This window comes from Nicotiana sylvestris, chromosome 10 (assembly GCF_000393655.2).
Source record: "Nicotiana sylvestris chromosome 10, ASM39365v2, whole genome shotgun sequence".
Classification (NCBI taxonomy): domain Eukaryota; kingdom Viridiplantae; phylum Streptophyta; class Magnoliopsida; order Solanales; family Solanaceae; genus Nicotiana; species Nicotiana sylvestris.
Window position 1 is genome coordinate 109,027,363 of NC_091066.1, and position 60,948 is coordinate 109,088,310.

General features: G+C 37.4%; 2 protein-coding genes and 1 long non-coding RNA gene across 5 annotated transcripts; 1 reads left to right on the forward strand and 2 right to left on the reverse strand.

Annotated features, from left to right (window-relative positions):
• Nucleotides 1-14,341: 14,341 nt before the first annotated feature.
• LOC138879790 (secreted RxLR effector protein 161-like) lies at nucleotides 14,342-20,167 on the reverse strand. The gene is made up of 2 exons (XM_070159424.1): nucleotides 19,497-20,167; nucleotides 14,342-14,426 (listed from the first exon to the last, which is right to left on the reverse strand). Exons 1-2 carry the CDS (start codon nucleotides 20,165-20,167, stop codon nucleotides 14,342-14,344), a joined length of 756 nt encoding a protein of 251 aa, XP_070015525.1.
• Nucleotides 20,168-43,476: 23,309 nt separating this feature from the next.
• Nucleotides 43,477-47,105, forward strand: LOC104215644 (metal-nicotianamine transporter YSL3-like). Of its 3 annotated transcripts, XM_009765489.2 has the most exons (8): nucleotides 43,477-44,579; nucleotides 44,660-44,832; nucleotides 44,933-45,030; nucleotides 45,111-45,245; nucleotides 45,330-45,519; nucleotides 45,643-45,757; nucleotides 45,844-46,131; nucleotides 46,228-47,105. In XM_009765489.2, the coding sequence occupies exons 1-8, from the start codon at nucleotides 44,219-44,221 to the stop codon at nucleotides 46,776-46,778; spliced, it is 1,911 nt and encodes a 636-aa protein (XP_009763791.1). In that variant the 5' UTR covers nucleotides 43,477-44,218; the 3' UTR covers nucleotides 46,779-47,105. The 3 variants fall into 3 exon arrangements, with proteins under 3 accessions (XP_009763791.1, XP_009763790.1, XP_009763789.1); XM_009765488.2 differs by having other exon boundaries at nucleotides 45,348-45,519; nucleotides 45,844-47,105; XM_009765487.2 differs by having other exon boundaries at nucleotides 43,478-44,579; nucleotides 45,844-47,105.
• Nucleotides 47,106-48,333: 1,228 nt separating this feature from the next.
• Nucleotides 48,334-57,154, reverse strand: LOC104215646 (uncharacterized). Its single transcript, XR_708262.2, has 3 exons — nucleotides 56,623-57,154; nucleotides 49,316-49,368; nucleotides 48,334-48,669 (listed from the first exon to the last, which is right to left on the reverse strand). It is a non-coding gene; the product is annotated as an uncharacterized lncRNA (long non-coding RNA).
• Nucleotides 57,155-60,948: the final 3,794 nt, after the last annotated feature.

The following is a 60,948-nucleotide window of genomic DNA, read 5'->3' on the forward strand; positions in this document are numbered from 1 at the left end:
TTTTTACTTAAGAAGGCTTAATTAATATTTTTGATAATATTGCTATATGGATAGACTTTTAGTTAATTAAGCTAATTTTAAACATAGCTAGTCATAAATGCCCAAGTTTCTAGCCCATTCCTTAAGCTTAATATCCAATACCCATTAAGTTAATCCTAGGAACCTTTCTAGACTCTTCTTTGGAACAGAAAATAAATAAAAAGGCCCTAAGGACTTAACATAAAAAGACCTAGGGACTAATTGTCAAAATACACAAAAAAACACATTAAACCTAGACCTATATTAGGTAACGCCTAATACACTAAAAAGGGGAGATGAGAGAATCAACGCAGCTTTTTGAAAAAGAGACCCTCCCGTTCGTCTTCTTCTTCACAAATCAACAACCAGAGAGACCCCCCAGTCACGTCTTTATCTTCTTCAACCCTTACACACCCTAATCCCCCTTGTTTCTTTGTCTCCACCTCAAAACCAGTCAAAGCAGCCATTAAAATTAACCCCAAACAGTCACAAAAAATCGGTAAATGGTTGTTTCCTTCAGCTGAATTTAAAAAGGAATTCGAAAAGGTCGAGTCTAAAGTATATTGTGTCATCGGGGTTCGAGTTTCTGCCCGTCGATGTTTCGGACTTGTTGAAGTCTCATTACTGTTGAAGTTGTCGAATCTGCTAGGTTATCTGGTTCAGAGCTGTGGATTTGTGCTCTAGTTGCTATTGTTGTTGATCTTCCTTACAAATAGAAGTCGGAGCTGTTTGCGGTTGTTTCTCCTGCAATTAGTAGCTGAACACCCATTTGAAGTTATTTTCGGCCTTTATTTGACTATTTTAAAGTCTTACTACTGCTGTCCAGAAATTTTCATATATAAAAAGCTGTTTTGGAGCCGTGGAATTGCCGCTCGTTGTCCGTTGATTTGCGTTGTCATTACACAGTTTCTCGTTGCTGTTCTATTGCTATGGAGCTTCATTTGTTTTTAATTTCATACTTTATTTGATTAATTTCTGCCGGAAAAAGGAAATGACTGGAGTTGTGTACTGCATTTGGAGCTGTGTAGTCAAATGCATTTGCTGAAGAACCCGAAATCACTGCGTGAGATCCGCTGGTTCTCATCGGAATTTTGGGAGTCAAATGTAAAGTAGTGGCTGACTATTTCTACTTCTATCAAGGAGATATTCGCTGGAACAGGTACATTTCCCCCCTCTCTGTTACTTATTTACTTATTCATTTGCTGTATTTATAGTGAATTGGGGTCCATTTCTCTTTCCTTTCCTAATTTGGTATTACTGTATTCCTTAGTTTAATTAATTCCCCTGATGTACTTATTGGTGCTTGGTTCATTTATAACGTGATAGCATTTGATGAATGTCCAGTTATAAGCCATTTGTTTGTTTCTGCCTTAAAGTGTGTTTGTTGGATTGTGGAAAAATGGGGTAAATTAAAGAAGTCAGCATTTTATTGTCACTCAATTTTCTTTTATTTGTGTTGTAATTATCCTACTGTTTCGATTGTTCGGAGTATGCCTAGGCTGTTAATATTGATGAGCATTTGTAGTTTGCTTTAGGCATGCAATATGATCATCGCAATTACGGATACGGTTCTCGTGACGTAGTTGTGGTACCTAATTAGTTTTAAACATGAATAGCTGTAGTTCATTTAGTTGAAATGCTTTTCCTTTAATAATTTGAGGTGTGCCATTTTCATTAAATGACCCATGGCCCACATTTAGTTAATTTTAACTCTTTAGAAATCGAGGTGCGCCATTAGTTGAATTTTTCATGGCCCTCGCAAATCTTGTCATTAACTTGAAAGTGCGTAGTTGCTTTGGGCGCGCTATTTAAATTAATTTCCTTAAACTCGTGTGTGCATTTCATGTGACCCAACTCCAGCTCTCAACAACGTTAAGTAGAATGTATCGTGGACCGCGGGTGCATTTCATGTGGCGTGGTTCAAGGCGTATTTTAAATAACGTTGAATCTTCCTAAAATTAATTAAAAGCGGCTAATAAGTTAAAAATGTACCATAGGCTAAAACATGTATTAAAATCAGATAATAGGCCAATTGTGATAGTTTAAGCGACCGTGCTAGAACACGGAATCCGGGGGTGCTTAACACCTTCCCTCGGGTTAACAAAATTCCTTATTCAGAATTTTTGGTTCCTATACTTCAAAAGGAAAGTCGAAATTTCCTCGATTTGGGATTTAAAATAAACCAGTGACTTGGGACACCAATAAATATTCCAAGTGGCGACTCTGAGAAATTAAATAAAATAATCCCATTTCGAATAATGTCACTTAAAGTGAAAAAACTCCTTTATATACCTCTCGGGGTGTAAAAGGAGGCGTGATATGAAGCGCCGTCATTTTGTCATAAATAAAGTGGGTGACGCCGTTCTTGTCTAAATAGCTGAATGTCCCAATGGGACACCGGAAGGCTGTTTTTGCAAAAATAGCCGCTGACTATGTTTTTGTCAAATATTTGGCCACCTAGCGAACACAACCCTAAAAACTTCCATTTCAAAGAGCTTAAGGGCCGTATTTGCAAAAGTAGCCATGATTTCTTGATTTTTGCAAAAAATAACCCTTTTTGTCAGTTTTTCAAATGAGATTCACTTTGAGTGTAAACCAATCACCCTAATCTAAATGTGCAGAATGAGCACAAGTTAAAATTTGCCAATGAAGGTCATGACCAAGATTCCGTTGGAACTACACATATGGTAAGAATATTTAGGTGGGCAAGGACGAGATACAGTCAACCATTACTTGGGGGCTCACCGGTTTACTAAAGACCAGGACCATGGGAGATATAATCAATGCACTAGTAAGATTCTGGGATCCAGCTCACAATGTTCTGCATTTTTCGGACTTTGAACTTACATCCACTTTGTAGGAGATAGCGGGATATGCCGGGAGTACCGAGGGTCAAAGACACAAGTACTTGGTCGCTTCAAGGGTCGTTACCCCTCACAAGTTTCTGGATTTGTTGAAAATAAGCATGGGGGTCCAGTATGCAGATTTGGCAGCGGGGTTTTCCACTCTAAGCTTCATATACCAGCGGTACGGACATGTAGGACGGTTTGAAAATCTGGAAAGCAGAATCTGCAGTAAAGGGAATCGATCAAAATGGGAAGAGCATAGATGTTTCGCCTTTATGGTAGCAATTCTGGGTCTTCTAGTGTTTCCCAAGAAGGACGAGAATATTGATTTGCGGGTAGCCGGAGTTGTCAACACTTTGATTACTAACGCTAAAAGCACCCTCGCACCTATGATAGTGTCTGAAATATTTCGAGCCCTCACAGCCTACAAAGATGGAGTAGATTATTTTGAAGGGTGCAATCTGTTGCTACAAATATAGATGATTGAGCATTTATGTCATCGCCCTCAGTACATGAACTATGGGTCGACAAGGAAAAATTGCATAGAGGAGTTTTATACAAGGGTCAACAGGTTCAAGATGCCGGAAGGGGTCGCAGATTGGATATCCTACCTCCGTTCCATATATGCTGATAAAATAGAGTGGACGTTGGGTTGGCTTCCTGTTGATGAAATTATATACATGCCTGCCACCAGTCCCCACTTCCTCCTGATGGGTCTCAGAAGTATCCATCCTTATGCCCCGTACCGGGTTTTGAGACAGCTGGGAAGATGCCAAATAATTCCAAAGGATGAAGACCTTAGCACTCATGCAGTCAAGATCCATTTTGATGGCCAATTTCATGAAGTGGCGGTTCGCCAGATCTGGAGTGAATGCCAGTACATGACAACAAACACCCGAGTGCGTGATCTATCCAAGGGTGAAGTCTCGTCTGGTTAACTTGCTTGGTATAAAAGAAGTGTTGAGTTTGGAAGACCAGCCAAAAAACCCCATCTTCAAGAATTTGTCGAAGCTTCACAAGAATAATAGGACTGGTTGGCCAAAGAAAATGAGTATAGGGCCACCATAAGCAAGCTGGAAAAGCAAGTCAGAGATCTTCAATTTGAGAATGGTTTGCAAGCCGCTGCGGATGAGGGTGAAAAGAAAAGGCTAGCCAAAGAAAATGACGCCCTCCGAGCCCAAATCTAAGAGATAAAGATAGCCACTGAGAACCCCGCCAGGTGTGAGAAAGATAAGAAACTTATAGACAACCTTAGGCAGAAGGTAGGTGACTACGGATTTGACTTGGGAAAGACTGAAGCTGAACTAGCACAGGCTCGAGCAAAGTTAGCTAAGAATGCAGATGGGCGGGCGAATTTTGTTCGACAGCTGAAGAAAAAGTACGACAAAGGAATCATGGGTCTGAAGAAAAGGGTCAATGTCCTTGAGAACGAAATGACCAAGTAGGCAAGAGATTTCAAAGCAGAAAGAGAACATTGCTATGCCCTGATGCCGCAGCTAGAGAAAGACCTGCAGCAGCTTCAAGAGCAAAAGCAGACAACCGAACAAGTTTTGGGGGCCAGATCTCAGCATATCAGATGGTTGCTACAAGAGAAGGGTATTATCAGGGAGAGGGTTAGGAGGATTGCGGACTACATTGTGATAAAGTGCAACGAATGCGAGGACATGACCAGGTCCATGTTCTTCGCTTCAGTTATGATTTTTGTCTGGCAGATCATGGATGACCTATTTCGCCTCTAAGAAGATATGGCGCATAGGCCCGCGGCGAGACCGATTGATGTCCCGCGGGACCCTGGAGCAGCAGTTGAGGCACTCATGTATTTCTGATTTTATTGTTCGAGTCTGTATTTTCAGTTTCTTTTGGAGTTCGTTAGTCCACTTTCGAGTCTGTATTTCATTTTTTCTTTTGGAGTCTGTTAGTCCACCTTTCGAGTCTGCTAGTTTTTATGTTTAATTCTGTAGGAGAAGTCGTCATAATCAGGATGTTTTTGTTTTATTTTATGAAAATTTGAAAACCCAAAAAATGTATCTTCTTTTATTTTGCATTTATCTCCTAAACTACGTAATGATCTGATTCATGCAGTGCCATGATACGTAGGCAATCCCCATAGGATTCGATCATAACCATAAAATGAAAAAGAAAAAAAAAGAAGGAAAAAGAAGAGAGAAAGAAAATCGAGTGGAAAGAAATAATGGCAAAACAAGAGAGAAAAAACTAGTGCAACATAAAAAGGAGGCAGCAAAAACACGTGGAAAAAGGGCAATAGTGATTTAAAAGGGTTTGGAGTGAAAAGAGAAAAGAGAGAGAAGAGAAAGCACAAAATGCAAAGAGTTAGTTAAAAGCCCGGATGAAGCATGCAGCCGTTCAAATACATGATAGAAACTTTAACTATCTAGGTGCATTGCATCCCAAATGTGCGGTTGCCTATCTGTTAAATCTTTAAAACTAACAAGTTCGTAGTTGTCATTGAGTATAGGAAGGTGGTTAGTTTGTTTGGCATTGTGGCAACCCATCCGTACAACACCAGGTCTAAAAATAAGTTGATCATGGCTGGACAAGAATTGGACGCAAGTATTATTGATCCACCGAGAGAGATGGAAGAGTCTGAGGTTGGTTTGAAAGAGGAGTTACATAAGTTGAAACACCAGATGGCAGAGATGTCCAGGCATGGATTAAAGGGCATCCCCAACTATCATACCCCGCCAACCCTGATTTCATCCCACCGCTAGTTCAGTCCCAAGAACCTCCCACTACAGATTTATCCCCACAGCATGCACCAAACTTCACCCCTTACCACCACTATCATGGCACCACTTCCCAAACCATACAAGCTCCACCAACCAAAATAACCCCATACCCCCCTCCACCAGTTACCCCTGTTTTTGTAGCACCTCTACCAGCTACACTCCATCGATCTTCCAGTGAGTCATTATTCCAGAGCTAAAATAATCAGTACTATCCCCCATAGCCTACTTTCAAGGCCCCAGACCATTACTCATACACTCCTAGTTTCGACCTCCCTGTTGAGACTGAGAAACCACCTAAAACCCAGAATAGGAGGAGATGTTTAAGAAGGTGAGAAGCTTGGAACAATCGCTCAGAAACATGCAAGGGTTGGGAGGTCAAGTAAGTGTAGCCTACAAAGATCTATGTTTTTTCCCTGATGTACAGCTACCTGGTGAGTTCAAAATGCCCAAATTTGATTTGTATGACGGGCACGGAGACCCCGTGGCCCACCTAAGGGGATTCTGCAGTAAAATGAGAGGAGCTGGTAGAAATGATGAGTTGTTAATGGCATACTTTAGCTAGAGTCTAAGTTGTGCGGCATTGGAGTGGTACACTCGCCAGGATCACAGCAGATGGTATACCTAGGATGATTTGTCCCAAGCATTCGCTCGTCATTTTCAATACAATATCAAGATTGTTCCAGATCGTTTGTCTTTGACTAAGATTGAGAAGAAGCCTAGTGAAAGTTTCAAGGAACACAATTTTCGCTGGAGAGAACAGGCAGCAAGGGTTAACCCTCCAATGGAGGAAAACAAAATGGTGGAATACTTTCTTCAGGCCTTGGAGCCTACTTACTTTGGTCATCTAATCTCAGCCATAGGTAAGTCTTTCAATGAAGTAGTAAAAATGGGAGGGATGGTAGAGGAAGGGCTCAAGTCAAGCAAGATCATGAGCTACTCTGCCATTAAAGCAACTATGCAGGCAATCCAGAATGGCACCGGAGGCGTGCTTGGGAAAAAGAAGAAAGAGGATGTCGCTATGGTCGTTTCAGGATCATGGCACGGACCAGGGGATTCTCCTACCCACTACACCCAACCTCGACCCCAGTTTCAAGCCTATACCCCAACTCCATATAGTCCACCCCAACACTACTTCCCACTACTAGAGCCTCAATACTCAGTCAGGCCACCCCAATATCATGTCCATCATGCACAGTCATATGCTCAACCCCCTCCTCACCCACAATGGTGTGCACCAGCTCTACGAAACCCTTACCCACCACCACAAACATACCAAAACCCTACTGGTCCAAATTTTCGAGCCAAGCCAGAATTCAGGAATGAAAGGTTGCAGCGGAAGAAAACTTTCACCCCACTTGGGGAATCTTATACCAGCCTATTTCAAAGGTTGAGACAACTGGATGTCCTGAGGCCAATTGAGTCAAAACTGCCAAACCCCTTCCAAAGAGCCTAGATTATTCTCTTAGATATGCGTGCTGTTATGATACTCTGGGGCACGACACAGAAAAGTGTTGGCACTTGAAGAACGCCATCCAAGAACTCATTGATACGAACTAGATTGTCGTCCAGAGCCCAGAAGCACCCAACATCAATCAGAACCCATTGTCGGCCCATGCTGAAACACACATGATTGAGATAGTGCACAAAGATGGGAAGCCCAAGAAGCCCTCACAATTTGTCATGATGATCAAGTTTAGTGAAAGTAAGTTGGTCAAAGACCCGGTTGTCACAAAAGCAACATCTTTGATAGCTGAAGGATCGGTGGACAAGTTGAGCATGCCAAATGATAAGCCAGTTATGGTAGTTGAAAAGAGGTCCCCAAGTGATGTTGCAACAAAGCATGAAAGCCAAAGGTGATCGTACCGGGGGTCGCAAGTAAACCAGTCATAATTGTGGAAGGTGCTCGCACGGACCCTATCATTATCAAACCTGTGACCCAGCTGCCGGTAGTTGACACTAAGACTGTCCTATAGAACTATGAGTGAGTGATAGTGACCTATAAGGGGAAGGAAGAGAAAGAGGAAGTTAACAAGGCCCAGGGATTAACTCGTTCGAGGAGATGCTTTGCCCTGGAAGAGTTAAGGAAAGCTAAAACACTCAGAGACAATCCAATTCTAGTGAAAAAACCGGTCACTGAAGAAGAAGCGGATGAGTTTTTGAGAAAAATGAAGGTACAAGATTACTCCATCATAGAACAACTGAGAAAGACTCCTGCTTAGATTTCCCTATTATCATTGTTGATTCATTCAGATGAGCATCGTCGGGCCCTGATGAAGATTCTGAACGAAGCTCATGTCCCCAACAAAATCACAGTGAACTATCTGGAGAAGATTGCCAATAAGATATTTGAGTCTAACCGGATCACATTCTCTGATGATGATTTGCCTCTGGAGGGTACGGAACACAATCGAGCCCTCTATCTCACAGTGAAATGCGAAGAGTCTATGGTCACAAGGGTGTTAGTGGACAATGGTTCCAGTGCAAACATCTGCCCTCTCTCTACTCTGAAAAAGTTAAAAGTTGATGATGAGAGGATTCGCAAGAACAACATATGCGTTCGAGGTTTTGACGGAGGGGGAAAAGACTCTATCGGCAACTTCATGCTCGAGTTGACAATAGGGCCAGTTGAATTCACTATGGAGTTCTAGGTACTGGATGTGGCTGTTTCTTACAATTTGCTATTGGGTAGGCCTTGGATACATGTTGCCAAGGCGGTTCCCGTCTTCTTTACACCAGAAGGTGAAGTTCAAATGGGATAGACAAGAAATTGCCGTGCATGGCTATGAGAATTTATGTGCTTTCAATGATACCTCCATCCCGTTTATTGAGGCTAAAGAGGATAAGGGGCCGTGGGTCTATCAAGTGTCTGAGACGATGTCAGTTGAAAAGGTTCTGGAAGGGGAATACATCTCGGGTCCAAAGTTAGCGTATGCAATCATCATGGTAGCAATCGAGATGTTGAAAAATGGTTTTATGCCGGGCAAGGGTCTGGGTACATCTCTGCAAGGTATCGTGCAGCCAGTATCCTTGCATGAAAATCTGGGCACATTTGGTCTGGGGTTCAAGCCTACAAGGGATGATGTGAAGAAGGCTCGAAAGCTGAAAAAGAAGGCATGGTCACTCCCTAAGCCACTCCCACGTCTCTCCAGGTCTTTCATCAAGGCAAGGGCCGTGAAGCGTCCAGTGACAACAATGCCAAAGCCTGTGGTTGATTTTGATGAGGAATTTGTTAAAAGGTTCCAGAGTCTATTTGATGAGGTGAACATGGTAGAAACTGGGGAAGGTTCCAGCAAAATGGATGTGTAGTTTGTTGGGCCAAAAGTGAAGATTAACAATTGGGATGCCACTCCTCTCCTTACCCGAAAGGAGTTTTGGTAGTTTGCTTTGTTTTCCTTTCAATTTATCTAGATTATTCTAGGATTGTAATTCAAATTTTTATTTTCTGTCTATTTTGATGTACAAACCTTTCTATCCTTTATTTTAATGAAATGCAATTTTCCTTTTCCATTACTCATAATAGTGTCATTTTCTCTTCTTTCTTTGTACAATTCTTTTTATGCTGGTTTCAATAACATGACATGCATGAGGAATCTTCAGTCAAGTCTTAAAAGCCAATCTAATTCTAAAATAATAATCCAAGAAATAGAGTGTGATGATGATAGAATATGATGAAGAGGAAGCACTTGAGGAAATTAGTAAAGAGCTAAGTCACTTTGAAGAGAAACCCAAGCCTAATTTGAATGAAACTAAAGCAATCAATTTAGGAGATCCAGATAATATCAGGAAAACCAATATAAGTGTACACTTGGAACCACAAATCAGGGAGGAAATATTCAAAGCACTGTTTGAATATAAAGACATTTTTGCATGGTCATATGACGACATGCCGGGTCTAAGTACTGACTTGGTGGTTCACAAATTGCCCACTGACTCGGCATTCCCTCCCATCAAGCAAAAGTTAAGAAAGTTAAAAACTGATATGAGTATGAAGATCAAAGAGGAAATCACAAAGCATTTGAATGCAAAGGTCATTCAAGTCACGCGATACCCCACTTGGTTAGCTAATGTTGTGCATGTGCCAAAGAAGGACGACAAGACCAGGGTGTGCGTTGATTATCGTGATATCAACAAAGCAAGTCCAAAGGATAATTTTCCATTGCCAAATATCCACATTTTGATTGACAACTGTGCCAAACATGAGATCGGTCCTTTTGTGGATTGCTATGCGGGATACCACCAGAGTTTGATGGATGGGGAGGATGCAGAAAAGACAATATTCATCACACCGTGGGGAACTTATTGTTATCGGGTAATGCCATTTGGTTTGAAAAACACTGGGGCAACTTATATGAGGGAAATGACTACTATGTTCAATGACATGATACACAAGGAGATTGAGGTTTATGTGGATGATGTGATCATAAAGTCAAAGCAATAGGCCGACCATGTCAAAGATTTGAGGAAGTTTTTCCAAAGGCTCCGTAGGTATAATCTTAAGCTCAACCTTGCCAAGTGTGCATTTGGTGTTCCATCTGGAAAACTGTTGGGATTCATAGTTAGTCGTCGAGGCATTGAGTTGGATTCGTCAAAGATCAAAGCTATCCAAGAATTGCCACCTCCAAGGAACAAGACTGAGGTGATGAGCTTGCTCGGGCAATTGAACTACATCAGAAGGTTTATTGCTCAACTGACGACAACTTGTGAGCCCATCTTTAAGTTGCTGAAGAAGGATGCTACAGTCAAATGGACTGATGAGTGCCAGGAGGCATTTGATAAGATCAAAGGGTACTTGTCAAACCCACCTGTGTTGGTCTCGCTGGTACCCAGGAGGCCTTTAATTCTTTATTTGACAGTCCTAGACAATTTGTTCGGTTGCATACTAGGTCAACATGACATCACCGGCAGAAAAGAGCAAGCCATCTATTATCTCAGCAAAAAGTTCACATCATATGAGATTAAGTATACTCCCCTTGAAAGGACATGTTGCGCCCTGACTTAGGTGGCACAAAAGTTGAAGCATTATCTGTCGTCCTACACTACTTACCTCATTTCTCGTCTGGACCATCTAAAGCATATTTTTTAGAAGACTATGACCACAGGAAGACTTGCAAAGTGGAAGATTTTGCTCATAGAGTTTGACATTATCTATGTGACTCGGACCGCGATGAAAGCCCAAGCATTGGCCGGTCATTTGGCCAAGAATTCAGTGGATGAAGAGTATGAACCGTTAAGAACATATTTTCCGGATGAAGAGGTAATGCATATTGACGAGGTGGATCAGGTTGAAAAACCAGGTTGGAAACTTTTCTTTGATGGAGTCGCTAACATGAAAGGTGTCGGAATAGGGGTCGTGCTTATTTCTGAAACAGGATATCACTACCCTGTTATGGCCCAGCTTCGTTTCTATTGTACCAACAATATGGCTGAGTACGAGGCATGCATTTTGGAATTGAGGTTGGCTGTAGATATGAGAGTTCATGAAGTCTTGGTCTTGGGAGACTCGGATCTTTTGTATACCAGATTCAAGGAGAATGGGAGACTCGGGATTTAAAGCTCATACTGTATCGACAATGTTTGCATGATCTTTGTCAATGGTTTCGATCAATAGAATTCAGGTACATTCCAAGGATCCATAATGAGGTTGCCGATGCTTTGGCTACCTTGGCGTCAATGTTGCACCATGCGAACAAAGCTTATGTCGACCCTCTACATATTCAAGTTCGTGATCAGCAAGCCTACTATAATGTGGTTGAGGAAGAACTTGATGGTGAACCGGGGTTCCATGATATCAGGGAGTACATCAGGATAGGGGTATATCCGATACAAGCCACATGTGATCAAAAGAGAACAATTCGACATTTGGCTAGTCTATTTTTCTTGAGCAAGGGAATTTGTACAAAAGAACTCCAAATCTTGGGCTGTTGAGGTGCATAGATGCTAAGCAAGCCACGACTATCATGACCAAAGTACATTCCGGAGTTTGCGGGCCACATATGAGTGGGTATGTTATGGCAAAGAAAATTTTTCGAGCAGGGTATTACTGGCTCACCATGGAATGAGATTGCATCAGCTTTGTGCGCAAGTGTCATCAATGCTAGGTACACGGAGACTTGATCCATTCTCCGCCATCTGAGTTGTATACAATGTCCGTTGTGGCCCTTTGTTGCTTGGGGCATGGATATCATTGGACCAATTGAGCCAGCGGCATCAAATGGGCATAGGTTCATTCTGGTGGCAATCGATTATTTCACTGAGTGGGTTGAAGCTAAGACTTTCAAATCTGTGACCAAGAAGGCAGTGGTCGATTTTGTTCATTCAAATATCATTTGTTAGTTTGGAATCCCAAAGGTAATCATTATAGATAATGGTGCTAATCTTAACAGTCATTTGATGAAAGAAGTATGCCAACAATTCAAGATTATGCATCGGAAGTCCACTCCGTATCGCCCCAAGGCAAATGGAGCTGTCGAGGTGGCCAACAAGAACATAAAAAAGATACTTCATAAAATGGTACAAGGTTCCAGTTAATGGCATGAGAAGTTGCCTTTTGCTTTGCTAGGTTATCGCACTACTATTCGCACTTTAGTAGTTGCGACTCCTTATTTGTTGGTATATGGTACTGAAGCAGTGTTACCCGCAGAAGTTGAAATTCCATCTCTTCGGATTGTTACTGAAGCCGAAATTGATGATGATGAGTGGGTCAAAACCCGTTTGGAGCAATTAAGTCTGATTGACGAGAAAAGACTGGCAACAGTGTGTCATGGCCAGTTGTATCAAAAGAGAATGGCAAGAGCATACAACAAAAAAGTGCGTCCCCAAAAATTTGAAGTGGGTCAGCAAGTATTGAAACGCATCCTTTCATATCAAGCTGAAGCAAAAGGCAAGTTCGCCCCAAATTGGCAGGGGTCGTTCATCGTAACGAGAGTGTTGTCCAATGGTGCTTTGTATTTAACAAATATAGAAGGCAAATGTGTAGATATGGATTTATAATTAACCCTTTGAGCGTTATTTATTTTCTTTCATACCCCTCTTTTGGAATCAGTAGCAAAGTTCATAAATACGGACACCAAAAGGTAAATAAACAAGAAAAGAGGAAAAAGAAGAGAAAAAGATAAAGAAAAAATGGAAAAGAACAAAAAAAAGAAAAGAAAAGAAAAAAAGAGAGAAAGAAAAAGAAAAGAAAAAAAGAGAGAAAGAAAAAGAAAAGAGAAAAGTAACAAAAACAAAGCAATTCATATGACATGAACTACGTTCGACCTGATTCCTTTTAAGGATACGTAGGCAGCCTCACGGTTCGGTCCCATCAAAATAAAAATTCAAAAGCCCCCAGGCAAAGAAACTGGGGTAGAAGTTGTGGTTATGTAAAAGATCTGATTCCAAAAGTTGTAATTGTGAACCCACTCAAGTTGTTTTGAGCCTTTATCCTTTCTTTCTGACCCCATCCAAAAGCCCACATTACGGTCTAAAGAAAGACCTTCCGACCAATATTTGAGAGTTCCAAGTCGAGCGATATAGAGGTATGATTCGCATCAGGGGCAACACTCCGTGGTGCACAAGGGAAAATGAATAAATGAGAGAGTCCTATTGGTGAAAACCTTTACGGGCACCCTAGGGCGACGGAAAGAATAGAGAAATCAAAATGAGAGAGTCTTATTGGTAAAAACCTTCACGGGCACCGTAAGGCGACAATGAGTTGAGAGATGAACAAATGAGAGAGGTTTGTTGGTGAAAACCCTTCAGGGCACCGCAAGCCAAATAAGGTCAATGACTTGGCGAAGAGATTGAGTTATGGAGATCCCGAGGCATAAAGTGTGACAACTGAAAGGTGATTTGCTAAACGGGCTGGGCTGAATAATCCGAAATGCATGTCATGATTAGTGGTGCCAGCTGCCTCACTCAGATACGTCTCCTTCCTTTTCTCCCTCAAACAGTCATCCTGTTTCAAGTCTTTTTCTTTATTTCTAACTCTCGAAGTCATTGAATTTCATTTCTTTTGGGTTTATTTCTCTAAGGCTTTTCCCATATCAGCCTTGTTTAAGCAAGAAAGAAAGGATTTCAAAGCTTATTACCAACTTTCAAATTGCACAAAGCAATGTGTGGCCAAAACATACCAGAAATAGCGCGATGCAAAAATGGAAAATAAAGTGTTAGTGAAAGTTCAAGGGATCGAGTGGTTTGTGAATTTTGTGGGAAATACAGGGGAAGGACAGAAATGTAAAACAGCCGGTGAGTGCAGGTCACACGGGTCATTCAGGGTCCCATGGGTGAGATTTAGCTAGAAAGTCAAACAATTCTTGGCCAGTTCAAAGCAGTTAGTTAGAACGAAGCACGACAGTGGAAAGGCCACCTTCAGCAAGAATGCCGTAGACTAACCACCACGTTTTTCAAACTGATAAAGTTTTCTTTGATTGAAACAGGGGCAGGAAATTTCATTTGTTCCGGAGGAACCCCCCGTGAGGAAAGCATGTACCGGACAGGTTCGACCGTAAATCTTCAGGAACCACCTGGATAATGAGATTTAATTTAAAGTTCTCAGGACCCTCCTGGACAATGGGGCTTGGTTAAATTTCAAGACATTCATGGGTAACAAGATCTAGCATAAGCTCTACCTCGGGGAAATATAAGTTGGCCTTAAAGTTCACTCTTAAGATAAGATTCAATTTGAACAGGACCCTCCTGGATAATGGGATTTAGTTTAAATTCTTAGAGATTTTGGGTAACATGATTCGATTAACATTCACAGATGTGCCTAGATACCAAACTGGGACAGAAAAAGTTTCTTTGTTTGTCTGTTTTGTTGTAATCAGGCGCCCACCTGGAGAACAAGGGAATACAATTCAGGTTGTCAGCAATCAAGCACCCACCTAGAGAACAAGGGAATATAGTTCAAGTTTTAGCAATCAGGCATCCACCTGGATAAGAGAATAAAATTCAAGTTTTGCAATCAGGCGCCTGCCTGGAGAACAAAGGAATACAGTTCAAGTTTTGGCAATCAGGCGTCCACCTGAAGAACAAGGGAATACAGTTCAAGTTTTAGCAATCAGGTGCCCACCTGGAGAACAAGGGAATACAGTTCAAGTTTTTGCAATCAAGCACCCGCTTGGAGAGCAAGAGAATACAATTCAAGTTTTGGCAATCAGGCGCCATCTTGGAGAATAAGGGAATACAATTCAAGTTTTGGTAATCAGGCGCCCACCTGGAGAACAAGGGAATACAATTCAAGTTTTGGTAATCAGGCTCCCACTTGGAGAACGAGGGAATACAATTCAAGTTTTAGCAATCAGGCGCCCACCTGGAGAACAAGGGAATACAGTTCAAATTTTGGTAATCAGACGCCCGCCTGGAGAACAAGGGAATACAGTTCAAGTTTTGGCAATCAGGCACCCACTTGGAGAACAAGGGAATACAGTTCAAGTTTTGGTAATCAGGCGCCCACCTGGAGAAAAAGGGAATACAGTTTAAGTTTTGGCAATCAGGAGCCCACCTAGAGAACAAGGGAATACAGTTCAAGTTTTGCATCAGGCGCCCACCTGGAGAACAAGGGAATACAGTTCGAGTTTTGGCAATCAAGCGCCCATCTGGAGAACAAGGGAAGTCATTCCTGAATTCAATTTAAGTTAGAAGTAGCAGATGTTCGTGACAAGAATGCGAGTCAACAGTCTGAAATGATCAACAGAAGTTAGTCACAATCCATCATATAAAAAAAATTAAAAAAAAAAAAGAAGAAGAGAAAAACAAGGGGTGAATCCAAATGCAGAAGTAGATGAAAGATGTGAGCTACTCAAGACATGGCTGAGGTCACAAGCACTACATGTCCGGTCTTGATCCGAAAAGCTGAAGAAGAATGAGCTAGCACATGCAGCTAACAAGCGCCAAGGTTCAAATCTAAAGTCTACATGAAGAACCATTCAAGACTCAAGATCAAGCTTCAGAAGACTTATAGATAAGAATCTTGTAACTCATAGTTGACAGGCCTAGTTAGTCTTTTTCATTTTTGAGGTAATAACAGGACCGCGGACCGAAACCTCGACGGAACGGTATCTCACTCGATTCTCCAACTCATTCTCCCAAAACATCCAGAACTACACTGACCTGATTTCCTTATAGCCAAGTATATGTAGGCAGCCTCAGAAGCAAGGTTCGGTCAAACTTTTCAAAATGCTTCCCATGGAGTATCCAAAACGGGCAAAAATCGCTCATATTTGCTCACTTTATCTTTGTCCGAAAACCCTTCGTGTTCCTGAGCAAAGAGGGGCAGCTGTGAGCACGTAATTTTTACCCGAATAATAATATTCCTACAAAAGTCACAAATGGACTTTTCTTTTGAGTGTTTATGAATTTATAGTAATTATTTGGTAATTGTTTGTATTTAGTTACATTTTAGGGCATATTTAAAATTTAAAATAAATCATTGGAAATACCTTAAAAATGTCAAATTTTATACATTGCATTTTTTTAGGTTGATACTTGCATTTTAGATTTAAGTTGTTAATTCATTGCATTATTAAATAAAAATTCAAAATATTGGTTATTATTACATTTTATCTTTAAGTAATTTTCTTTCATTAGCTTTAAGTTAATTAGTTATTCTTATATTAAAAATAAACAATTAATGTAATTCTACAAATTAGACTTTATTTGAGAATTTTTAATTAAATTTAGTAAGGCTAAAGATCAAGAAGAAGAGAAAGAAAGGGAGCCCAATTTTTGAGCCCACCCTACTTGGCCCAAATTTCGGACAGCCTTTAGCCCAAGACCCCTCTCATAATTCCACATTGGGCCAGCCCTTACCTGCCCTCGCCCCAGCCAAAACCCGCCCCAATCCCTTTTCAAATCTCAACACTTGATCCAATTAGATCCAACGGTCCCTATTCCTATCCACTACCATATAAAATCCTAACTATAACCTTTCCCAACCATAAACCTAGAGACTCAAACGGCGTCGGTACTATTCATTGTCTTCTTCACCCAAAATCATTCCCAAACTCGCCAAAATTCAGGCGAATGAACTGAAACTCACATCACGTGCTCCACCACTTCTCTCCTCTTGCCACATGGTGTAACGGCCTCTGACAATAAGAAGATTCCTTCCAGATTTTTGTGCGTTTTTAGCCTCTCTATCGATTTGTTGGATGAATAGGGGTCGTGGATGAATGAAAATCAATCCTTGCCCTCCATTTGTCCCCAAAATCGTTCACAAAAAGGGATTGAAAAGGAATTTCGAATTTAGTTTTAGGGAGAAGGTTCAAGAAATCTAAGGGTCTATATAAGGTAAGGTTTCTTTTCTTGGTGGGGGGGGTCTGAGATTTTTGAGAGATTTTTTGCAGAAAGGCTAGGGTTTAAAGAAACAATCTTCTTCATCTTCGTACCTGAGATGAATGAGACTTTTTATCCACAAGAATGAAATGGAGAAGTGTCAAATATACTTGAGCTTAGAGTAGTGTGTGATAGATTTTTAGTTTAAGGTTCTTGTTGCATTTCGATATATGTTGCTTGATCTAGGCAAGTTGCTGAACAATAATTTCACTGAAGTGTTAGTTCTGAGTTGTTTTGAGTATGCTCTAATCTAGTTGGCTGAAGTTGTACAATTGATTGAGGTTTGGATTACTGTACAGGCTATTGAGTTTTTACGTCCATTAACATTCTTCTTGTTTCACTTAAATGGTGAGCTATAGCGTCGAGCTCAATATTTCTGATTTTCGCTGAGGATTTTGTAGTATTGTCATCATTCAGATGATCTTGCTCACTAAATTTGTTTGTAATATAGAATGTTAAGCTAGTTTGGGTATTCATTTTAGGACTGTTAATCGTGCTCAACCAACATGTTAGAGATTGGAACGTTACTGCTCTTGCTGGTTTTTTTAGTATGGGAATGGGACTAATGGTTTCTTTAGTATACTGATGATGAAGGATTGCTTATAGGTGTTCGTAACACGCAGTGGAAGACAATAACAATCCTAGGCAGATCTTTTTATGTTTAAAATTTATTTACAAGTCAATAGATCAGATCTAAGACGTACCTGGTGAAGAGAGTCTTGTTTCAAAATTTCTTCGATAGTGCGAAGACTCTATGCGTATCCACACCGAGACTGATCCTTGCTATCAACTCTTTGATCAATGAAACCCGCGAACAAATTGAACAAAATATTGTGTTGAAATTTTTCAGAAAAATCTCAACTCAATGTTAGAAGAACAAGAAACACTTTTCTTGCAATTGTATTTTCTCTCTTGGCTTTGTATTGCACTCTCACTTTCACAAAGTGGATTTTCTTCTCAAGAATGAGTGATCCAGCAAATTTTCTCCATCACCCTTTATATAGCATCACCTACAAACCCTTTTCCTATTTGGTTGAGGTAATGATTTACTTAGAGTAAAAGTTTATTTCAAAAATAAACTTCATGGAATATTTTATATGGAAATTCGTAATTCCATCTAATTGGCATCATGACTGCCGATTTCAAATCCAATTCCAATTGGAATTGAAGTATCATTTAATGCATTATATTAAAAAGGAATATCAATCCCATTCTTAATGAGATTGAAGCGAGCTCACAACGTTCTTTGGCAATCCAATCCTAAATTGGTTTTTCCAAGTAAGTCTTCATCATTAATATATTATATACATCCCATATAAATAAATAAATAGTAACTATATATATCACATATATATTTTGACCAAGAGATAATTTAATTTTCTATTCCAAATAAAAAAATTCAACTTGTTCACAATATTAATTATATCTTCTGTGCTAGCAAAAAGTATAATTAATATTTCATTTGGACTAATTAACTAAATTTATTTGACTAATTAAATTCTTTAATTTAATTAACAAATAATAAAGTAATTAGTCCTTTAGCAAAGATCGGAACACTCGTTAGTGTGCAACCACATAGGTTCAATACTAAACCGGTAGTAAATTGACCACATCAATATACTAATCAAGCGTGGCGTCTAGCAACACTCCTTAACAACCGGATAGCATGAAGTATACAATTTACTCTCAAGAACCAGTAGAAGAATAATGTAGTAATTCCTTCTGTCCTTATAGCTCTGGATCACCCTAGGATATGGTTCAACTGTCAAATCCTAATAGGCGACCAACTATGTGTTCATGTCAAATATAATCGACCATTGAATGACCTAAGAAACTTTTTTCTTCTTTTCATTCAATTGCCCTGGCCAAGGTCTTAATTTGGTCGTTTAGAATTCTTGACAACATGGAGCTTAAACTCATTACCAAGAGTTGACAGATTCCATCTTGATCAATCACTAATTCTACAAGCATTTAATCATACCCAATATCCTTTCAACTATCGCCTAGGGCCATAGGTGTCTGGTATCAAAGCACAATAAATAGCTTGTCAATTACTATGATGATCTCAGGTCAAAGGAAACTTTTACATCACATCCTTCAAGAGAATATCCTATTGACAGTTTATGGTAATTCTAACCATTAGGAATTATCAAATGAGTCGGTTCAATGATCATATCTCTATATGCATCATCTATCTATGTAATTTAGTTAATGAGATCAACTAATCTTTATCCCATAAAGACGATTACATAAATATTGATCTAACCGGATTACTAATGTCCAAATTAATAATCCTACGATAAAGAACAAATTTGGATTAAATTATAAGAGACTTTGCTCTCATTATCATGATCTCTATCACGATGACAAATCTCAAAATTTAATCAAGGACCTTATCAAATTAATCAAACAATTGATAATAACTATGATAAAAGAATGCCATATATTTTTATATCAAATAACGTTCACAAAAATATGTTCAAATCATCAAATATGATATTGGATCTAGGGCATATATACTATATCCCTAACAATCTCCCACTTGCACTAGAGCCAATCGCTCTTGTACTTCATTCCCAATTTCCACTTGTGCTTGTCAAACTCCTTTGTGCCAAGAGCTTTAGTGAATGGGTCTGCAACATTTTCTTTTCTATCAACCTTTTGAATCTCGACGTCTCCACGTTCAGTGATCTCTCTTATCAAGTGATACCTTCGCAGAACGTGTTTGGACTTTTGGTGTGATCTTGGTTCTTTTGCTTGAGCAATGGCTCCAGTATTGTCACACAACAGTGGAACCACACCTTCTATTGAAGGAACCACACCAAGTTCAGTTAAGAACTTTTTCATCCATACAGCTTCCTTAGCAGCTTCACTAGCTGCTATATATTCTGCTTCAGTCACTGAATCAACTACTGTAGCTTGTGTGGAACTTTTCCAACTCATTGCACCACCATTTAAGGTGAATACATAACCAGAAATAGATTTGCTATCATCTCTATCTGAAGAGCAACTTGCATCAGTATAACCTTCAAGTTTCAACTCAGAATCTTCATAGATGAGGAATTGGTCTTTAATCCTTCTTAAGTACTTAAGAATGGTCTTCACCACCTTCCAATGTTCCTCACCAGGATTTGCCTGATAGCGGCTAGTCACTCCAAGTGCATAAGCCACATCAGGACGTGTACATGTCATGGTATACATGATAGCTCCCACTACACTAGCGTATGGGATCCTACTCATGCGTTCTCTCTCTTCAGGTGTTTTAGGACAATCCTCCCTACTGAGAGTAATTCCAGTGCCTATCGGTAGATAACCTCTTTTGGAATTTTTCATATTATACCTCTTTAAGATGGGATCAATGTACAAAGACTGGGAAAGTCCAAGCAGCTTCTTAGATCTATCTCTATAGATCTTTATTCCTAATATATAAGCTGCTTCTCCCAAGTCTTTCATGGAGAACTGCTCAGATAGCCAAATCTTGGTACTTTGCAATGCCGGTATATCATTCCCTATGAGCAATATATCATCAACATACAACACTAAGAATATAATTGTGCTCCCACTAACCTTTTTGTACACACAAGGTTCTTCTTCGCATCTAACAAAATTGAACTTTTCAATTGTCTTTTTAAATCGAATATTCCAACTTCGAGAAGCTTGCTTTAATCCATAAATGGTTCTTTGTAGCTTACAAATTTTATTATGCTCAGATGGAGATGTGAAACCTTCAGGTTGTGTCATGTACACATCCTCTTCTAGCTCACCATTAAGGAAAGCTGTTTTCATATCCATTTGCCATATTTCATAATCATAGTATGCTGCTATAGCAAGCAAAATCCGAATTGATTTGAGCATTGCCACGGGAGAGAAAGTCTCGTCATAGTCGACTCCTTCTTTCTGACGATATCCCTTGGCAACAAGACGGGCTTTATAGGTCTCCACCTTTCCGTCTGCTCCAATCTTTTTCTTAAAAACCCATTTACAACCTATAGGTTTTATATCCTTTGAAGGTTCAACTAAAGTCCATACTTTATTTTCCTTCATAGATTCCATTTCGGATTCCATGGCCTTTTGCCACTTCTCATAATCAGAACTTTGTATAGCCTCTTCATAGGTCTTAGGGTCATCATCATTATGATCAACCTCATTTGATACATCATCTTGTACCAATAAATTTAATCTAGTTGGTACATGCCGTTCTCGTGTAGACCTTCTAAGAGGTACTTGTACAACCTCTTCACCTTGTGCTGGATTTGGTTGTTGTTCAATTTGGTTTAGAACTGATTCATTAACCTGTTCTTGAACTTCAGTTAGTTCTTGAACTTCAACCGTTGAATATGGTAACTTCCTTGGCAACTTCAAAACATCCAATAAAGGTTCTTCAACTTGGGTCACATGATCTTTATATTGTGTTGATTCATTAGTTTCTTGAACTTTATCAAGTTCTATTTCTCCATTATAATTTCCTTCTAAAAGAAATTCCCTTTCCAAAGAGGTTGCTCATCTGGCCACAAACACTTTATGGTCAGAAGGGTGATAGAAATAATATCCCATTGTTTCCTTGGGGATACCCAATGAACCTACACTTATCTGATCTTGAGTCAAGTTTATCAGACTATAGTCTCTTAACATAAGCTGGACAACCCCAAACTTTAATATGTTTAAGGTTAGGCTTACATCCTTTCCATATCTCATATGGTGTTGTAGAGACTGACTTAGTGGGAACTTTATTAAGTAAGTATGTTGCTGCTTCCAAAGCATATCCCCATAAATTTATTGGAAGATCAGTGAACCCCATCATAAGATCTCACCATATCTAATAAGGTTCGATTTCTCCTTTCAGACACACCATTGTGTTGTGGTGTTCCTGGAGGTGTCCACTGTGAGAGAATCCCATTCTCTTTGAGATATCTGGTAAAATCTTCACTAAGATATTCTCCACCTCTATCAGACCTTAGTACTTTGATACTTTTACCAGTCTTCTTCTCAACTTCACTACAGAACCTTTTGAACATTTCAAAAGATTCAAACTTGTGTTTCATAAGATACACAAATCCATATCTTGACATATCATCAGTGAAGGTGATGAAGTAAGAATATCCACCTCTAGCTTGAATTTTCATAGGCTCACAAACATCTGTATGAATTGGTCCCAATAATTCAGAAGCTCTTTCTCCACTTCCAGTAAATGAAGATTTGGTCATTTTTCCTTTGAGACAAGATTCACAAGTTGGATATGATTCAAAATCATACTTGTCAAGGTACCCTTCCTTGTACAACTTGTTAATTCTTTTCTCTCCAATATGACCAAGCCTACAATGCCAAAGGTATGTTTGATTTACATGATCATCTCTTTTCCTCTTAAGACTTGAAACATGCATAATCGAATTAGCATTCACATTAGGTAAGACATAAACGTCATGTTGGAGATAGTCATTCACATATAAATTATCACTATAATAAATAGAGCAAATACCATTGCCTATATTTATGCGAAAACCACGTTTGTCTAACATAAAAGCTGAAATTATGTTCGAAACAAATTTAGGAACATAATAACAATCATCCAACATAAGTACTTTGCCCGTAGGCATTATTAAAGAAATTGATCCTACAGTTACGGCCGCAACTTTTGCACCATTTCTAACTTGTAGATTAACTTCTCCTTTCTTTAGCCTCGTACTTACCTTGAACCCTTGCAACATATTACAGATGTTATAACCACTGCCAGTATCAAATACCCACAGTGAAGAATTAGTAGTAGCTAAAGAAACCTTGAAAACATTTTTCATTAATGTCTCACCTTGTTTCTTGTCCTTTAGTGTTGCAAGATACTCCTTGCAGTTTCTCTTCCAATGTCATTTCTTCTTACAGTGAAAATATTCAGCATCATATACTGGCTGCAAGATCAAATCTTCAGAAAGCTCTTTACCAAGCTTGTACCCCAACTTCTCATGTTCTTCAGTAAGAACGATCATATGATTGACAAGGGGTCCAACTGGAGAGTTTTCAATGTCCAACTGTGTATCAATCATCTTTTTAAGATATTCAATGATTGCAGTTGGATCCATATTCTGATGTTTCCTCTGGAGTTCAGAACTCATAGAAGCGAGAATGATGTGTTTAATAGCAAGGCATTCTTCCAAGTATTTCTGATAAACCTTGGTGCCTTGAACATCATTCTCTGGTGGGATTATCTTTGCAGGCTTATCCATCATATCAATGAGCTTTTCATGCATGAGAACAATTCTCAAATTTCTATACCAGTCATCAAAGTTTGGTCCTACCAACTTGTTGGTCTCAAGTATTTCGTGCAATGATATAACAGACATATTGAAAAATTTAAAATATAGAAAAGAAAAGGCAATAATATAAGAACATATTTGCATATATCATAAAGACATGGACTTTTATCTAAATGATATTTCCACTAATTATTTTAAACTATTTACCCTCATTATAGTTTACGAAATCTTTATTTCTATTAGTGGAGTAAAGGAATCCTTTAACAATATGTATGAGCCCCTTGGAAGTCAAGTCGTTTCTCACATATATTTTAAAGGTAGATACTCTTACCAATTGTATCCACATACAATTTCCTTAAATAGCTCTATGTCAAATAGTCCCCTGGTAGTCAGGTTGATCCTATTGGCATAGTTGAGTTCAACCATCATGATAGCAAAGAACTTATTAAATTTTATACTCCCCCGGGTGGTCCAGGCGTCTAGTGTAACATTGAATAATTCTTTCAATCCATACATCTAATGCAATAAATAATTTTAACATATTCTAAAACTATAAGTCTCCTGGTAGTCAGGCCGCTCCTTATAAACAAGAAATAAGTAAAATTGTTTACCTTGATGGATAGCTCCATAATAAAATATCTTATATTTTATTATTTAAGAACTCAAATTTTAGTAAGAGGGAATTGTTACTAAAATAACTTTTAATAACATGAAGATCAAATCTTTTATAGCGTGTGAATTTAGTTCAAGTTGTCTACACGCTTAGTCCTAAATTAATTTACATCACATGTAATAAATAATTCAGAATTATGTAATGAACAAGCACATGACATAAAAACGAAATTCAACATCTTCTAACATGTTTATCTTATATATCACATAAAAAGAATTCATGCCAGAATATTATTATTAATTAACATCTCATGAATTAATAACAATTAAAATAACAGTAGAATCCAATAACCTATTATAGATTACCATCGTATCTAATACAAAATTTTAAATGTAAGTTACGAACTATCTCAATAGTTTAACTTATATGTATATGTATTTTATTCACAATAAAATAATATCAATCCATATGCATTCGAACAATTTGACTATAGCACAAGACACATGTATTATGGTTTGAACGCTTCAAATATAATATTAAAATATTTCGTAAATAACTTTTAGACACAATAAACCACGGCTCTGATACCACTGAAGGATTACTTATAGGTGTCCGTAACACGAAGCGGAAGACAATAACAATCCTAGGCAGATTTTTTTATGTTTAAAATTTATTTACAAGTCAATAGATCAGATCTAAGACATACCTGGTGAAAAGAGTCTCGTTTCAAAATTTCTTCGATAGTGCGAAGACTCTATGCGTATCCACACCGAGACTGATCCTTGCTATCAACTCTTTGATCAATGAAATCCGCGAACAAATTGAACAAAATATTGTGTTGAAAGTTTTTACAAAAATCTCAACTCAATGTTAGAAGAACAAGAAATACTTTTCTTGCAATTGTATTTTCTCTCTTGGCTTTTTATTGTACTCTCACTTTCACAAAGTGGGTTTTCTTCTCAAGAATGAGTGATCCAACAAATTTTCTCCATCACCCTTTATATAGCATCACCTACAAACCTTTTTCCTATTTGGTTGAGGTAATGATTTACTTAGGATAAAAGTTTATTCCAAAAATAAACTTCATGGAATATTTTATATGGAAATTCGTAATTCCATCTAATTGGCATCATGACTGCCGATTTCAAATCCAATTCCAATTGGAATTGAAGTATTATTTAATGCATTATATTAAAAAGGAATATCAATCCCATTCTTAATGAGATTGAAACGAGCTCACAATGTTCTTTGGCAATCCAACCCTAAATTGGTTTTTCCAAGTAAGTCTTCATCATTAATATATTATATACATCCCATATAAATAAATAAATAGTAACTATATATATCACATATATATTTTGATCAAGAGATAATTTAATTTTCTATTCCAAATAGAAAAATTCAACTTGTCACAATATTAATTATATCTTCTGTGCTAGCAAAAAGTATAATTAATATTTTATTTGGACTAATTAACTAAATTTATTTGACTAATTAAATTCTTTAATTTAATTAACAAATAATAAAGTAATTAGTCCTTTAGCAAAGATCGGAACACTCGTTAGTGTGCGACCCCATAGGTTCAATACTAAACGAGTAGTAAATTGACCACATCAATATACTAATCAAGGGTGACGTCTAGCAACACTCCTTAACGACCGGATAACATGAAGTATACAATTTACTCTCAAGAACCAGTAGAAGAATAATGTAGTAATTTCTTCTGTCCTTATAGCTCTGGATCACCCTAGGATATGGTTCAACTGTCAAATCCTAATAGGCGACCAACTATGTGTTCATGTAAAATATAATCTACCATTAAATGACCTAATCAACTCTTTTCTTCTTTTCATTCAATTGCCCTGGCCAAGGTCTTAATTTGGTCGTTTATAATTCATGACAACATGGAGCTTAAACTCATTACCAAGAGTTGACAGATTCCATCTTGATCAATCACTAATTCTACAAGCATTTAATCATACCCAATATCCTTTCAACTATCGCCCTAGGGCCATAGGTGTCTGGTATCAAAGCACAATAAATAGCTTGTCAATTACTATGACGATCTCAGGTCAAAGGAAACTTTTACATCACATCCTTCAAGAGAATATCCTATTGACAGTTTATGGTAATTCTAACCATTAGGAATTATCAAATGAGTCGGTTCAATGATCATATCTCTATATGCATCATCTATCTATGTAATTTAGTTAATGAGATCAACTAATCTTTATCCCATAAAGACGATTACATAAATATTGATCTAACCGGATTACTAATGTCCAAATTAATAATCCTACGATCAAGAACAAATTTGGATTAAATTATAAGAGACTTTGCTCTCATTATCATGATCTCTATCACGATGACAAATCCCAAAATTTAATCAAGGACCTTATCAAATTAATCAAACAATTGATAATAACTATGATAAAAGAATGCCATATATTTTTATATCAAATAACGTTCACAAAAATATGTTCAAATCATCAAATATGATATTGGATCTAGGGCATATCTACTATATCCCTAACAGATGAAGCTATCGTTTTACTTTGGGAATTTCATGAGTTCCGCTGGATTCCTTATGTATTACTAGATTGAGTCCTTTATGATTTCCTACTCCATTTGGTGGCATTAAAACAACGTCTCTTCATGATGATGAGTAAAAAAGAACGAGTCGAAATTGACACTCCCTAAGAATTATTTAAATCTCAGATTCTTTAATGTTGTGCTCAAGCATTGGAGGTGTTTAGATTAGGTGTTTCGTAATTTAATTGCTCACTTGTTTAAGAATCGAGCTTAATCGAATGTTTTTCCTTCAATAAAATTGAGGCATGCCCTCCAATCACCTAGCTTATGGCCCTCACATCGGGATCTTAACTAGCATAGAGAAATGCCTTGAACTCTTGTAGTTTGTTTTAGGCGTGTTAATTAAATAAATTGTCATAGCTATGGGTACGGTTCCCTTGACATAGTTGTGACGCTTAATTTATAAAAAAACGGGGGTACATTTATGTGACCCAGCCACAATTTTATCTTGTTAAATAAATAAACACGTTGTAGATCGTGCATACAGTTCCCGTGACATGATTCACAATGTGTAATTAGATAATTATTTGTATGACAATTGGATAATTAAAAGCGGTTTAAAAGGGATCAAATGCACACAGGTTTCAAAAAATATTCTAAAACCAGATAAATAGGCCAATAATAATAATTGAGCGACTGTACTAAAGCCACGGAACCCGGGAATGCCTAACACCTTCTCCCGAGTTAACAGAATTCCTTACCCGGATTTTTGTGTTTCACGGACTGTAAAACAGAGTCAAACTTCCTCGATTCGGGATTCAAACCGATGACTTGGGACACCATAAATTATCCCAAGTGGCGACTTTGAATCTTAAATAAATAATCTCGTTTCGATTCTCACTTTAATTGGGAAAACTCTCCTATACCCCTTCTGGTAGTAGAAAAAGGAGGTGTGACAGCTAGTTGTAATTCCATATTACAAAATCAAATGCAATGTGACTAATTCAATATTACATTCCAAGTCGCAATTGACTATAATTTTATTGAGGGTAAAATTTGATTATGTAATTGACCAAATAACTTGTGAATATAATTGTCAAAAATGTCGATAAGTTCAAAATGTCTCTGTGCCAATTCTCAGTACTTGTATTGAGTATTTCCATTTGTCTAAGTAATAAGGAGCCATATTTTCAAGTTGGTTACGTGATAGACCTGCATGCTTTCGAGTGCTTATGATGTAGTTTTGATTTCCTTCGTGTTACAAAAGGTAATGCATGTTTAAGGAAATCAATTGTGTTAAGCTGATAGCATAATCAAATAAATATTATCTGTTGAAAGACATTTGCTAAAGAAGAATTTGGTGATGCTTAATTGTGTGAATATTAGAGTTAAATGCCAAGATGTGTTGTTATGTCAAATATCACCAGTTTCTCAAATTATACATGGGGAGACAACTAGATTTTATCATCATACAACTATTTTTCAACTTTCATCCAACAATCAAATAAAAAAATATATTAACTACAACAAAATATAATTTACCAACAATTTTACTACAATTTCGTAAGTATATTGTATGCCACATCTTCTTCTTCTTCCTCTTCTTCTTCTTTGAGTTTCAATCTGAAATTCAGCCAGAACTAAGTCTAATATTCACCAAGCACCCTCAAAACGGAGATATAAACTCCAAACAATATTCCCAATTATTTACAATAATACCCAATTCAAACAAATAATAATTTTTGAAAACCCAAATTCGAATTCAAAGCTCTATGATAGTTTAGTGTTCGAATCTTCAATTCCTACGACTTGGAGGTTACTTCAATAGGTTGATTGGCAGAAGATAATTTTTAGGTTTACCTTATTAAGAGAGAGAAAGATTAAGAAAGAAAGAAAAATTGATGAGAGATCCAACAATGAGGAAAGAGGAGAGGAGAGAAAAAAGGATGTAACTAAATCCCCTAATTCAAGGCACTAATAATGGATTGTATATAATTTATAAGTAATCCCTGTTTAGGATGAGTAATATACAAAACTAGGACAATTGTGGTAAATAAGTTTCAAATATTGTATAGGAAGGAAAAATCCCTTTTTTCCATTGAAAACTGGATATTAATAATATTACTGTAATTATCAGAGCGAAGAAAAAAAAATATTACACTACATAATAATTCTAATAAAAAATAATCTTTATGAATCAAACTTCTATCATCTTTTCATGATTAACTAGTTTTGATGTTCGTGCATTGCACGTATGACTCGCTAAAGTACAAAAGAACATGTGAATCAAGTTATCAAATGTTAAGTTTTAAAATATTTATATTAAGTTAATATTTTACAATAAATAACTTAGTACATAAAAAAGTACAGGGAGTTCTCATTGGTTTAAATGAATACCAAATAATAATAATAATAATAATTAATGACAACTCACTTAAAATATACTTTATCTTCTAATATTTTATCTCATTTGTATTTTTTAATAATTTGACTCTTAATACTATATTATAACCAATTTATATGATGAATTTCGAAAAATATGACTTGGATTTTCCGTAGTTAAATCAAATACTTGTCTGGTTGATTAATTTAAGGACTTAATTATTTTCTCTTAATATTAAACAGAATAATTTATTTTTATTTGTTCAAATCTTATTATCAGATCATCCCAAGTTATAAATATTTAACTGTAATTATAAGTTTTATCTAATGAGAATGTCATGTTCAGAATAATAAAATTATCGCTTTGACATATCAGTTTTGAATTATTATTTTAGCACAACCATTAGTATTTTTGAATCTTACGAACACTTTTCTTTTTTTCGTATTCTTAAAATTAAAATATTTTTTTTAATTAAGCTTGATACTTGAATTTTAAAGAAATTATAATTCATGAACTGTTGAGATTACTACGTTTGTGATCGCTAGATATTTGTCCTTGCTCCCATGTATGATTTAAGAACAAAATATTTAGTTGATATAAAAAATTTAAATAGAAGAAAAATAATTAAATGACTACATATGTAAAAATTTTACTCGTAAACCTTGAAAACGACTCCCAAAACTTGTGGGGTAGGGGGGGGGAGGGGTGGAGGGAAGAAAATACGGACTACTAAACCAAGAAAAAAAATTAGGACAACTAAACATAGACTTTAATAACAAAACAATACTTTTAAACCTAATATAAAAAGAATACTCGTGAAGTGCTTGGAATTCAATACCTTAAATCTAGATAGAGTTTATATGAAGGACTCCAATTAAATTGTATAATTCTCTAGATCAAAATCTTAAGTATTAGAAAAATAATTATGAGACTATTCCTAAATATTAGGAAAATAATTAAATGACTATTTCTACAATTTAGGAAAATAACTTAAATTACTATTTCATCCAACATGAAAGCTAGTTTTAAAGGGTAAAAAAGACGAACGATATTTCATTAAGGGTCTTCGTATTAGAAAAATAATTAAGAGATTATTCCTAAATATTAGAAAAATAATTAAATAATTATTCCTACAATTTAGGAAAATAACTTAAATTACTATTTCATCCAACGTGAAAGCTAGTTTTAAAAGGTAAAAAAGACGAACGACATTTCGCTAAGGGCCTTCGTATTTTTAATATAGTATAAATATAGATTTTACATTCTAAAGTTCTTTAATAGAAAGGTTATACGATAAACATCAGAAATTAAATAAAACAACCTATTCAATTAATCATATGCGAACTTGAATAAGAAAAATAGAAAATAAAAATATAATGAAAATGGTAATGCAAAATATCTTAAGGATCGTTCGGTAGGAGGTACATGAAGAAATAATGCAAGTATTAACTTTGCGCATTACTAGTCCCTTATTTGGTATATATTTTCAACCTATGTATAACTAATACAAATATTAGTTATACATCATATTTGGTATTTGTATGACCCAAAAAGTAGATTTTAGTTTTGTACAATAAAATTTATTGTAAAATATGGTTGATCATAGTCAACATTAATATTCAATGACAAATCCACCACTTAATAGAATACTCGACATAGGATGACCTAACATGATATACAAACTTATACATGTGACATAAGGGCCTATAAGGCTGAAATGATCATTTGTACACTCAAAATATAGGCTGACAAGGCCATACAATCATTCATATATATGATATCTATCTATAAGCCTCTAAGATTACATAAACGTCATAAAGGCAGGGATAGGGCCCCGACACACCAATCAATACATTTCCAAAGTATACTGATCAAATAGACAACTCCGGAGCAAGTGGGGTGCACCCACATCTTCCGCAAAGCTTATAGCCTACTAGGGGGATTGTCAACCTATCTATCAGGATTTGTGGGCATGAAACATAGCGTCCCGGTCAAAAGGAACGTCATTATGAATAAAGTATCGAGTATGTAAGGCATGAAAGCATAAATAAGAACAACAAGGTAAAGAGATATAAAGAGGATACAACTTGTAACATCCGAGTGCCTCTGAAGGCGACTGACATAAAATGCATGATACATACATACATACATTCATACACACACACACACACACACACACACACATATATATATATATATATACACACACACACACACTCTTAAAAACATATGCATGTGTGTGCATCATCATCATCATCATATCGCACCCGGCCTCGAAAAGGACTTGGTAAAAATGTGCCCGGCCACCATAAGGCTTGGTAGAATCGTACTCGGCCACGTGGATCTTGATAAAATCCAACTGATTTGTGCTTGAACAATATGTGTCGTACCCAGCCAACTATAGTGCGGCTCGGTAGAGTATAGTAGATACATATATATATAATGCATGCTAGACTCATGGAATCATGTTCTAAACCTTTCAGAGTGACGTAAGGTCATCACACCTTCGATTAACATTATGGACATCCATACAATCAATATGAACCTCAATCGGATTCAAGTATCATATATACTTGCTTATAATAAATTTATAAGGCAAAAACAACATGCACATCATTTACGAAATAGCGTATCATTTACGTTCATTTCACTTTAGATCATGCCAAAATAAATAAGGAAGTTCCTTAACATACCTTTGCAATCTTCTCTCTAATCTTTAACCAAGCTCAATATGATCTTCTTACGTCTACAATGAGTAAATCGACTTCGTCGTCATCATATAAGCATTGTAACTCTCGTATTTTGAAACCAATATTCTACAAGAAAACGGACAACGCATCCCCTATGTATATGACTTCCCACAAGTTACAAGAATCACCAAACATCCCAAACAATATCGATAATAATTATCTTAAGCCTCCCAAAATAGTACACCAATCAACAACAACACTAGCAAGCCTTTAAATAGATATCTCACAAGTTCTAGCTTCAACGGCTTAGCCACAACTTAGATAAGTGTAAATATATGTAGAGCAAGAGGTTCCTTACCTTTAAACAGATAGAAAAACTCATGAAATATCCTTCCAACACAGTCACAAGAACAAGGAAGCGAAACTAGCAATCAATTTGGATTTCTTGGCACTAGAATCACTTTGGAAGACTTAAAATCACCTAGGGTTGATATGAAAACCCTGGGAGAGTAATTTATAGAACTTAAAAAACTTTAAACACCCCCATGAGCTGGAACCGCACCAAATTCAGCAATCACAAGAAGAACAAGAAACTCACTAGCGCCACGAGATTCCCAACACTTGATTTGTGTTAATTGCCCTTTGTTTGGATCTTAGATCATGAGGAAAATTTGAGATTAAGTGAGTATCATTTTTGGCTTAGCATTCCGTATGTCTCCATTACCTAATGAAGTTTGGTACTCAAGAGGAGTGAGTATTATTCTTGGCTTTTGCATTCCATATGTCTCCATTACCAAATGGAATTTGGTATTAATTCAAGAAGAGTGAGTATCATTCTTGGATTTATCAATCCATATGTTTCCATTACCAAATGGAGTTTGGTGTTAATTCAAGATAAGTATAGGGATAAGTATTATGAATTCTCTTTCTATGTGTTTGCAAGGAGTGTCTTAGAATATTCCACGTGTCCTCTTAATTGATTGTCCAAATCCAAGTCATTATCAAATCCTCCACTTGCCGCCACGGGGGAGGGGGGGGGGGGGGGGGTTGTCCCTACCTATAATTATCCACAAATCCTTAATTTTATGGTTAATTTTCCATTAAACTAATATTTAATCAATTACCCACATAATTAAGAATTATCTCAAATTACTTAAATACTACTCATTTTGAATACACTTTATACATCATACTATCATGGTCATATTTTACCTTGTATGGCACTAGTCCATAAATACCGGGTATCATAGCTCGGACAGTATTTTATCTTAAATTGCCAAACTTTGACAAAACTTATTTTCTTCGATTTGCTTACCCTCTCACCTTCACGAATTTACTTATCAGTTGTTTGAAATAGCATAATATTTATTATCTCAAAATAATTTTCTTCCAGAACTTATGTCGATTAACTTACAATGAAACTTTAATGTACGAAAATGCGGGCTGTAACATCTCATATCCGAGCTTTTATCAATTTACTTATGGCGTACTTTCACGTACGAAAACATGGGATGTAACACCATTTTTCTCCAGTCTTTATCCAAAGCCAAAGGCTTCAAGTAGTTGGATACCCCCACTGGCTTGGAAATCAAATGGCATTCATTCAAAACCAAAAAGGTAACATTGTGTTTACCGTTAAGGTTTCGGATGGATGCCGGGAAGGAATTTTCTATGTACCTATGATTGGGTTATCGGGGGAACGCACAACTTCCTCTTGTTCAGCTAGAAGCTGTGATGAGATAGGAGCTGAAGCTGTAATAAAAGTTAGAAGAGCATCAGAAGTGGAACCCAAAAGCGGGATTCATTATTCTCAACCAATACGAACTCTTGAAAGAGTCCTTCTATGTCCTCTGGTTGAGTTGTGGGATTTCTTCTTTTTCTTCTTCTCTAAAGAGAAATCATTTTATCATCGTCCTCGATTTCATCTTCATTAAGGACCACATTGGTCGGTCCTTTCAGGATCTCTTTGTGACTGGGGGATTCTCTTTATCCTCAACCTTAGAGGTATGCTTTCTTTTTTCTATTTTCCCCTTGGTCTGGGGACTAGGGGAAGATGCGCCTTCACCGGAAGCAAGAGAATATCATGAGCCCTCTTCCATTCAAGGGCTTCTTGAATCCGTTGTTGTGCCACTTTCAGATCATGTGAAACTACGACGGTGGGACATACAGAAGATCCCTTCAGAAGGCCTAACATGTTGTTGTAAGAAGTCAAGAATTATCTATTGTATAGATATAAAAGTTAAGAAAGGAAAGGAGTAGTATTTTCACCATGGTTCTTGCCCTTCCACTTGAACCTGATTCAAAATTTCCTTTCACACACGAGAATTCGGTGTGGAAGTATTCAGAATTTTCTGAACCCATTGAGTTAGGTTCTCAACTGTTGGAGGAACCTAATGGGTGGTTGAAATAGAATAAAGAAAGCTTAGTAAATTAGGGGAATTCCTTTAACACAGTAAAAGTGGGATATTAAGAAAGGTTACGAGTATAGTTCCAAGATTCAGGAATAGGAGATGTTGACGTGGTAAAATTTCCCCCGAAGCCACAACAACAAACCTCTCCATCCAACCACGGTCGTTGTCGTCATACAACACTGGTAACGATGGCATGGTGACCGCATTTTCTGAGTTGGATCACTCCTCCATGGAAAATTTAAGGGGCATAACGTTTGATCATATGTGCAAGAGTAAGGTTTTCTTGAGCCCGGGAACACAGGTATCGGAGGCAAGCTACCGTATGCCATATTTCTGGCTCCACTTGATCCAAATAAACTTCGCAATTCCGGAAAAACTCCAAGATGATTAGGTCTATTTTCCTGCGAAGCCTTAAAGTAAAAGGGTATATATACCTTAGTGCGCTAGGCTAAAACCTTAATATTCTTTCATCCATAGTGCTCTGTTACAACATAGGTTCTGGCCGGACGAATAAAAGAAGGATATTCACCAACAACTCTATTTCTGTTGTTATCAGGGTCAGAAGATTCCTTTTGAACATGAATATCCTTTTCGCAAGACAATTGGGAAGGGATAATTGTGTTTGTACTAAGAGGTCCGATATCAGGTTTTCTAGACTTGTTTTTCTTTGATGTGCCACCATCAATGCAAGTCATGTGTAACTGGAGGAAGAAATAGTAGAAGACATGGTAATGAAAGATTCAAATTTGTAAATTTTACAGAGAAAATGAGAGTTAGAAAAGTTGTAGGAGAAAGTTTGTAAAAAGATGAAAGTGGTGAAAAAGGAAGAAGTTTATAGGCAGCACAGAAGAAGTTTATAGGCAGCACAATGCAAGGCCATCATTACCTAGGTAACTAGCAAAAATACTTTTCGAATCACAGGTCAACACGTGTTTGTCCCATTAAATTCAAAGAGACATATGTCCTTTCAAGTGTCAGTTATCATTCAAGAACTTTCCCACCAAGAAAACAGAAGGTATTATCAACTTCCTAGTCACATTAAGTTGCGTCACCAGAAAGTAAGAGGACTATCTGTATAGAGTAAAATTAACATATGACGGGTGGATGTTCGTCGAGTGGAAACGTAGCAGTAAAGACATGTAGGAGATGAGTCAGCAACTAACTGACACTAGATACAAGCATGTGACGAGTGTTGTATGAGCTTCGAAGACATCAAAATTAGAGAGGAGAATTTGAAAGCAAGGTAATGGTTGAAGAAGGCAGCATTAAAGGAGCAGCCGTTATAAAATCATATCATTTACTCTTAGCCATTATGCAACTATCCAGAGTGGTCTTTATTCACTTTGTTGAGCTAGGCAGCCATGGCAGAAGAAGAAGAAAGTTGGTGAAGAAGAAATGAGAGCTTCATTCTCTATATTGGAAGACAACTGTTCCAACTAATTCTCTAAGCTACTATATACATAACTAACTTCTATTTATACTATTCACTAACTAACTAACTAACTACACAGTATTAAATTAACTACCAGATGGTACATCTATTTCTTCTACAAGCTGAGGGATAAAAATAGACTCTTCATTTCCAGCTTGCAGAGTAAGTAATCATGTTGTGGACTGCATAGACCTTTGGTGAAGATATCTACCAGTTGCTCTCTTATACCAACATGTTGAGTTTGAATCATCCCTTCTTGAATCTTTTCCCTTACAAAATGACGTCTATATCTATGTGTTTGTTTCTTTCGTGAAAATAGGATGAGCTGAAATTTGAATTGCAGCTTTGCTATCACAGTGAAGTTGAACTGGAAGCTCAACTGATACTCCCATTTCTTCAAATAATCCAACCAACCACTTTATTTCTACAACAGTAGTAGCCATGCTTCTGAATTCTGCTTCAGCTGAGCTTCGTGAAACTGTTCCTTGCTTCTTTGATTTCCAAGAGATTAAGGCATCTCCAAACTTCACAACATAACCTGTAGCTGATTTTCTTGTCTTTACACAAGCTCCCTAATCTGAATCACAGAAGGCAACCAACTTTTGACTGCCAGTTGATAGTAGACATAGGCCAAGACCAGGATTGTTCTTAATGTATCTGATAACTCTCATAGCAGCATCTAAATGGGATTGCTTGGGAGCATGCATAAACTAACTTAGAACCTATACCACAAATGCTATGTCAGGCCTAGTGTCACGACCCTAAAACTGACCCGGTCGTGATGGCGCCTATCGTGAAACTAGTCCAACCGACGCAACTCCCAAATTAACCATTTCTCTTATATTTCCAACCTAGTATAGAACTCATTTACTTCGTAAATCATGCTCAGTTTCAGTAAAACCTTTTAAAACAATTTTAATAGTTTCAAGCGAGTGATAAAATAGTGAGTAAACATGATAGAAACGTAAACAGCCCCTCGGGCAAAACATGTATCATAAACCGCCTCTCGGGCATAATATCAACAGAACCAGCCCGCCGGGCTATCTCACAATCACTCGTAATCAGCCCCTCGGGCACAACATAAATCAAGAACCGCCCCTCGGGCAATAACATGGAACAACATCAGTCCCTCGGGCTTTATCACATCTCATACTGGGTACTTACGCTCACTAGGGGTGTACAGACTCTAGGAGGGGCCCCTTATGGCCCAAGCGCAATATCAATCCATCTCGTGGCATAATCAAACAGGATCTTGGCCTTATATCAAGCCACCTCATAGCGTAAAAAATCAGGCCCTCGACCTCATAATCATAAATCAGTACCACACTGCTGCGGCGCGCAACCCGATCCCATAATATCCTCACAACACAGGCCCTCAACATCACTCAGTCAGAAATCTCTCATGCCACTCGGAAAACAATAAAAAAATATGATGCTCATCCCAAAATATCATTTAAAATATCAAAAACGGAGTAAATATGGTTGAGTTATGAAAACAGTAGAATACAACATGACTGAGTACAGATATGAAGTAAAACAATGAGGAATAGTAGTAAAAATCCCCTAAGGGTCCAAAATAATTGGCACGAAGCCCAAATATGGCATTCAGCCCAAAACATGGCAAAATTTCCAAACACAATGATATCAAACAGGTTACAATCAAATACGCGATTTAACAGTCATAGGGACGGACTAAGTCACAATCCCCAACAGTGCACGACCCCACGCTGGTCATCTAGCGCGTGCGTCACCTCAAAGTATCACAACGATGTGACGTTCGAGGTTTCATACCCTCAAGACAGACATTTACAATCATTACTTACCTCGATCCGGTCCAAACTCTAGCCCGCGATGCCTTTGCCTCTCAACTCGGCCTCCGAATGCTCCAAATCTATCCAAAAGCAGATTCATACCATCAAAATATACTAAGGGAACAAAACCCACTCGAAAATAACTAATTTATATAAAAAATCCCAAAATTGGCCAAACCCGACCCCCGGGCCCACGTCTCGGAACCCGATAAAAATTACATCAATAGGATCCTTATCCTCTCATGAGTCTACCCATATCAAATTCATCAAAATCTGACCTCAATTGCCCATTCAAATCCCCAAAAAAATTCTCAAACTTTTCTTCCATTTTTCCCCAATTCCCACTCTAATTTCTCAAATTAAATGATGGAATTCAAGACTAAATCATGGAATTAAACCAAATACGAGTGAAGAATACTTACCCCAATTGCTCCACTGAAAATCTCCTCAAATTTCACCTTCTCCCGAGCTCTCTAATGGCTTTTATGATATTGGGCTTAAACCCTCAATTTTTAAATATAAACTGTATGCCCAGATATTTTCTTCATCGCAAATGCGGCAGCACCCTCGCGTTCGCGAAGGACAAAGCTTCACTGACCAAAATTCCTTCTACGCGAACGCGAGGACCCTCTCGCGAACGCGATGCACAACTGGCTCACCTCTTCGCGAACGCGTAGGACAAATGCCTTGGGGTCCCAGCTATTCCACTTCCTCTACACGAACACGGCAAAACCCTCACAAACATGATGACCACGAGCCTCAGCCCTTCGCGAACGCGGGACCACCTTCACGAACCCGAGGCCAACTCCACTGACTCATATGCAAACCCTTCGCGAACGCGGGACATCCATCACGAACGCGAAGGTCAAAAACCTGCAACACCAACAACAGTTTTTCTGCAACTTTTTCCAACATGAAATGATCCGTTCAACCACCTGAAACTCACCCTAAGCCCTCAGGACCTCAACCAAACATGGCAACATATCCCATAACATCATTCAAACTTTTTCCAACCTTCGGAGCGCTCAAGACAACATCAAAACACCAAAATTACATCGGATTCAAGCCTAAGAATTCCAAAAACTTTCAAATTTTGCTTTCGATCAAAAAATCTATCAAACCTCGTCCGAATGACCTAAAATTTTGCACACACGTCACAAATGACACAACAGACCTACTCCAACTTCCAGAATTCCATTCTGACTCCTATATCAAAATCTCACCTATCAACCGGAAAATGCTAAAATTCCAATTTCGCCAATTCAAGCCTAAACCTTCCACGGACCTCCAAGATACATTACGATCACGCTCCTAAGTCCCAAATCACCTAACGGAGCTAACCAAATCATAAAAATTCCAATCCAGATCATATATTAACAAGTCTAAACTTGGTCAAACCTTTCAAATTTTAAGCTTCAAACTGAGAACTGTTCTTCCAAACTCATTCCGATTACCTTGAAAACCAAAACCGATGATTTACATAAGTTATAATACATCATACAGGGCTAGTCATGCCCGAGAACTGGCAAGCAAAGTGCAAAAGCTCAAAACGATCGATCGGGTCGTTACATCTAGTCATGGTCAAATACAACAGTCTTCCTAATAATCTTTGATATCTACTTCTGTCTTCAAGCAACATGTCATCAGACAAGCCCTCCTTGTTGAACAACTTATCAAACTCTATTGAAGTAAGCTTGTGATTAAATTCTAGTGGAGTGAGTGCTGGTTTTCCTCCTGATAGACCAGACTCAGATAGCAGCTCAAGTGCATATTTCCTCTGACACAATTCTCTGATTTTGAAAATTCTATGCCATGGAAATACTTCAATTCTTCTAAGTCTTTTATCTTAAACTTGTTCTGCAAGTCCCTTCTAGCCTTCTCAATCAAGTTTAGATTATTGCCAATCACAAGCAGATCATCAACATAAACAAGAACAATCACCAAATATGCTCCCTTCTTGTGTGTGAACAAGGAATAGTCATAGTGTGACTGTACAAGTCCTAAAACTGTTAAAGCTTCTGTCAGCTTTAAGTTCCACTTTCTAGGAGCCCGTTTAAGTCCATACAAGAACTTATTTAACCTGCACACCTTCTAACACTCCCCCTGGCTTGAAAAACCATTAGGAATGTGCATGTAGACTTTTTCACATAGATCTCCCTGCAAAAAAGTATTATGAACATCCATTTGAAACGCAGACCAATGAGAAGTAGCAGCAAGAGCCACTATAGACCTGACTGTGACCATCTTAGCTACTGAGGAAAATGTTTCAATGTAGTTCAACCCTTCCTGCTGGTTGTAGCCTTTGGCAACCAGCCTAGCTTTATATCTTTCCACTTCTATTGTGGACTTGTACTTGACCTTGAATACCCACTTGCACCCTATAGGAACTTTGCCAGGAGGAAGATCTACAATTGTGCAGGTGTGATTGCTCTCAAGAGCTGAAATTTCAGACTTTATTGCATCCACCCATAATGGATCAGAACTGGCTTCAGCATAGGTCTTGGGTTCTATAATTGCTGAATAAGCAGTTAGAGAAGCCCTGTAGGCAGGAGTGAGATGGTAATATGTCACATAGTTTGACAGTAGATATGTGCAAGAGGAGGGTTTCTGTGGAACAATATAATCTCCCAGCCATACAGGAGGCCTTGATTCCCTGGACAATCTTCTAGGTTATACCGGCTGAGGAGAGGGATCCCTTGCAGAAAATGATGGAAGAGACTGAGTAGCATCATAAGAAGTGGAATTTGGAGGAGAATGTAATGGAGTAGATATAGTAGAAGACTTAGGAGGATCAGGTTCAACCAGTTGCACCACAAGAAATATAAGAGAAAGACCATTATTTTTGTGCTTGAAGGGGAAGATGTCTTCTTGAAAGACAGTGTCTCTGCTTACAAAGAACTCCTTGGAGGCTAAGTCATAGAGATAATACCCTTTCTGAGTTGTGGAGTATCCAAGGTGGATTGCTGGAATTGCCTTTGGACTGAACTTATCACCCTTATTGACATTGGTAGCATAGCACAGACTACCAAATACTCTGCGATGTTGTAAGGAAGGAGTCTTGTTGAACAATTTCTGGAAAGGTGACTTACCTTGCAACAACACAGTAGGCAATCTGTTGAGCAGGTATACTGCTGTGGAGACACACTTTCCCCAAAAACTTAAGGGTACAAAGGCTTGAAATCTTAGTGCTCTTGCCATGTCTAGGATATATCTGTGTCTCCTCTCTACAACACCATTTTGTTGTGGTATATATATACAAGAACTTTGGTGTACAGTCCCACACTACTTAAGCAAAGTATTCACCTGATCATTGAAAAATTCTATAACATTGTCTATTTTGAGATATTTCACTCCATAGTCAAATTGAGTTCTCACATATATGAGGAAGTCCTTTAGCACTTCAACAGACTCTGCCTTAGTAGGCATTAGGAAGAGCCATGTATATCTAGAAATATTATCTACTAGAGTCAAGAAATATCTCCTACTATCATGTGTGAAAACCTTATAAGGGCCCCATACATCAGCATGTACAAGATCAAAAGACTTAGCAGAACATGTAGTACTAAGACTGAAAGGTAGTCTTGCCTGTTTAGCAATAGGACATATAGAGCACATGTGATTATTCAATGGAGAGTTACACAAGCTTTCAATATTCCTCAACACTCTTAAAGGAGCATGTCCTAGTCTTCTATGCCAAAGAGACAAATCAACAGTCTTAGTTCTATTATTGAAACTAGCTTCACTTATTGAGCTTGAAATGGTATTTACAGATGATTGACTGATGAGATCCTTATTTTAGAAAGTTGTTGTAAGTTTCCTCTGTTCCTCAGAATGTACAAGCCATCCTCTTATCTACTAATCCCTATCACCTTCTCACTTGAGAGTTCCTAAAACACACATAAGTCAGGAAAGAATGATGCAAAGCATTGTAATTCCTTGGTGATCTTTGATACTGATACTAGATTGTATTTGAATTCAGGTATATATAAGACTTCTCCAATTTTTTTGTCTTGAAATATATGATATTTTCCTGTCTTAGTGGTATTCACTTGCTCTGCAGTAGGTAGATGTACCTTATTTTTACCCATTTGAGGTAATTCTTTGAATTTGTGAAGCAAGCCTAACTGATATACCATGTGATTTGTAGCTCCTGTGTCTACTATCCAATTATGGCTTCCTAGACTAGACATTAGAGTAGTAGGAATACCTATTGTTCCCACTTGAGCTGCATTAGCCACAGGTTCTTCTTCTTTTCCCTTGCTTAGCATTTGCAGAATCTGATTGTATTATTCTGAAGTGAAGAACTGAACTGGAGCTGGTGTAGTGCTGTTTGTTGAGATGATCCTTGAGCTTCAAATCCCTGATTTCCTGCACCATACACATTGCTAGCATAAGTGTTTGGAGTGCCTCCTTTCTTCCTGTATTTGAAATCATCTGGATATACATGCAGCTTGTAGCAGTTGTCCCTTGTGTGACCCTTAAACTTGCAGTAGTCACATTGAAGTGCAGACCTTCCAGAACTATAGGTTGTCTTAGATTTGTAATTGATGTTACCACCATCAGAATTGTTGCCACTGTTATTTCCTCTATTGCTTAGTAGAGCAGTTGCATCACTGCCATCAATACTGATGCTATCATTAAGTCCACCACTGCCACTTCTCCTTTGGCTTTCTACATTTACTATCATAGCATATGCTTGGTTTATGTTTGGTAAAGGCCTTGTCATAAGAATCTGATCCTTGGCATTCTCATAGGAATCATTCAGTCTTGTTAAGAACTTATATAGCTTTTGCAATTGATAATGTTCAGCATGTTTGACAGACTCTGGACATCCACACGAAGGGGGGGGGGGATGAGGCTAGAGTTTCATACTCATCCCACAATTCCCTAAGTTTCGAAAAATACATAGATACAGAAGATATGCCTTGGGTTAATGCAGTAATCTCTTTATGTAGATAGCAAGCTCTAGAGGCATTCACTTTATCAAACCTTTCTTTGAGATCTTCCCACACCTTATGAGCATCAGATGCATAAATCACAGTACTAATTAGACTAGGAGATACTGTGTTCATTATCCTGGCTAGAACAATAGCGTTGCATCTGTCCCAGAGTTCATATAAGGTAGAATCATACATTTCTCTTCTACAGGTTCCTAAAACAAAACCTAGTTTGTTTTTACCATGTAAAACAATCTTCATTGACCGACTCCAAATTGAGTAATTTTCAGAACCTTGAAGTTGAATTGAGATAAGAACAGATCCTTGAGTATCTAAGGATGAATATACAGAGGATGATTATGATGTACCAGATCTGGAGGAAGTAGTACTTGAGCCTGAGTTGTAGTCACCATAGGAGGAGTTGAAGTCGAGGTTCCATCATCGATTGCCATTGTAGACAGTACAGATCGTATCGCTCTCCTCTAAATGAGATGATTTAGATAGCAAATGACTCAATTTCAACAGAAATTGACACTAATCAAGCGAACCCTGACTTCAAGGAAATTGCTGGAAAAATTGAAAGGAACAGAGAAAAGGAGGCTATTAACCAGCGATCTTCCTCTCCTGATCTGTTGAGTTACTCGATCTAGCCTTGAAGCTCTGTTACCATGTTGAGCTAGGCAGCCATGGCAGAAGAAGAAGAAGAAGAAATGAGAGCTTCATTCTCTGTATTGGAAGACAACTGTTCCAACTAATTCTCTAAGCTACTGTACACATAACTAACTTCTATTTATACTATTCACTAACTAACTAATTACACAATATTAAATTAACTACTAGACTGTACAATTGTTTGTTCTACACACTTTAAAGAAAAACTTGATTTGAGGATCTTGTCTCCCCTAATTTACCTATAAATAGAGAAATTTGTAGTCGTTGATGTGCACAAAATACTCGTATGAGTAAAGGCTAATATTACTCTCTTATTCTACAAAACTTTGTTATGCTAATATTTAGGTCTTGGTATTATTTTTGTTTTTAGAGAAGTTCAATTCAAGGCCTAGGCTTGTCTTTTCCTGAATTATTCTTATTTTACTTGCTTCTGTTCTTCATTATTTTATTTACTCAAATTAATTTAATCCACTTGTCTATAAATCACGTTACAAATTTAACTATAGTGTTTTACGGGTAAACATACTTCTTTAAATGCGAAAGTGTGTAAAATATACATAACATTTATTCATTCGTTTAGTGCAAGGGTAAATTGCCAGTATTTGGGGTCAATGGACCTAAGCCACCCTGTACCTTGAAACGATTCTTACATATCTATAATCATTTAATGGGCATTGACAAAGATAGAAAAAGTCCACATTTCAAAGCACCATGTTTACACCACAAGCCAAGTGGAGAAGGTAAGACTTCTTTTATAAGATAAGCTTTCTCTTATCCGGCTTGTACTACATCTACTATTCCAAATTATAGGTCCAGCAAAAGAAAATCCACTTTTTCTCCCATTACATCATCCTCCAATGCAAACTAATATATTGACAACCAATTATGAGAGAGAGAGAGAAAGGTTAGCAAAAAGGAACAAAATCAACTAGAATAGTAGTAATATTTCTAATCCCCCATCTGTTACAAAAATCACTATATAGATAGAGGTCACTGTTGTTGAATTTGAGGGTAGTTTTGTACTGCACGAAGCTAATTGTGGTTTGTACTACTCATGCAGTACATGCCATGGTCTTATCTATTCAGTCAACTATTCCAAATATCCCCCACATTGTCTGGTGACAATTTTTCTAACTTCAGCTCTCTCTATAGCTGAGAATCCTGTGTACCGCTTTTTCTTGGTAAATTCCTGTAGTGAGAATCTTGGATGACGATATATCCTTTTTGGGTCTGCAGAAAAGTTGTAAAGATTGGATCTTTTTAAGCTCTTAATTATTGTTTCTGTGGAATTTCCCTCTGCAGATCACGTTAACTCGCATTTCACTATTTCTCCCTCTCTTTTTTTTTTTAGAAGTTTTAAAGTAGTAATATTCAAGAAGCGAGTAATAAATTTTTTTAGCTTTAGGAGATTGTTATCATCTCTATATCTCTCTGACCTGAACAAGAAAAAGCACAAGCTCAGGTGAATTTCAGCTAATCCCATGGTTTTCTAAGCCATACAGTTGTTTACTGTTTCTGGGATTATTGTTAATCTTGAGACTGAAACTGTATTATTAGCTGGTAGAATGAGAAAAGAGGAAAAGGAAGAAGGAAAGGTTATCGAAAGGGAAGAAAATATGGAAGAAGTGAGAAGTGAGGAAGAAAATGCGAAGAGAATTCCTCCATGGACTAAACAAATAACAGTTCGAGGAATTGTAGCAAGTTTGTTGATTGGAATCATTTACAGTGTGATAGTAATGAAGTTGAATCTCACTACTGGACTAGTCCCAAATCTCAATGTCTCAGCTGCTCTTCTTGCTTATGTATTCATTCAAACATGGACTAAGCTTCTTAAAAAGGCCAATATTGTTTCAACTCCGTTCACTAGACAGGAAAATACCATTATTCAGACATGTGCAGTTGCATGCTATAGTATTGCCGTTGGAGGTTTAGAAATTTCTTATACATATATATCATTTCTTGAGGTTTTCCAGCTGTAGGTTAATGTAAATTTTCCTCTTCTTTAGGTGGTTTTGGATCTTATCTTTTGGGATTGAACAAGAAGACATATGAGCGGGCAGGGGCTGAAACAGAAGGCAATATACCAGGGAGCTACAAGGAACCCGAGCTTGATTGGATGATTGGTTTCCTGTTTGTTGTTAGCTTTGTTGGTCTGTTAGCCTTAGTTCCTCTTAGAAAGGTATGTTCTACCTTCCTTGAAAAAAGATGTTTGTGAAAAGATTTGATGTTTGTGCTAGCTGCTGCCTTGACTGATTCTTGAGCATTTTTATTTTCTGTAGATTATGATACTTGACTATAAATTACCTTATCCCAGTGGAACTGCAACTGCTGTTCTTATTAATGGATTTCATACACCTAAGGGGGACAAAATGGCCAAGTATGCAATGACTTTAATAGGAACTTGTTTTTCCAGCTGAAATGTAGAAATGAAAATCTAGTTTTCCCTCAAAATTTCAGGAAACAGGTCAATGGATTCCTGAGATTCTTCTCAATAAGTTTCATCTGGAGTTTCTTTCAATGGTTTTACTCTGGTGGAGATCAATGCGGATTTGTGAACTTCCCCACCTTTGGATTGAAAGCTTGGAAACAGACGTACGTATGTGCTTGACATCTAGTTTTCAGGCTTAACTGAATGATTTCTCCATCATAATTAATATAACCAATTGAATTTTGCAGATTTTATTTTGATTTCAGCATGACTTATGTTGGAGCTGGAATGATTTGTTCACACCTTGTGAACTTGTCTTTGCTTCTTGGAGCTGTTCTGTCTTGGGGAATTATGTGGCCTCTAATTAGTGATCGCAAAGGAGCTTGGTTCCCGGCCACCTTACCGGAGAACAGCATGAGGAGCCTCAATGGATACAAGGTTTGTAAATATGTATAAAGTCTGCAATTAACGACTAGGTGGATAATTTGGACCTCTACTTTTGCTCATTACACCTTGAAGCATTGTTGAATAAGTTGTTATCATTTTACTCCATGTTTTCAGGTTTTTATCTCCATCGCTCTCATCCTGGGAGATGGCCTTTACAATTTTCTCAAAACACTTTTTTTCACTGGTAGAAGAATATATGCTGCACTGAACAAAAAGAACCCCGTGTCATGTAAGTTGAAACTTTTATTGCGAAACTAATTATTCTCTCTTATTAGTTGACTCTTTTCGTTTCTGTCTGTTTCTTTTCTCCGGCAGTTTCAGATAGCAAGAATCAGCCGGTTGATGACCTTCAGAGAAACGAAATATTCATTAGAGAGAGCATTCCCTTATGGGTAGCTTGTGTAGGGTACATGGTTTTCTCTGTTATCTCCATCATTTTAATCCCACTTATGTTCCCTGCACTGAAGTGGTACTATGTGCTCGTCGCATACATTCTTGCACCATCTTTGAGCTTCTGCAATGCCTATGGTGCTGGTCTAACTGACATGAACATGGCATACAATTATGGCAAAGTGGCTCTCTTTGTGCTTGCTGCATTATCTGGTAAAGACAATGGTGTAGTCGCTGGACTTATTGGATGTGGACTGATCAAGTCCATTGTATCTATATCCTCTGACCTCATGCATGATTTCAAAACAGGCCACCTAACCCTGACTTCCCCTCGTTCGATGCTTCTTAGCCAAGGAATCGGGACTGCTATCGGTTGTGTGGTAGCACCTCTCACGTTTTTCCTCTTCTACAAAGCTTTTGATGTAGGGAATCCTGATGGGGAGTACAAAGCTCCTTATGCCTTAATCTACAGGAACATGGCAATCTTAGGTGTTGAAGGCTTCTCTGCTCTGCCCCAACATTGCTTGCAGCTCTGTTATGGTTTCTTCGCCTTTGCTATACTTGCCAATTTAGTGAGAGACGTCGCCCCTAAAAGCATTGGCAAATGGGTTCCTCTCCCAATGGCTATGGCCGTTCCTTTCCTCGTTGGAGCGAGCTTTGCAATTGATATGTGTGTGGGCAGTTTGGTTGTATACCTATGGCACAAGGTCAACAGCAACAAGGCCAGTTTAATGGTTCCTGCTGTTGCTTCAGGGTTGATTTGTGGCGACGGATTATGGATTCTTCCATCATCAATACTTGCTTTAGCCAAAGTTAATCCTCCTATTTGCATGAATTTTTTGGCAACAAAGATCTCATGAAATTTTCTCATGCCTGAAACAAACATGTTTGGCGCTTGCTGAAGAGTAATACAAGTATATAGAAATGCCATAGTTAGCAGACTACTTTGAGAATGTGACTAATAGAAGAGTTTTGTCACAATTGGGAAGAATGACTAGTTAATTTAATTTGGTATATAGAAAGAATATGGAATAAATACATTCAGCCTTGGTAGACACACAGCAGCTTAAAATGTAATTTGACCCTTAGAGGTAGCGAGGGAAGGGAATGTATTCTTAAGTGTATGGAGCTATAGTTTTTTATCTGATAAATAAAATTTGGGACAACAGATCCGCATCTTTACCAAAGCCCTGTTTATGCCTAAGAGCTCTAGGGGGCGGAGAACAAGTGAAGAATAAGGAAATTAACCTCTATCTATACAAAGCAGTTTCACGAAAAAGTTTTTAAAAGTAATGACTTTTTTCTTTTCCGGAAAAAACTATTCAGGTTACTTTTAAAAAATGCGTAAATAGGTTTTAGTTTTTGAAAAGCTTGTGTAATGCCGTACTCCCTTTCAATTTATGTGAACCTGCTTGATTGGGCACGAAGTTTAAGAAAAAATGAAGAATTTTGAAATTTATGGTCCTAAACAAATCAAAAAGGGGCTCAGAGTATTTGTGTGGTTATAAAAGCTTCTCATTAAGGGTAAAATGATAAATTTAAGCTAAATTATTACCAAATTTAAAAAGAAATTATTTTGTTTAGAATAAACAGGAAATAGGTTCACATAAATTAAAACGGAGGGAGTTTAACATTTTCAGTTCCAAACATTAAAAAATAAAAAAATAAAGTGGCTGTCTACCAGGACCCACAACATTCTTTCCATCATTCTCGTTTGGAAATGCCACTCAATAATATAGTGATCATAGAATTTTTGGATTTCGATGTTGCTCCACATCCAGATGATGACAACATGGTTGGAACTTCTATTGATCAGTGAATAAAAGAATCCACCAACGGTAGCAATGAACCAAAAGGGGTAACTTTTGGTTCCTGGTTAGAAATACTTAGAATAGATGCCTCCACCTGCAAACACTGCATATTGACGTGCTACAAATGCTTTTATTCCAGTTAGATTTTTCTACATCCTTTAATCACTGAAACTCCAATTGTCTATTCTTGTCGTCATTTTCCGTTGGAATTTCCACCCTTTGAAATTTCCCCAACAAGCAAAAATTCATCAGAAAATTCTCTTCCTAAGGAATCACTACAACAATTCAACTGCCTCTTCACTAATAATGTGGGGTAAAAACTCATCCGCAAGCACGGCGTTTACACTAAAACAACTGAATTGTAGCCGTTAAATAATAGAGTGAGAATTTTTATTATTGTATATGGGTAAAATGGGGGGGCAATGTCTACCCCGATTCCCCAATGAGAAAACGAAGGGGAGCATGGATCCGCAAGATTGTAACTGAGACCTGTCACGACCCAAATCGATGGGCCATGACAAGTGCCCGAGTTCTACCTGCCGAACACCTCTAAGCATACGTCTAAGATATAAACATGAAATAAGGGTAGGTCATGCATAACGTCTGACAATAAACTACCGATTCATGTGAATAATATACGCGGTAAAACATGCCCAAAAGAGATATGTACATATGTATACAGTATACGATAGGGCGAGCCGACAAGGCCACATACTATCCAACTATACATGACTGACTACAAACTTCTAATAGAGTGTACAACTGTATAAAGGACGGGACTAAGCCCAGTCATACCTATATATGTATACAAAAGTATAGTACCAAAACCTAATAGAAGCTCTGGATCAAATGGAGCACACCAACTCTCGCTGAGCAAGGATCCTAAGAAGGGAGACCGTCAGCCTATCTACCTACACTTGCGGGCATGAAACGCAGGCCCCTAGGCAATAAGGGTGTCAGTACGAATAATGTATTGAGTGTGTAAGGCATAAAAATCAGTATATAAAAGCATGAAAGAAACATGGAGTAAAGGATTCGACCTGTAAGTCTGAATAGCTTTGTGAATCATGAAATATTTATAATGTCATGCATATGGGTATAAATGCCATATCATGCATAGGTATATGCGTACATAACATCATCAAGCTTTTAAGGGCAACCCATCATATCATCTCGGCCTCAGTGGGTGAAATCATCAAAGTATGTCAGCTGATCAAGATGGTGGTGAATATATAATGACATAACCTTTCCATATACCCCATATACAAATACTATATGCCTATATAACTTTATCTGATCATGGGTTAATATACATGTATAAATAAATTCAATGCATAATGAAGTAAGTCAATAAGATCTCTCGGTATGTCATGAGACCCATGAACAGGCGATATGATAGTAGGACATATGGGGAATCAAGAATAGAATCAGTTGTGAAAGTTGCATGCTTGCTCGTTTCGTTATATCATGTGGATCATGCCAAAAGGAAAGAAGGGATAGAATCAGTTGTGAAAGTTGCATGCTTGCTCGTTTCGTTATATCATGTGGATCATGCCAAAAGGAAAGAAGGGATAGCCTTAACATACCATATAGAAATCTGTCCAATAACAATGCTAAACTCAGCTCCCTGCACCTTAATCTACAACAACGACAGTGAAGCTCTTGTCAAGTTACGAATGACTCTCATTTATATAACGAAAATAACCTAATCTGTAAAAAAAAGAATGGGCAACATTTCCCTTGATTTTACTGTGCCCTCAAGCCTACTATAGGCAAGACAATAACACATACAATCAGCAACTCTAAAACAACCTAATTACAATTCGGGACCTTTAACATAACAAAAACCCCAAATATACCATAACACACCCAATCAACAAGTTATCAAGTAGCTTAAAACTGCAACAACGAGTGACCAATCCACTACCCTACCACATGTGGCATTTCTCCATGCCCTGCATCCTCCAAAATTCCATAAATCAGCATCACAAGAGGCCAACATGAGTGAACTATAAAACAATCCACTAAAAGTGGAATAAATCAAACTCACTGCTTCTGATCACTGTCCCATGAGTTCTAACTATTAGAAAACAAATTTATCAACTTTCCTGGATATATAAAAGCTTAAATACAGCAAGTAGGTATTTTCTTAACTATGAAGTACCTTCCAAACTCAAACTACATAGAAAGAGAGAGGCGATATAACGATACTTACGTCGTAGGGATCGTTCTAATGTTATCGCTTCTTGATTTCGTACCCGGGATGTTAATCTTCTTTGAACCCTTGTAAAGAGATTAAGTGTACGTTTATGATCTTATTTTGGTCGTGGTCTGTGGAAAAATGAAGAAAGAGACGACATAAGGGATATATATATATATATATCAACTTTTGAAAAGTCAAGAGGTGCTAGCTTGGCGCCCTAGCATTGGCCCTTCTTCTGACGCTTATATCTATTTATCCGGATGTTGTATGAATAAACGGTTAAGAGCGTTGAAAACTATATTCCAAGACCTTCAATTTGGTAAAGACCCCATATAACACACAAAATGTATTACTCAAAAAGCTTTATTACAATGCAAATCCTTAGTCGGATTTTCCGCAATTTAAATCCGATTTTCCCAAACATTATATTTTATATTGTATAGTCATATTATGACTTTAAACTAATTTAAACCATGATTAAAAAGTTTTTATTCATTATACGTCACCTTGGGACACACGGGGTGTAACTATCTTTCCCTCTTGGAAATATTCGTCCCCTAATGTTAAACTCCCAGAGATCTATAAAAATTTTGTAGAGTCTCCTCTATAACGGTACTACTACCAACCTGTCACACAGCAAACCCAACAATATAGTTACACCCCATGTTTTCGTACGTAAGAGTATGTTGTAAGCTAATTGATGATAAGCTCAGAAATGAAATTATCTTTGAAAAGTTTATAAAGTAAGTTAATCATGTTACCGTGGAGGTTCCAAAATTTAAGATTATGAATACCAAGTACTAAGAGGGTTGGAAGTCTTAGAAGCTAAACGAATTGAAGAAAATAAGTTTCGACGAAAGTCAACAAGTTGGAATGTTAGAACATGTAATTTTTGGACGAGACTAGGGTGTTTAACATTATAAGGAGGTTATGTTATAAGTTATTTTAGTCGTATGATAGTCGTGTATTATGTTTTGAAGTTAAGCAAGTTATGGAACAAAAGTTGGCAAAGGTCATCACAAGTCACATTCATAAATGTGCTAAAGATTAGGTCAAATGTAGCAGAGCTTTTATCCAAATATACTTGGAATTACAGTGTGATCTACCTAAATATTGAAGATCTCCGAGTCTAGTTTCTAACGCATTAAACCGTTCATCAATACAAAATTAGAGTAGAGAGATATTCACATTTTCGTAAGACAGCGCAAACAGCTCCCAATGGGACCCACTTAGGCGGTGGACGACCTTGAACATTTTAAAGGGCTTGGACGGCTTATTTTTGGTCATTTCGACCAAGGACAGTTCCCAAACTCTCTGAACACCTCTCTAACAGTTCTCCAAGGTTCCAAGTTGAATCCAAGGGGTTTTTACCTAAACATAACCTCAAAACTAGCCTAAGTGAAGAGAGAGTATTTATGGTGTTGTGATGGATTTAAGGGTGCTTGTTGTTACACTCCATATTTTCGTATATGAAAGTACGTCATAAGTAAATTGATGAAATCTCGGAAATGAGATGTTACATTCCGCATTTTCGTACGTTAAAGTTTCGTCGTAAGTTAATCGACGTAAGTTCGGGAATGAGATTATTTTGGGATTATAAGTATTATGCTATTTCAAACAAGTGATAAGTAAATTTGTGAAGGTGAGAGGGTAAGCGAATCGAAGAAAATGAGTTTCATTGAAGTTTGATAATTTGGGATAAAATATGGTCTGAGCTATAATACCCGATATTTATGGACTAGTATCATACAAGGTACCACATGACCATGATAGTAAAGTGTATAAAGTGTGTTAAAAGCGAGTAGTATTTTAAGTAATTTGATATAATTCTTAATAATGTGGATAATTGGGTAATTATAAATTTTTAGTGGGAGATTAATTAAGTAATTAAGCCAATTAAGATATTTTAGAAAAGGCTAAACACTCCCAAACGTGGCAGCCAACCACCCCAACCTAATGACTCCTAAGTTATTATGGTAAGGTGGCCTAATTAGGGGATTTTAGGCAAAGCTGAGTCATCCTAGTAAGGCCCACCCCTAAAGGAAAAAAAAACCTCTCTAATTCACCAAAATTATTTGCTCATCTCTACTAATTTAAGAGAGAAAGCTTCAGCAAAAATGTTGGTTTGCAATAGCAACGTAATTGCTTCAAATGTTCATACGAAGACTATTTAATACTATAGCAACGTGGAATTTGCGATTCTAAGGGAGTACAGTGCAATCTTTCTCAAGAATATCATATGGATTGTTCCTTATTTTGATCTCGTCGTTAAGTGTTTTGTCGCGATTGGCGTGTGTTAGAAGCATTGTCAAGAGAATCGGCTCAGGTATGTTAAGGCTAAACCTTTCTTCATTTTGGCATGATCTCGTAATTACATGTGTTTGATAACGAGTCATAAAGAGAAGTTCGTACTCCCGAATTTATATACATTATCCTAGTCTCATAAGTTACAGTATTCCCCCTTATAGGTACTTCATATTCAATTGAGTATCGTCTTTTTCTAGTCAAGAGAGTAGAGGGTCTATATATATACAGTATTATAGTATTTTCACCACCATCGAGCTATAATCGATGGGCAGGCCCCTATTGGGAAACCTCAAATCAGATGGTAAGTTATATACCGAGCCTACTTTAGTCGAGCGCCTACGAGCGAGCCCAGTTGGACGAGATACAGAGCCTAGTATGGTCAAGCACCTATGAACGAGCCTACTACGGCAGAGCAGTTACACATATCAAGCCTTATAAGGCCGGACAACTATTTTACTTACTATATTGAGAGAGTTGAGTCAATATCAGTAGGTAAGCATATATTTAGATTATCTTTGATGCCTACTTTCAGTTATTATATTATCAGTTCAGTTTAAGCTTTCAGTTATTCTATTGCCTTACATACTCGATATATTATTTCATACTGACGTCCCTTTTGCTAGGGATGCTGCATTTCATGCCTGCAGGTCCTGATTGATAGTTGGACAGACCCTCCCAATAGATAAAGTCAAACATCAGCTTGGTTGGTAAGCTCCACTTCCTCGGAGTTACCAGGTCTAGACCTTGGAGTCCATTATATATATACAGGTTTGATGGGTAGGTCGAGGCCTTATCCCGACCATGGTACCATTTAGTTATCTGTAGAAGCTTGTAGACGAGCTTGTATATTTTGTATATCAGTAGATGTTCATGGAGACTTCATCGATCTGTATATATATATATATATATATATATATATATATATACACAAGCTCGTCTGTATATATACAAGCTTGTCTGAGGCCATATTCTGAATCGTCTGAAAATAACGCATCTCTCATCTGTGGGCAAATATACCCAAAAACTTTGGCCATATATATATATATGGGCAAAGCTTTTGGGTATATTTGCCCACAGATGAGAGGTGCGTTATTTTCAGACGATTCAGAATATGGCCTCATCGGCCTAAGTTGAGGGTTACCCCTCCAGAGTTCACAGTTACAGAGTGGTATGCTCGGGCCGAGTATGGCACTAGGTGCCGGCCACACCTCTTTAGGTTTAGGGCGTGACAAACTTGGTATTAGAGCAGTTCTGTCCTAGAGAGTCTACAAGCCGTGTCTAGTAGAGTCTTGTTTATGGGTGTGTTGTGCACCACACTTATAAGCAGGAGGCTACAGCGCATTTGGGACTGTCACTTGTTCTTCTTACTCTAGATCGTGTGGTAGAGCTCAATTATAAGAATTTGAACTCTTAAACTCTATTTTACTCGTAATGAGACGATACCTATAACCAAAAGATAGTTGGTAAGAGATCGCATGTGGCTGTGGAAGAGTTCAGTCAGAGGACCTCGATTTTTCATGATGCGTATGATGAGTAAATATAAGGTCTTCAGTAGATCATGTGTGTACTAAGACGTGTAAACCTCTCGATAAGGAGCCTTAAATAAGAATATCTATCCACCCCTATGGTGAAAGGCAATGAGAGATTCAGCAGGTAGGTACAAGCTTCAACAAGTAAAAGGAGCAAGATGAGAAGGGTACGAGGTACCAAAGTAATGAAGATTATTGGCATTTTCAACTCAGGCAGAAAAATTTAAGCATTGTGAGTTACCTTCAACAATAATAGAGGTATATATAATTGGCCACATCCATCTCAGTTATATCCTATGGGAGCTAACATATATGGTTTTAGAGAAGGACGGGATATCAGGACCCGACTGGGGTTAGAGTAACCAAAATTATAGATGGATTGTTTGCGTTAGTTGATATTTCCGAAGGATATTGCAAATGTGCCAATAGATCTCCTTGTGAGACACCCAGATGGTGCACTCTAAAATAGTACAGCTAGATATGAGTACTACAAATATAGGCATTGGACGCCTTGAAGGGATAAATATTATCTTAGTGTGGCTCTTGTCCCTAGTAGAGAAAGAATGTTAGGCAACCCGAAGAGCCAGTAGATGGAGTAAGGGGAGCTAAAAGCAAAAGAATGTCTTGTTAAAGTTTTCAGAATAAAGTGATAAATAGAAATATTAGTAGAAAAATAAGAAAAGAGATAGTGAAGCATTATGAGTAAGATGTGATACATGGATGACAAGGGTAGAGTATTACAGAATCTATAATCAAGTGAGGGAATAGGCGAGAAATGACAGGCCTTAAGACAATATAAGAGTATAGGCCATATGGTCATATCCTCATTTCGAGAAATAAGTTTGCGACTCTAACGTGATTACCAGAAGGAAGAGTTAGACCTCCAGAGTAATAGAAATTAGTATGAGCTGATGAACAAGATAAACTAAACATGGATTAGGGACCAAGTAATTTGATAATAGTCGGCATCATAAGAATTTCAGATTGCGTCCGGCGATAACAGAATGGACAAATAGAAGAAGATTCATGAGAAATTCAGAGAATGCTCATTCAGGAATACGCTTCCCTAAAGAAATCAATGTGAGCAAAGTTAAGCTTAAGGGACTGTACGGGCCAGTTATACTAAGTGTTACCCTCGCGAGTAAGGAATTTTGTTATCCTTGGTACAGAAAGATTACCACAAGGAGAGTATGGGTCATCGATAATGTGAAAAGACGCCAATGATGAAAAGGTAAAACATCTATAGGTAGATCCTCGTGGCTCCAACTCTTAGTACTCCCCTAAAGGGGGGATATTGAGTGATATGACATTAAGTCAGAATTAAGTGGTTCTAGTAACTATGGAACGGTAAAGGAAGAATGCGATAAAAATGAGAAAGGGATGAGATTGCACTTATTCAAAGCCTATAGATATGCTACGATTCCAGAACATTATGCAAACACGACGTCAATGAGAGGAAGTACGGGTTCCTGCCCAAGATGTTATTGATAAATAAAGAGCCAGTGCGAGAAGTAAGTTAAGACAAATGAAATGACCCAAGAAAGATTACGCGGAATATTGATATGAGAATGGACCAATGAGTAGTTAGTAGTTGATTCAGGAAAAACCTAGTTATGGCTAGACAAGAGGATATAGACAAATCAACAGATCATGAAAGATAAACATAGTGAACCCCAACATGGGAAATTCAGTCTCGCAGATATGACATTGTAATCCTTGATAAATATTCAGATAGTGTCACACCTCCTTTTTTACATACCCGAAGGTGATATAAGATAGTTTTTTCCAACTTGAAGTGACAATCGAAACGAGATTATTTTATTAAATATTCAGAGTCGTCACTTGGTATAATTTTATGGTATCCCAAGTCACCGGTTTAAATCCCGAATCGAGGAAAGATTGACTCTATTTTATAGTCCGCGAACACAGAAATCCTGGTAAGGAATTCTATTAATCCGGGAGAAGGTGTTAGGCATTCCCGGGTTCCGTGGTTCTAGCACGGTCGCTCAACTGTTATTATTGGCATATTATCTGATTTTTAATACATGTTTTAGCCTATGGCTCAATTTTAACTTTATAACCGCTTTTATTTAAATATTTTTTAGAAAGATTCAACGTCATCTAAAACACATCTTGAACTACGTCATATAAATGCACCTGCGGTCCATGACATATTTTATTTAACGTTGTTGAGATTTGAATTTTGGTCACATAAATGCACACCCGAGTTTAGGAAAGTAATTTAAATTACGCGCCTAAAGCAACTACACATTTCAAGTAAATAAAGTAACAAACATTGAAGTTTCGATTTTTATTTCTAACAATAGGAGACCATTCTGATTCTACTGACCCACAAAAATTAAATGATAAAATACTAGTAGTAGTACATAAAGCTTGAGACGGATGGGGAAGTATGCATTTGTTTTGACGCAATGGACCTTGTAGACTTAGACTTTAGAAGCTTTATTAATTGAAAAATTCTTTCACATAAGAGAACAAAAACCTTTCATATATTCTGGACACTTTTAAGAAAAAGATGAAGGGCGTTCTTATTAAAGAAAATCTAAACTTAAGAAAAAAAAACTTTAACAACAAAGCCTCTTGCTTAGAACTATAAGAATTTAAACTACTCATGAAAAGCATTTTAAAAAGAAAATTAAACACTAGATGAAAGTTCGGATAACATAGCTCAACATAATTAGAGGGTAAGAAAAGCATAAGAGAAATAAAGGAGCCAAAGAATAAACTTAACATTAATCCCAACAACTAAAAATAGCTTCATGGATTTAATAGCACATTTTACTATTGTACCACACAAAAGACAAAAATAGTGAAAGGATGGTGAAGAATAAACCTCAGATGAGCTTCTTAAAATTAGTGAAAGATCCAAAAGCTACAAGCAGATCCGACGACACGAACAAAAATCGGAACCGCGAGTCAGCGATCCGCAACTGAATTCGCGGTCAGGATCCACGAACCAAGAGCAAAGCTCGAACAACACCCCAACTCAGACTGAAATCCATTCTTAGAGAGCCAAAGTCCAAAATCGAGAAGAAAAAAAAACAAGATCTCTATATGTGTTTTTTTTTGGATTTGATTTACATGGAATTTTATTTGTTTTCTTTGTTTTTTAACCTCTACTGTATCTATGTGTATGTTGTGTATTCAAAGAAGAATAAAGGTAAAGGTCCAAATATGGAAAATGGGTCAGAGGCGTTAGGTTCGAGAATCAAAGGTTCAGCCGTTTTTTTTAGCTTTTTCAGAGAAGACGGCGCTGCCCCTTATCCTTTTCTTTGTATTATTTTCGCTGATGCTCATTTGTTCTTCCAAAACGGTGGGTCAGATGGGGATTTTGGCGTTAGGTCACCATTGTAAAGAAACGACTGCTTGTGATTTTCAGTGTATATCTCTATATTTAGGTGTTAGGTACTATTATATAGGGGTAGGTATTAGATTAGGGGTATGGGCCTAGGAATTATGGGTTAGGTCCAAAATTAGGCCTAAAAATGGGTTGCTCGAGCCCAAGTTTTATTCTTTCCCCGCAAATAAGACTAAAAATGCTACCCTATTTATTAATTAATTTTACTTAAATAAAATAACTATTGAAATAAGACTGACCGTTAAAACAAAACTATTTTTCGTATTTTTCAAAATTAAAAATGACTACAAAATATTAATGAAACTATTTTATGTAATTTTTATTTTCTTGTAATAAAATAAAGTAAAAGAGTAAAAATGAGTTGAAATAGCTATATTAGACCTAAATTAAATATTTACGTGTTAAATTATGAAAAATCTTGGGGAGGGTCAAAAATCACATGTCTATAGATAGGATTTGGGATAGTTAAAGATACCGTATGAGTATTGGAAATAAAAGAGAGTGCCACTGGGAAGACAATCAAAATATCAATTCAGAAGCAACCCTACAAGCACAAGGGCGTGGAGGTAGTAACTACGGATAATTATAGGCGAGGAAGGACATCAAAGAAAAATTTCTATCGAGTGTACAATGTAAAAGCTTGCAACTTTACAAGAGTCAGAGGAACCTCCCTAAGTACTATAATAAAAGACTAGCTAAGGAAATAAGGAACAAGGCTTCAACCTAAGTACAGTGACCTAAATAGGAAATGGTCTTGTAACAATAGTCTCACTACAACATTGTATGCACTCTATAAGAAAGTAAGATTCGAGATCATGTGAGTTGCACAAAAATTCCGGCATGTGTGGGAACTAAAAAAAGCTAAGTATGCACGCTACAAGGGGGTAGAAAAACCAGAAAAAGTAATAGCTTACGTTTAAAGAAAGCTAAGATGAAACAAAAGGAATTATTCGAACAATGATCCATAATTAGTTGCGTTATGAACGCACTTAAGATTTCTGAGTATTATCCATGCAACATATATGTTGACAATCATACAGCCGTAGAAGACTCCGGTATAAATTAAAATAAAAGAAGAGAATTGAGTCTAGATCATAGACAAAGGATTGAATTGTTAGATGATGGTATCACGGGTATTCCATAGAGTCCATGAAAGGCTAAAGTAATAACTAATACCATGGGTTTAATCCTACATAAAGGTTGATCAGAAGGAAGATGAAACTAAAGAGTTACATCAACTAAGTAAATCGGGAGTCTAATTATTGGATCCAGAAAATTATAGAAATCATGATTTAGAACATTGCAGAATTACTCTAATATCAGAGATACAAGAGAGATAGTACACCAACCATATTCTATAACGGCCCTACGATAAAGCCAATTAGAAGAAGTAACAGCATTAGAAGAAGTCAGTATGAATCTCCCACCGGATTGTGTATGCACCAGAGGTACATGTATTATAATAGAGCTTCAAGTTGTGGATGTGAATTATACCTATGTGTAAGGAAGGTCATGATAGATACAAAAGACGTGATGCAAGATTTTAAGGTAAGTAAGGTAAAGGTGAACAACGTACGAGATACTCAGGTGCAAAAGGTTGCGAATAATATAAATAGATATGTGTGGGTCGCAAGCTAAAGTATGGTATAACGACAAGGTTTTAGGAAGACAGGAGTAAGGATAAGGAAGGGCGAGTGAGAAGGTGACGAGAATGGATAAGTCCTCAGGATTAAGCCCAGGAAAACAAAAGAGCTGATGGTTTCTCTAAGTTATAGAAAGTTCAGTATAGCCTAAATGAACTTAAAGGAGTCTAAGACAAACTACATTTAGAAGAGATGGAATGATGCCCTGGTAATAGAACAAGGTATAATCGTGTTAGATAAAGGATGACATTTGGGCCTTTGATTGAGTAATAATTTGAAAAAAAGGATTCCAAGAATTGTACAACATTAAAATACATACGTAAGTGAATCACATTGGGATGCTATGAAATATAGTTATGGACGTATAGTATCGCCCCCAGGTATATTAGTCTAATCATTTTAGATGTTCCCTGATAAGATGTAAGACCTAGAGGCAATGTTACATAAGAGGTCAAGTTATCAATAGTAGATTATAGATCAATATTGAGGTGAATCAACAATGGATGGATAAAAGTTACAAAGTATGAGATCATCTTTAAGATGAACAGTAATGAGGAAGCATTAAAAGACTTAGATTTATACACATGGGATAAACAACGAGAGTAAGTTGGAGTTTGGTAGCAGACCTCAATAACAATAAACCGAAGTAAGACTTATAGTAGAGTATGACCTACATAGATGAAGTAAAGCCATGGACACCCAAAGGGACATCTTGTTATAATTCTGTATATGTTCACAAAGTGAAGCCTAGAGATTGACTAAAAGCTGGAAGGAAGAGTCGCATAGGCGCACATACAAGGAAAAAGTCGTATAGACTGCATGATAGAAGGTAGCAACAGTTATGAGAGTAGAAGAATTCTGGCCCTAAGTTATGGTGTGGGAAAGATGCCTAAAGGGGGGAATGCCCTGGCCTTTGGATTTATTCACAGAACAGTTGCCTAAAATGGAAAGGAGAGTATTAAAGTATTTGCAAGAGCTATGGGTTATGAAAATGATAAGTGCATCAATAAACATTCGAGGACGAATATTCCAAAGGGGGGGGGGGAATGATATTACACCCCATGTTTTCATACGTGAAAGTATGCCATAAGTAAATTAATGAAAGCTCGGAAATGAGATGTTACATTCTGCATTTTCGTACGTTAAAGTTTCGTCGTAAGTTAATCGACATAAGCTTAGGAATGAGATTATTTTGGGATTATAAGTATTATGCTATTTCAAACAAGTGATAAGTAAATTCGTGAAGGTGAGAGGGTAAGCGAATCGAAGAAAATGAGTTCCCGTTGAAGTTTGACAATTTGGAATAAAATAAGGTCCGAGCTATAATATCCGGTATTTATGGACTAGTATCATACAAGTACTACATGACCATGATAGTAAGGTGTATAAAGCGTGTTAAAAATAAATAGTATTTTAAGTAAATTAAGATAATTATTAATTTTGTGGATAATTGGGTAATTATGGATTTTTAATGGGAGATTAATTAAGTAATTAAGATATTTTGGATAAGGTTAAACACCTCCAAACAGGGCAGCCAACCACCCCATCCTAATGACTTCTAAGCTATTATGGTAAGGTGGCCTAATTAGGGGCTTTTAGGCAAAGACGAGTCATCCTAGTGAGGCCCACCCTTAAAGGATAAAAAATAATCTCTCTAATTCACCAAAATGATTTGCTCATCTCTACTAAATTAAGAGAGAAAGCTTCAACAAAAATGTTGATTTGCAATAGCAGTGTAATTGCTTCAAACGTTCATATGAAGACTATTTAATACTATAGCAACGTGGGATTTGCGATTCTAAGGGAGTACAGTGCAATCTTTCGCAAGAATATCATACGGATTGTTCCCTATTTCGATCTCGCTGTTATGTGTTTCATTGCGATTGTCGTGTGTTAGAAGGATTGTCAAGAGCATCGGATCAGGTATGTTAAGGCTAAACCTTTCTTCATTTTGGCATGATCTCGTAATTACATGTGTTTGATAACGAGGCATAAAGAGAAGTTCATACTCCCGAATTTATATACATTATCCTAGTCTCATAAATTATAGTATTCTCCCTTATCGGGACTTTATATTCAATTGCGTATTGTCTTCTTCCAGTCAAGAGAGCAGAGGGTCTATATATATATATATATATACAGTATTTCAGTATTTTCA

Coding starts and splice junctions, on each gene's coding strand:
- LOC138879790 (XM_070159424.1), bottom strand. CDS start 20,167: ATGAGTAGGATCCCATACGCTAGTGTAGTGGGAGCTATCATGTATACC. Junction 14,427..19,496: donor AAGTGGAAATTGGGAATGAA/GTACAAGAGCGA, acceptor CTTGTTCTCCAG/GTGGGCGCCTGATTACAACA.
- LOC104215644 (XM_009765487.2), top strand. CDS start 44,219: ATGAGAAAAGAGGAAAAGGAAGAAGGAAAGGTTATCGAAAGGGAAGAA. Junction 44,833..44,932: donor CCTTAGTTCCTCTTAGAAAG/GTATGTTCTACC, acceptor TATTTTCTGTAG/ATTATGATACTTGACTATAA. Junction 45,246..45,329: donor TTGAAAGCTTGGAAACAGAC/GTACGTATGTGC, acceptor TGAATTTTGCAG/ATTTTATTTTGATTTCAGCA.